Source organism: Rhipicephalus microplus, unplaced genomic scaffold, assembly GCF_043290135.1.
Source record: "Rhipicephalus microplus isolate Deutch F79 unplaced genomic scaffold, USDA_Rmic scaffold_15, whole genome shotgun sequence".
NCBI lineage: Eukaryota > Metazoa > Arthropoda > Arachnida > Ixodida > Ixodidae > Rhipicephalus > Rhipicephalus microplus.
This window is the reverse complement of record NW_027464588.1, coordinates 8,536,637-8,608,725: the sequence shown is the minus strand read 5'-3', so window position 1 is coordinate 8,608,725 and position 72,089 is coordinate 8,536,637. Positions and strand designations below refer to the sequence as shown.

General features: G+C 42.9%; 1 protein-coding gene across 1 annotated transcript; it reads right to left on the bottom strand.

Moving 5' to 3' along the window:
- Positions 1-25,622: 25,622 nt before the first annotated feature.
- LOC142784720 (uncharacterized) lies at positions 25,623-36,448 on the bottom strand. Its single transcript, XM_075883222.1, has 4 exons — positions 36,388-36,448; positions 31,375-31,437; positions 28,997-29,223; positions 25,623-25,715 (listed from the first exon to the last, which is right to left on the bottom strand). The coding sequence occupies exons 2-4, from the start codon at positions 31,376-31,378 to the stop codon at positions 25,623-25,625; spliced, it is 324 nt and encodes a 107-aa protein (XP_075739337.1). The 5' UTR covers positions 31,379-31,437; positions 36,388-36,448.
- Between the last annotated feature and the right edge of the window lie 35,641 nt (positions 36,449-72,089).

Genomic DNA, 72,089 nt, shown 5'->3' with positions numbered 1-72,089 from the left:
ACCCTTCACCAACCGAAACTTGAACTGCTGAGAATTCCGCTGAGCGCGGTTCATGTAACGATGCTGTTGGTTGGGTGAAGGCGCCTGCATGGTTGCTGGTAGTTTTCTTTGCAAATTTCTATGTTGCGGAACGTTATTGCACAAGCAGTAGCGTGTAATTCTTGAATGAAAGATGATGTAAGTTCAAGATATTTCTTCCCTGAGAGCGATCAGTGAGAAAGAAAAAAATCACAGCATATCCACAGACTGAATGATCAATGGGGTGCAGCGTTCATCCGTCTGTCCACGCCTTAGTGTTCCGTCCACCCGTCCGTGCTGCGTCCGTGCGTCCGTGCATGTGGTCTTCTGCCTGTTTGTCTGTTCGTGGTTGTGTCTGTCTGTCTGTCTATCTGTCTGTCCATCTGTACGAGCGTCCATCTGCCTGTCTGTCGTCTGTCTGCCCGTCTGTCTGTTCATCCATCCGTCTATCTGTCTGTTCATCAGTCCGCCCGTCCGTCAGTCTGACCTTCTGTCTGTCAGTCTATCTGTCTGTCTATCCATCTGTCCATTCATCCACCCGTCTGTCTGTCTGTCACTCACACTCACGCTACCTGCTGAGTGAGGCGTACAAATAGGTGGTTATGAACGGGTCACATACACTGACAAATCAGACATACACTGACAAATCTACGGATTTAGGAGCTTTGCCCCTAAAAGTGAATGAGGTAGTCGAAAAGCAGAGATGTTAACTAGGTTATGCTTGATTTAATACACCATAAAAACAATGAATATAAAAGTGACCGCAGGTAAAATGAAGCAAATATAATAAAATATATAAAGGCAAATTCGCACGCACACAATTTTCCAAGACGTAAGCTGTCCCGTATGGGACTCTGTACCCAATGTTAGCGGTTATAAATCATCATATGTATTCGCGCACTTAACCTTGCTTAGTGCAGGCCACCTAGACATAAGAAACTCCGTTTCTTCATTAACATGGTACGGTAAAGAGAAAAGATAACGATACTTCTGACCGGCAATCGCATTTACAACTTAGGTAAAATCTTTCATACAGGAAAGTAATGAATGACTATGTCATCACTATAGTGCAACCTAATAGACGCACATTCACAGTTTCCGAAAATGAATAAATAACTAAAATAGTTCTTGTTATGACATGGTTACTTGATGCTGAAAGAGTGAAATGTAAAAAAATCTGGTTATTTCTAGAATTGTGTGGCAGGCCTCCTTTGTTTCTTCAGACAATGTGTTGCTTCTGTCTTTTTCTAAGAAGTGTTTGTGTGCGTGCCACATTCAGTCAAAAAAATGGGTCCTCTGTAATCATGTAATCTGCAAATGTCGTCGAAAAATAATAATCTTGCGTGTATAGAGAATGAACAATTTATTTTATGTTCTGTGCAAGAAAATCGGTGAATTGTATTCTGGAGGCGCTCCGTTAGAGTGCCTCTAGCGCGCAGCGGAGGTGAGTGAGTGCACAAAGTCATGTTACACGTGAGACATGAGCGCCATCTGGTAGTTTTCTTGGAAAATGAAGCGTGTGGCTCTGAGATGGGATTGCGCGCCCGTCTCAGAGGTTATAAGGTGTAGAACGCAAAGCTACGGGTAGGTGCCACCACCGTCTCTTCTTAGCAAAGCGCTGGAAACACACGCCTTTTCGTGCAAGCATTGCATGGTCAGCGCCGCGTGATAAGCGCTACGGTCCTTAAAATTACTTGTGCATTTCTTTTCTTGTAGAAGATGCGCATGCAGAATATATATGGGTTGTTATAGTGCAATAATAGCTTGAGCTATTATAGGAGCAATAATATGAGCAATAATAGCTTAATAATTGACAAATGCGCAAGTCGGAATGCTAGCAACATTGGCGGGCGCTGCGGTTGGGGTCGATCATTTCAAGTACCTGGTGCTAGTAGGTTTGGACAAACAGACAAATGTACAGACAGACAGACAGACACACAGACAGACGAAAATTTTTGCGTCGAAGGTCATCAAGAAAGACTTTCGTCTTTAAAATAAAGGCGCAAAGTTCCGGAAAAGAGGTAAACTTGAAAATATGGGGAATACTCAAAAATGGGGTGGTTCTGAAGCTTATGTTTTGACATGTGCACTCGTGTTCATCGGAGCAAGCTGCCTTGATATCTTAGCGATGACGAGTTCACTCGTCGAAACACTGACTCTAGCAACTTTGGATGTTCAATGACTCTCAATACCATCGAAGAGAACAGGATGATTTGACGCCTAATCATACTCCAAGATTTTAAAAATAATGCGTTACTTGTCACTATGTACTTTAGAAGTTTAAAGTTGATCAGGGTGTCTTGTCGTCTCTTGTGGGCCTTTTTCGCTTGCTACACACTTATCGTTTGCACACAAAGAAGAGCAGGTCAGAGAGGGCACGCCCTCTTCGAGGGATCTAATTTTGTTCTAGCGTCGCGGTGTCACTTGAATAACGGCGCGTGTAGCCCGCTTAGGAGAACTACACTTTCTTATGTCAAGAAAGTGGAAAAAAGACACAATGCTTGTAAGCATCCTCGTAGAGCCACGAAAATATGATTCGCACAAAAGGAAAGGTGACACAGTCAGACGAAAGAACATGTTCGAGTCTCACAGTGCCACGTACGTCTGCTTCGACAGTAAAAGCCGCGAAACTGGCGTTCCAAGTTGCCGCGATAAACAATGCTGAAAGGCACACTGGCCTTCATTCGTGCGAGAACCTTTTTTGTCTATGGTTTACGGTGAGCAATAACTTGTGTGAAGGCTCATATATCAGAGCCACTGTTACAATGTGTCAGATATATGCCCGTCCACTGTAATTTATGGCAATCTCTCTTGTACATCCCCCTTTTTATAAAAAAACATGAAAAAAATTACTGATACTAGCGCGGAGTACAGCTGGTTTCTTTATTAACGCTTTAGTTGAAAACACATTTCGCACGTGAGTCGGAAATGATTTTGTAAAATTTATATGGTGTTTGCCCAAGCCTAAATATAATCCTAAATATAATTAAAACAACGCACTTATGCATCACTTAGCTGCTACAAAACTCACAGCGTATTTCAATTCTTAAAAAATAATGTTCTAAATCATTTACTTACAAAAATAAATAAAACAGACCTAGACGCCATGGATATTAGATCCAGCCAATATAGAGGGATAGGATTTTATTATTATAAACCGGCTCTAAAATTTATTCGAAATTTAGCAATAAAGAAGACAGCCTCACATCAGTCAGTTATCTCAATTTGCCTCTTATACTACAGTCATTCTCGAAAGAGAATTATGTAGGCACGTCGAACACCGTAAGTGCGCATGATATTTATTCTAACACACAAAAATTATTGAAAAAAATTAGTACTTATAGTTGGCGTAACAATAAAGTCGTAAAACAAAATGTGTTTGCTCGTTTTTTACTGGCGAGAAAAGTCAGAAATTAGAGGTTTTAGGCTCAGTCACTCGTCCCATATGTTTTCCGCAGTTCACATGCAATAATGAATATAAAAAGACAGGACTGATTGTTTGAAACATTGGCGATACGCGCCCAGTGGGTCTGTAATCGGCCATGTGAAGTATTGGCTTTTAGGATTAATCTGAAGGGGACTAAGCCCTCAAAACGTTTTATGAACACACACGGATGGTACTACACCAAACACGTATTGGACCACTTTGTTTGTGAACGTGCATGTGTGTAACACACACACCAAAAATGCGGAAAACGTTACTAGACTGCTTGGGAAGCATGTGTGCGTGTGCTTCTTTGACCAGCTATATATGAAAATAACTAGAAAACATGTTGGTGGCCCGCACTATCTTGAAGTATAACGGGCTCAAGCTAATCTAACATAAATGAGCGAAATGTCCCAAGGGAATTTTTGAAAAAAGCCAATCTGTAAAAAAAAACACAAGTCAGTGAGGGTGGCATGGGGGTACAAGCAATAAACCATTAGGTTCTCAGAAAGAAGCAGGTCGAGATGCATCAGCGGTGTATTTTCCTAGATCAGTGATTGAAGTTTGTGCGCATGTGTGCGTGCGTGTGTCTACGTGTCGGTGTGTGTATTTAAAATGCATTGCTTTTGAACTCGGAAAAATTGATTACTTGATTGCTTCAATAAATGACGGATTGGTTGATTGATCGATTGGTATGTGAGGTTTGAAGTGCCAAAACCACTATATGAATATTGGCTTCAACCTCTCAGAGGCACAAGCCCATTTCTTCACTAGGAGCACGGTGGTCGGAAAAACTTCCCTGTGTGCCTGTGTTTGTCTTTGTGTGTGTTACAACACACGTACCTGACCGCATTGTATGTGTGTGTTTTACACACACACACACACACACAGACACGCACGCACACACACACACACACACACACACAAACCCGCACACACGAATGCCTGCGAATTGTACTATATTGAAGATAGTACCACACGATCAGGTATAATTGACTGATTTGTAGGGTTTAACGTTCCAAAATTACCATTTCATTATGAGAGGTATCGTAGTAGAGGTCTGTGGAAAGTTTCAATACCTAGGGTTCTTTAAGAGGACAATAAAGGCAACCATGAAATTGACGTTGATGATTGAAATAGCGGTCCAGGAACCTCGTAGTGTTTTTTTTGTGCCAACGAAGGGCCTATTTTCAGATATAATCACCTTTTAGTGGTCTGTATCGCGTTAGCACACTTCTAATTACCCGCGACAAAAAGCGGACTGACAGGGCCGACTCACGTCACTGTTGCTGTGCACAACGTTGCCCAGATTTGCTGCGCTAGTAAGAGCAGACGAAAACAGTGGGAGCCACATCAGCAACAACGCCCATTGAACAATTTCCCTCCATTGGCTCCGAGATCGAAGATGTTTTTTTAAATCAACTGTGCCCCGTTAGATGACACCACCTGTCCAATGTAACTACCTATTTTTTAACCACTCGTGCCGTTCCCCTAAGTAACATCCGGTGGTTATTTTTTCCATGAATCAAACCGAAACGAACAGGCAGCATTTTACTGGGTCTCTGAATGCACAGAAGGTTCTTTATTTAGTTCAGCTAGATCAATTACTAGTAATTAAATGCAGGCGGTAAATCTGATGTCATCGGGATTATTTTGAGAATGTCCTACTGCGGCTCGTGTGTGCTTATGCATTTACCTCAATTTCTTGGTAATTAGGACACTGTTGATAATATTGTCACTTAGATGTTGTCATTCTTTGAGCTTTCATCTAACGTAAATTGTTATTTGAGTTTAGTGTCCCTTTCACGTGCACCTAACACTGAGCACACTGGCCCACAGCTTTTTCGCCTCCAACAAAAGTGCAGTTGCCACATCCGAGATTCCATCCTGCGACGTGCAGGTCAGCAGCGGAGTACCTTAGCCCCTCTTTACCTTAGCTTAGCATTCCTTAGCTACCAGACCACCACACTTGGGCCATGACCAACTATAAGAGTTAAGCATTCGTGATTCTTACCCAAACACCTGCGTCTAGTATAGTACTGAAGGTAGGACACCTTTTCACTTCAGAATACAGTTTAAAAATGAAACATACGCTGCACTTATTTTTTTTTGCTTATGGCAGCTGTCTTTCAGGTGGAATGGCGTTAGAATTGTCGGTTTATAGTAATTCTCTAGAGCGGCTAATCTAGCTTGATTTTTCGATTCCATAAGGTTCAGTGGAAAAATTATACGATTGCCGGTAGTACCGGAATTGTTTAAAAGCAAAGTACGCCCTTTTAAAAGTAATAAAAAACGCATGTGTTATAACAAGACCCTGGTGGCTTAAATGAAACGCAACGAAACTGTCCCATTGGCGCGAACACGTAACAAGATTTACATCTTGAAAGCTAAGGTGGTTACATCCTTTTATTCTGTTTACAATTAAAATAGCAGTGAACCACTTTCCCAGCCCTCCTTTCAAAGCCATTCAGACATATTACTGCGTATCAGATATAGAAGATCATAGATAGCTAGTATGCAGAGGCAAGCGTGATTGTTGCGTGGCGTAGTTTTCGAGCACTGCTTTCTTCTCGTTACGAACAAAACAAACGAAATCTGTTAACTCAAAAACATTTCCGCCTCGACATGTTTTCAAGTTTTTTTTGCTCTTGAATAAGTTTCAGGGCAAGCCCCCTGCCAGAACTCTGCAAAGTACTGGCAAAATTAACACAACTTAAAAGAAACTTTAGGCAAAACACTCGATGTAGTGTTTACGTTTTGGGCCCTTTTGAAGGAGCGTCCAACAAACTTCGAAATGACAATGAATGAGAGAAGAGTGCGCGTAAAATCTGCCCTTGCTTTGTGCCAAAAAGTAGGAGGTGGTATTTAATTAAACGTCGAACTTTTCACGCTTCAACCCGATTTTGTTCTGTACCGAGTGTGGCTTGGGCTAGAATAATGCCTAAGGCTTTCGAACGCCCAGCGCACCGGTACGACCGGAATGCCGCGCCCGGTGTGGCGCTTCATGCTTTTCTGCGTTACCCTATTCTTGGCTTGACGTCTCCCATGCTGGAGTGACTGGGGGATTCCAAAGATGATTTACAAAACTTCGGAGGTAAACATGAATGAAAGTAAGTGTCTAGAAAGCCGAAAGTATTGTGAAGCTATACTACTATACAAGCAGAGATTGGGAACATTTCTGCTGCTGTGTAAACACGACTTGGATCAGGCGAGACAAAACGCAGGCGTTGAATGTAGAAGAGATAGAGAGCTGCAAATATTTATTGCAGAAAAAAAAGAAGAGAGTTTGGGGGCCTAAGCTTGATTCCGCAACATGGTTGGCGTCACTTGTTCTGGACACCTCATGATGAGGCCTCGAGACACTCACTTGTACATAAAACTAAACCTACGACCCTACCTCACAGCTCAACTTTCAGGCTGTTCACTTTTTATACCTTCAAAATAAAAGAGTAGATGGCGGAAAGATATATGGTTGAAGAGGCACCCATTTGCTAAACAAAGAGAGTTGCCTAAAAAAAAATCGCGCAACTATTCGCGCATCTCGGTTTCCTGACTTGGAACAGCGCTGCTGTGGCGTGAAAGGATGTATGGTTAAACGTAATGTAAGTTGAAGAAAATCACAAGGTTCAGAGTGCAATCATTGCACACCCCTAGTTGCGTAAAGTTTACCACGTAAATAATACAAACCGACACTTATCAACTCCCGTAAAGCCACCGCAAATGTTCCGGTTACCGGGTATACGTTCCGTTCAGAATACCATAATGACGGTGTAAGTGGCCTCAACGAAATGCCAACTATGGGTAAAAAATTCCAGTTTTTCATAAATTCACCGTCATATGTATTTTGTCTTGAGTGAAGGGGATGGCTTTATAAGTGTAACAGTAACGATAATGTAAATCCCCTTTACCGAATACTTTTGGCAGTCCGTGACCTGCAGATAACGTCACCAATGGCTTTGAGTCCACTAAAACTGCTCTAAACTAATGGCGATTCTTTCAGAATTATGCTCCAGAAACGCCAAGGGCACTGAAGTCAGTCGTACATCCGATAATCATTTAATGTTTGCAGCTAAATAAACAGCTCTGTGCAGTAGGCCTGGCGTTCTTTTGCATGCACTGTTATCGTATCAGAACAATGACGTCGACAAGTGGTGTGTGAAGTAGGCATCCTGGCGACCACGATAGAGGTCAGAGGACCATAAGACAACTTGAGCCAATCAGTATGAGCCATTTCCCACATGAAGTGATGTAAGTGAAAAAATATTGATTTAGGTTGGGCCATGTAATTACAAGATGTGTAAGCGGAGTCCAATGATGGCATTCGAAGTACTTCTGAAGAATCTGAGATGAATGGCCAGGAACACGAGGAGGTGGCACCCGGAACGACAAATAATAGTCAGCGAACTGGGTATAGAGGTGTTTTGTACATATTATATTTTTGTTGATGTTGTTGAGCAGGCGTCAAAAACTCGCCATTTGTTGGCATGGATCACCGTGTTGAGTAATCGCCGACACAGGTTATAAGAGGGACCCGCTGGCGGTGCGAAAAACGCTTCAAATTACGCTTGAAGACTCAGAGGTGTGATAAAAAAAGTTGGAAGTCCTGAAGTGACTTGGGAGGTTGTGTTGTCTACTTATACGACAAACATAACTAGAAGTTGCTGACTGGATTGGTCTGACGCAACCTGCATCGACATGTCACCAAGAGTTAGGTTAAACTATCCAGTTAGGCCACTGGTTTGTGGGTGACAAGAGGTAAAGGTCCAGTGGAAAAAACCCGCACTCACATAGTAGTCACTGGAGCAATCATAGGGTTCACTTTCTCAATAGCGGTTAATGTTCAGTAGTGCCGAGTAGGTTCCGAGCAGCTGCCGAGCTCAGAAGCTCAATAGTTCCTGAGGTGCACTATGCCAGAAAACTGTGTTTTAAAAATTTATTGAGATAACAGAATAACTGATATCTAATAGAGTGCTCACTGCTCTGGAGGAACAGAATAGGTTAGAGAAGAGCCCTTTCCAACCTTGACATTCTTAGTTGTTTATTGTAAAATATCAATCCAAGGTGAACGCTTGTCCAAATGAATAATTATCATATATTTTGTTTCATGTGTCAAAAACTTGAGGTGATCTAGGTACGCCTTAGTGGTGGCTCAAGATATTGAGACAATCTGCTGTTTCCTAACGTGTTCGTAAATTAGACAGGGAACGGCAGGCTTGTAGCACTTTGCATGGCAGGCCCGGATGAAACCAACACTTTCCGGGTCAGCAGCCAACCACCTCAGTGACTATACCATTGATGATGTCTACGAAAAATTATGAATCAGAGAATAATAAACAAAGAATGAAAACATACGTGACATTTTAACAGTATTCCATTATTTATAACTCCTATGGACCCAGAAGAAAGGAGGCTGAGTTTTCTAGTGTCCGTGCCGCGTAAGCCTTGCTTTTAGAATGAAAAGAAAGATAGATGTACTTAGTTATATACCATGTCCATTGATCCAACTTTGTTGTGTCATGCACATTTGTATTTTTTTGTTTGGAATTAAGTTTTGACACCAGCAGTTAATTTTTTTATTTAATTGTCCACTCAGTATGATGTTTTTATATCAGCAAAGACTACCATCTTCAATACCGAAGACACTCTGTCAGAGTAAATGGGTCCCATGGGGTTATCTAGACGGAAGACTTTTTGAGCATTTAATCGAAGACGCCTTCCGCCCGTATGACTGTGACTGCATCACGATAGTCGAGAGTGATTGATTTGCAGTCATCCAAATGCTGTCTCTTCTTTGTCGTTTATGCATTTTCTTGAGGCTGTCTTTCAAAACAGCCTCCACGCTGGCGGGTCAAAACAAGAGTAAAGCTGGATCAACATGGTGGTTTTACGTAGTATTTTTTCGAACTGTGTGGCCATGGTAATTTCTCCCCAACAATTAGTGCAGGCTTTTTAGCCGCACTCAGAAATGCAAGGAGATAATCAAGCTTTTCTTTCATGATTTTTTGTTATGTTTTCTAATACAGGCATTTATATTAGGAGGGGTTGCTGTTTTCTGAAGGTTAGGGAGTTAAGCTTCTTTACATGGATAAGGAATGTTTAGAATGGTCTACAATTTGCATCGCTTTGACAGTGCACTTTTACTACGTTTGATAATAAGATATCGAAGACTAATACTAAAAAGAGAATATCGTAAAAGTTTTTCGCTGTTTGTTAAGGTTTTCAGTACAGAAATATTCATATGATTGCGACGTACACCACGCCTAGGGCGGCAGAAGTTTTTGCAGTCCACGGTTTCTCAACGTGCAGTCTAGTGGGGCCTACACATCTAAACTGCTTAAAATGTGAGCACCGTTGCTGTGATCGAACCCACGACTTTCGCGTCAGCAGTTAAGCACCGCAAATGATGCCCCGCCAAGGTGGCAGTTTTTCACTAATTCGGAGCTTTACTTTAGACAGCATTCGAATAGAATGCGCGTCAGTTTTTCACGTTACCAAATAGTTGGCCAGGACTCTTAGCAGGTATGACGAACAGCAACGCTACATTCACGGAAAAGAAGGCCACATGCACAGCGCGAAATTTCTACTAAATGTGTTATTTAAAAGGACACATATTTTCGTACAATACTCATACACCAATAATATAACCACGAGAACAAGCACAATCGCAAAGTTGTGTTCTAGGCATTGCGAGTTTTTACCACAAATAACTCTATGAGAAGCAACACTTCACTTACCTGCTCTATGGGCAGATGTCCCGTTTTTTTTATATATACTGGAAGAATACATCTGAAAATTAGGCTCAGCTTTGCGCAAAAAACTTGCGTTATAATCATCTCCTGATACACAAACCAGTCACTTCCTTCGCTGAAAGTCAGACATAAGCAATAGAAATATAAAAAAACCGAATGAACAAAAAACTCTCGCTAATTTTGTCACTCTGATGTTCAAACTATGACATATATTTTTGTTAGTCAGCTAAAAAAGGCGAAGCGTGGTGATTTTTTTTTCTTTAAGGATTCACAACAAAGTGAACCGTTGAACCTCCTTCAACGTTAGACCTCCTGATGAAGAAGCGTTACGTAATGGGCTACCCATGTCAAATTGCCACAGTGCTGTGCAGAAATCTGTGGATCGGGCTTTTAATTTGCTGCGCTATGCAAGATGAAGAAAAGGCGTAGAATAACAAATATTTGAAGTCGTAAGTTCACAAAAGAAATTTCGCAATAAAAATTGTAGCAATTCTTCATAATGTTGTAGGCAGATCATTGTGAATGGTGCGCCGATTCGTCGCCCGTAGAACGTGTGTGACCGAGAAACATTTTTATCCCGTAATAATTGAAATTCCACCTGAATTTCAATGCAGGTGACAATTAATTTAACTGTGAATCATATAACTTGGCTTAAGTGTGTCAAGCGAATGTCCGATATTAGTAATTCGTGAATGCACATTCATATTTGTGGGAAATCAATTTTGATGAAAAAACGGGAAAAAAATGTATGCACATGTATACAGAAGGTCAACGGAAGACCGAAAATTACAAATAGGTGGGACCTAGTTTAGCTCGTAATTGTAATGCAAGAATAGCTGAAAGTGTGAGCGGAAATTACGCCCTTTGTTGACAAGAACATGCGACTTGATGAGGTCGTTTTCACGTGCTGTTGCAAACTGTTAAAGCTTCCGCAAGAGTTCCCGTATGGCTTCCTATGGCTTGCCTACAAACATTTTTTTGCATTATCCTACATGTGCTCAAAGAACAATACCTGTTGTGACAGTCAACCGCAGCCGGGGCACATTTTCTTGTCCGGCCATGATCGCCAGCTGGCTCCACGTTGCTGCTCCAAATACGCGCTGTTGGCATCCCAGAGTAACGCTAAACGTGGCCATTAGGAGGATGAGTCGTAATATTCCTGTGATTTCGCAACACCTGCATGTTAGTGTGTTTCACCGCGTAATGGTAAGAATTGCAGTTATCAACACATTTGCTTCATCTGCACGTTAGTGAAAAACATGCAAAAAATTATTTGTATTCATAACAAGCCTCCCATCAACTTGTAAACGGTGTCTAAGCATGCTTTGTTTAGGCGTGTTTTGACTGAGACTGGCAGTAGTATAATAATGAACGTCTAACATAATCAGTGTGATGGTCGCATTGACAGAATGAGGTACCATAATCTTGGTATTCCCGTATTTGATTAACACAAGAAAGCACCACACGGAATGAGGAAATAAATCATTTGTTGTCTTTTACTGGTGAATTGCTATCATAGAAAACAGAAGCAATATTTTGTAGCCGCGTTAGGTAGCTAAGCACTCACTTTCCTGCCAATGCGGCTGCTTTTAGATGGAGGTCAGATTTCTGAAACACTGGTGGACTCTAAATTTGTGATCATGCAATAACCGCATGCGCTGAAAATTATTCAGCATTCACATACTGCACAATTCTTTGTACTTTTGATACGGTTTATCACGTCCGTGAATCTCCACACGTACTTAACATAATTTTGTTCTTGTACAAAGTCTACTGAGTTACACTATGCCTGAACTTTCAACTTTGAAAGTCTAGAGTGCACGAGATTCAAACTGATCATTGTGCGACTACTCGAATATATTCCGCAAGTGCATTCTTCCCGTAGGTAAAACAGTAGTTTCTTAAAAAAATAAGTGCAGTGATGTTAAATGCGAGTATTTAGGGTTTTTAGGCATAGTTTACAACGTTAGCATCATTCCTGTACTAGCCAGCATCTGTGAATTTGGCGGTTTCACACCAGCTTTCTGAGTGCGCGTAACTTTTATCAGTTACAACCTCAGAATAAATAACTGCACCGCCCCAAGCACGGCAGCGCAACTGTCATTCCTCTCTGCAACTAAGAAATGATTGACAATTGCCGTTGCAAGCCTAAGCACTTGTTCAACGATAATGCCAATACTAGGCATATTAATAATTAACAGTTTTTCGTTTGTTAAAATTTTACCTTTGTATGAGCAGTGAAGTCAGAATTTTCGATGAAATTCGCGAAGTAAAATTTTTTACCGAAAACTATCGAAATGAACATGTGCCTGACTGGCCAAGTCTTATGCCTCAAATACGCCAAAGTTCCTGAGGTCACATAAATAAACCATAACACTTAGTGGGGTATATATAAAAATCTTGTCTGGGTTGGTCGATGACTACTGTGGGCGGAGTTTTCATTCATTCTTAGGCTGTAACCTAATATAGGTCACTACTAAGCCACCTCTCTAACCAGATGCTTTGTAAGTAGAACAATGTATTATGCAGTAATTGTTAGAACCTTACGCGAAGTTTAGAGAAACTTCAATGTTTGTATTACGCAGGAACAGCACATTCAGGTTACGTGATAGCGCACATGCAGCCGTCAGCACCTCTACCTTGAACGCTCCGACGCATAACTCCATCTTGCTTAGACTGAGGTCAGCACCACAAAGCGTTGAAAACGATATACTTGACGCAGTCAACGCTATATAGAGCGTGCGTCAGTTTCATTGATGAATTTCTGTTTCCAGTCTACTTGGCTGGCGGGTCAAATGCGTTCACTTGGCATCCCGTTTTCACTACGTTTCTCTCTTAGCAACGTTATGGCGTGCGCCGACGGCGTTCTTTATATATTAACCTTGAAAATGAACCATTGCGTGTGACAACTTCTGCACCTCTCGAGTTTAAATTCACAGCTGTGGTCAAAAGAAATAATATGTATAAAAAAGCAAACGCACTTTCATGGCGGTTGTAAAAATGCACCCCAAATAAATCCGAAACGTGGTGGCGTTGTTCGTGCTCTCATTCATTATTTTCAGACAGCGTGAGTTGGACTGTTCTCGCAATTCGGAGTATGCCTTCCTGTTCGCTTCATGCTGTACGGAAGATGTGGTCTTGGTTTTTTCGCATTGTATCCACGCACCTTCCTTGCTTGAAAAACGCATAAATGAAATATTAGGTCTCTTACATTTAGGTGTACATTGATTAACCACAGTTGGTCAGAATTTCTGGAGCCCTAAACTACGGCACGCCTCAAAACAATTGTGGTTCTGGGACGTTAAACCACAGATACTATTATACGAACAAATTTTGCGCTCCGAGACCCCATCTTCCGTGCAGCGTAAACCGAGCGAGAAGCGTGAACCGAATAGAAAATTGCGAGAACAGTTACATTCCCGCTGTCTGAAAATTAATGAATCAGAACACGAACAACGCCAGCGCATTTCAATTTCATTTATTGTGAAAATTTTACAAACAACACAAACGCGTCTTCGCAGTGATTTTATGCATGTGATTCGCTTTTAGCAGCAGCTGAAAATTCAATCAGGAAAGGTGCATAAGCTATCGCACGCAATCGTTCATTGTCAAGTTGAGTATACGACAAGAACTGCCGTTGGTGCGCGCGATAACGTATACAGCAACGAGCGAAAAGGGGGGGAAACGGGATGCTAAGTTGGTGTATTCGACTACCGTTAGGTAGACTCGATGAGGGAATTTCCCAGGGAAACCGACGTATGCTCCCTTTATCGTCAACTGCAGCTAACATGTTCATTTCAACGCTTGGTGGCACTGACCTCAGTCCAAGCGAGCCGAGGCCAGGCGTCAGAGAATTCGAGCTAAAGGTGCTGGCGGCCGTAGGTGCAGTATGAAAGTAGCAAGTAAATGTACGCAAATCATGAATTATACTTCCAAAATAAATAACCGGTACACGGCGTACTATTGAAAGTAGGATCATGACCTTCAAGGTTTTGCTAGTGCAGACAGAGGGTACATATAAGCCAATATCTGTGTGCGTCTTTGTGTGTGTTGTTGTTTGTCGTGCGTCTATGCAGTTATCTACATTGTTGCGGTGTATATTTACCGTGCTAATTCTCTCAAGTTATTAGCACACCTTGATTAGTGAATGAGGACGATGCCATTTTATTTTTTGAAGCTCTTTCTCGCATATGCTTTTACAAGAGATTGAAATTAATGCGACATTGAACACACATGTGCACAAAAGGGGAGTAAACGTGTAGTTAGTTAATTGTAGTTAGTACAGTTACTATGGCGCAAACTGGTGTCTAACTACAGAGACTAAACATTTGAGCTAGTGCTATTTCTCAATGGACCTGGTGACAAATTTTACTGACTTGCATTTTACTACCTCCCTTTACTAATCAGTTGTCCCATTTGAATGAAGCAAACGGTTAGTATTTATTTATAAAGTATACCGAATTTATTTTCGAAAAAGTGCGGGCTTTCATTCATGTACCACTTTGTCATGGCTAGGCTATTTCGCTTTTTTCGTTCACCACCCTAACAGATGAACAGATCTTGTGGCTACGCTAACTTTACAACCACATTGCTGTCGCCAAATCATCATACTTTCTATATACTTATGCGTCTTGAAAAGTCTTGGGCGGTTATAACACACAGCATTCTTGATTATAGTTCTGGTGAAGCCACGCGTTGTAAGTCCCAAAGCGCCCTCTTCTGCTCATTGTAGCAGGCAAAATAAAGAGCAACTGGCGAAGACAGGACACAGATCAGCTGCCGTGTTAGGTGTGCTTGTTCCATAATCCAGCCAAACACCATAAATACAAGAGAAGTAGTGACACATAAATACAAGGAAAGTAATTGTAAAAAGATAACAAAATAATAATACATTAACATAAGCAGACACGTGATGGATGCTAAAGCCATGACGAAAATCCGCCTCCCTCAGCAAACAAGCCTGCCTTTATGAATGTTTGAATATTGATCACCAAGTACTCCTTTGGTCTGAGTATCCCCTTGAAATAACGCCCACGGTCTTTGACAGCGTCATTCGGCTCTGCCATACTCTAAGATTTGGTGGTCGTAAGAAGCATGGTCTTTGGTATTCCTCCTTGATGGTAGCCAAGTCAGAAGCCCTACATCCGGATCGCGTATCAAAAGAGATACGAGTAGCTTGCTCCACGCCCTCCGATATAGGGTATTAGGCTGTGATGCTTCCTAGCATTTTCTTGCCCTTTCACATCCTTGAAAGCTCGTCAAGGCACACAGTAAAGACTATATGCACTATCACTGGGGTAGTCATCTATTCTGCAGCTTTTCTCATACCTATTTATGTGTCGTTCATTTTCACCCTTAGAACATTGCCTGCTTGCAAGCCTAAAGTATGTTGACCCGGTCTGATCGGACAATTTGTGTCCGGACTACGAATGAAATATTCCAAGTTTTACAGAATAGCTAGCGTGCTCTAATAAATATGAAGTAGCAGTATATATTCCTAACCTTGTTTAATAATCTTTGAGTTGGGACATCGGCTCTTCACTTTATGTTGCTGTAGACCTTTGCATGCTCCTCAGTCTAGCTTTGTCAATATCCGAAAAGCAGGATTAACAAAAATATTTTGAACTAATATGAAAATGACTAATATCATTTAGCAACTAAAATATGGTTCATTAGTTAATCAATCGGAGAAAGAAAGCAATAATTATATTCTAGGCTTCTTTAAAAGGTGCCAAAGTGACTCAGAAGGATGCAAGTATAGTATACTAAACATAATATTGCGGCAGCGTGCTAGCTCGAAAATGATGCCTTTCAATGTATTTTTTATACTTCTAATTTTCAAAGCATTTCTTAGCCACCTTACTTTGAAGCCGGGTATTATCGGTTTAACAAGTGGGTGCGCTTCACGTCCAAAACGAAATAATTCTTTTGAACACAGATTCAGTCAAATAATTCGTCACTTGGCATACAATTATAGTGCGAACTATTTCTGCTGCTGTTAAAAGTGCTAGTCCCTACAGGTGAATATTCTGTCTGGCAGATTGTCCTACTATCTGATTAAGTCGTCCAGCAGTATTGCCGTCGGATATCGATATCAAAAGGAGTCAGGCATTAGGCCAAAAGTAATCAAAGTAGCCAAGCCCTAGAACCTTATCGCCAGTGTTTTACTTGAAATGTTGAAGATATTTATTATAGCAGTATCTTTTATAATTCAACAATTATTATTATTATTTTTAATCAGCAACAGAATAGAAATGAAAGCATAGTTCTTTTCCACGCTTGCATATTCTTCAAGCAATAGGCAAGCTATAAATAAATGAAAAAACTTTCAAATTCTGTGTGATATTCGTATTGACTATGTGGACGAATTGCAGGATTCGGGAGAGACAGACTAAGATTAGAACATTTCAGCGAATGAGTCAATAGGTAAAACTTTATCGTCTATAGAAACAAGTCGTGATATTTGATGTTTAGTAGTCACTGTGTCGCCAGGCCACTTTTGTTTTGCTGCGGATATTTTCTGGCAAGTTTACACGTGAATACTCGTGATGCAATAGCATTCGGAACTTCTCGTAGCCTGTGAGCAAACCTGCTAGCCAAAAGGCGAAGTTTAACTTTATCACTTTTTCTTATTTTGCTCGTATTATTTTTGGGTTTTTGTATTCATACAAATTTATGAAATCATCCGATTCCTCAACAATCTCCCACTCCATCTTTGAAGTTTACGTGAATAAGAACAAGACCTCAGTGGCTCTGTCTTTGGAGGCGCACCTGGCTTGTGTTGAGGTCTCGCGATGGGTGTATACTAGGCTGGTGATGAGCGGCAAGACAGGTGAATGCATCGCCAAACACTTCTGAAAAAGTTCAGAACGAAGGATAGTTGTTAGGCTTGCTTAGTATTTCTCTGCAAAATACAAAAGAACACAACTAAATGCACCAAAATAGAAGTTTAAGGCCGCCAGAGTAGCCATGTCACGAATAAAACATGTTTGTCTCTAACGGGATTGTAAGCTCAAGAATTTCGCGCGACGTCGGCACCCGGCAACCCTGTCCTCCTGCAAAAATGCAAGACTTAAAATTTCTGAAATATTGACCAAAAAGTATAAAAATAAAAAAACACAGTGTCTTCACTTTGGCAGTGAGTTATAAACATCTCTTGTTTGTGTGATTCTTGTCTCGAGTGAGAACTTATGCACAAAAAAGAGCATTCTAAACATAACAAGCATTGCAATATTCAATGTTACCATGTGTATGCTTCGTAAAATAAACAAATGATTTTGTAAAGTTTCCCCAGGCCCCAAGCAAGCTTAACTGAGCAAATCAGTTCATTTGTGTTACACATTGTGCATTAATTGTTATGTGAACACATTGCTTTTGAAACACGCGAAATATGCTGTGACACCACAACACGTACGATGAGCTTTACTTCTACAGCTTGAAAAAACCCAAATTAAGTGTGACAAGCGTGCAGCACATACATCGCAATGCCTACATTTATAGGCAACAAGTCAATGCCATACTCTGGAGTTTCAGGCCGTTCCGGCGTGTAGTCTTGTAAATTTGTGTTTACAACATAGTGGGTGAGATTCGTGCAGGAGAAAATCCTGAAAACAGCAGAGTCAGGAAGCGTCACGCTGCCCTTGTTAAAAGGCTGATTACGTAAAAATAATATCCCAACCTATGTCACCACGCGTAAACAGGAATTACGCTGACCTTTCTGAAGCGTGGCAGGCGACATTTTCAGTTGTGGCACTCGCTCTTGCCGGCTGCTTATATGAGCAACGTAAAGGAATATACCGGAGACCAAATATTGATCCGATGGGAGCTGGTGTCTGGGCCTTTGACTCCGGTGAGGGAAAAAAAAGATCAATCCTGCTAAGCTTCCTCTCTATAACGCCCGAGAGTTACGTATCAAGAGGTTGACGCATTACACAGTGCCGCTCTGGAGTTTGTTCCATTGAAAATAGCCTCGTAGTAACGGTCCTTTCGAAGTATGCGACGAAATCATAACGATCGCGTTTAAAGTAAAGAAATAATAAAACGTGACACCGTCATTTCTGAGTAAGTGCTGAGTTTGATTGTTGTGATGATGACGACAACGATGAATATGGCGCATTTGGAGTTTTTACCAGTGCCGTTGTTCAATAATCACACTTATACAAGAGAGGCTCCTGTCAATATGAATTGAAATGTCATGAATACTATAAAAGCGCAGAAAATAAGACGTTTTTTTCTTCACAGTTTGTTACCGGCAATATTTTTCAGAAAGAATACAATTTATTTCATGTTTTTACTTACTTTATTTATAAAAAATGCCAGATGAAAATCAGCCTTTGGCAAGAAATCTGGCCGCGGCGAAGGTGGCAATTAAATTTCCTGCGTCCCTGCTTCTCAGCAGTTGGGGAAAACTTCTGCTCTGCGAAGGTTGCTTCGTGGTCGGAGAGAACGAGCTGAACTGCAGGAATTCATGATTTAACACGGAAACTATACGCCGATAAGGACGCGCTTTATGAATAACGCAAAAGACTGTAAGTTGACTGTCTTAAGCCCTACGCAAAAAAAGGTGTGCGATCAAACTTATAGTTAGACATGAATGTAAATCAGTCAGCTCAAAAAACTTTAGTCGAGCTTTGAATGCACCCTCTGAGCAACTCTATCAGTGCGCTTCACAGTCAAGCAGAAAAAAAAATCAGTGCGTTTTTATCAAATCCTTCATTAAATCGTGAAATATTTATTTCATATGACAATTTTCTCTGTCTATTCCTGTGAAGTTCATCTTGCTCTCTCCCCCCTCCCTCCTAAATTGCTCTTCAGCAAACTGTATACCCAGGGTAGATTATCTCTATATAAATATTAAGTTGTCTCTCTTTTCCTGTACCAATGAATTGAGTGTCCTATAAAAATGAATGCTCAGTGAAGCTGAATTATGGGCCATAAGTTGTCCTTCACAACAGCCTGGACAGATGGCTTCATTCGTGAAGAACAGCCTAGCACATTCACACACGTGTACATTAGAATAAAACCATGCCAAGAATAAGGCAATTAACACTTCACAGAAGCCAAACAAAAAGGACGAGTGGTTCTGCAACTGCATATTACATAACTACTTGTATGAATCCATCTACCTCGTGCCTCATTTGGCCGCAAAGAGAGCCGCTGTCGTAAATAATTGGTAATCAGGGTATTTTTTCACACTATCGGGTCACATTGCTACTTTTGTCCTTCTCAATGTATTCGAGACCGTTTTCACCACGTGTTTTAAAGGCGACTGTACCGTTTATTTTGCTTCACTTCAAAAGTCCATGTAGTTGCCCCTTCTCAGTCCCATAAAACAAATGACCCTCTTACAATTCCCAACGTGAGCCGAGTGACCATCGGTGCGGTCGACACACCCTAATGTTCCCCGTTGAGGCCACTTATATATTGCACGACGCACCACTGAGTCTAGATGGTGGTGCATAAATCGGCTCTCTCAGTACACTATATTATCGGCTCGAGAGCTGTGGTCAAGAGATCTGTATATTAGGAATGTGTCTTTTTTTACTGAAATCAAAATTGAAAAAATGCTGATATGAACATTGCGGATGCACTCGTATTGGTATTTTGTGTTTCTACAGCGTATTCGACAAGACCTTAAGCATACTGTACACTACAAATATTCCTTTTATATTTGAAAGTTGCTTAAACGTGGAATCCACAAAAGGGAAAGAAGACTGGCAGGGTTTCAAACAGGGAACATGTTATAGGTAATTAACAACGGGAGTACATCTGGGGTTCAATTCTTGCGAAAACATGTCCAACGCTAGCAGACAGGGACGTATTTTTGGATATTATAGGTTCTGCCCTCTAAACCTAGTGCTGTTGAAGTTAACGCATTGCGGTGACTTTCTTACGTACTTTTTTGCGAAGGCTCAGTATGTTTTCAGTTGCGAAACGCGTCCATGGGAGTGCTAGCTTTATTGTTAGACAACCCATAAAAACCAACGTACACTCAAGCCAAAAGAGGTATCATCATCATCATCATCATCATCATCATCATCAGCTTGACTACGCTCACTGCAGGAAAAAGCCTCTCCCTTGATCGGTCAATCAAACCGGTCTTGTGCTTTCCGTTTCCACAATATACCCGCGAACTTTTTAATCTCATCGGCCCACCTAACTCTGTGTCTCCCTTTCATGCCTTTGCCTTCTCTGGGAATCCTGTCAATTGCCCTTAATGACCACCGGTTGTCCTGCCTACGTGCTACGTGTCCGGCCCATGCCCATTTCTTTTTCTTTATTTTAACTATGATATCCTTAACCCCGGTTCCTTCCCTGACCCAGTGAACACTCAGCCAGCAAGCTTCATATACTTGTTTTACCAGTCGAGCCATGGCATATCGCTTTCGCTTTCATTTTAATATGTGTTTCTGTATATGCAATCCTAAGTGTGTTAACTGTTAGGGCGAGTAATACAGCATGATATGTTGTTATTACGCCTGCCCCTTAAAACTACAGGGGTGAACTTGGACCAACTGAGAAAGCAGAGCACTTTATATGGGCATGGAAATTGTGTGTTCGCTTGGCAGGCTGGAGAGTTACGGTGAGTGAATTATGACAAGATTTAAGCCATTTCGTGGTCTCCAAATTTTACTATTCATTTCAGTATTCGAATCGGCGGAATGCCAAGTCTTTCGTTTATTCTAATGTATTTTATTTGTAGTAATTTCAATTCTTCACGAACAATCGCTTCGCGGAGCTATGAACTTATTTTCAGGGGGAAAGAGATGGAAGAGGATAGGCGTAACGCTGCTCTTTTGTGGTTGTGGTACATAAACCTGGTGGACTTGTTGGAGCGAAAGTGATCGGAGCGGTACGAATACTTAGACTGGGAGAGCACGTTATGCATCCTCCTCATCATCGTCATCATCCTTACTACATCCGCAGCAAGACAAAAGCCTCTCCCATGTTCCGCCAGTTACCCCGGTCCTGTACTTGCTTCGGCCAATTTATACCCGCAAACTTCTTAATCTCATCTGCCCACCTAACCTGCTTGCCTTTTCTAGGAATCCAATTAGTTAGCCTTAATGACCAGTGGTTATCCTGTATACGTGCTACATGAGCGACTCATGTCCATTTCCTCTCCTTGATTTCAACTATGATATCCTTAATCCCCGTTTGTCGCCTAATCCACTCTGCTCTCTTCTTGTCTCTTAAGGTTACACCTACCTTTTTTTTCATTGCTCGCTGCGTCGTCCTCAATTTAGGCTGAACCCTCTTTGTAAGTTTCCAGGTTTCTGCTCCGTAGCTAAGTACCAGCAAGATACAGCTGTTATATACCTTCCTCTCGAGGGATAGGTGCAATGTACCTGTCCTAATTTGAGAGTGCTTGCCCAATGTGCTCCACCCGATTCTTATTACTCAAGTTACCTCAATCTCGTGGTTCGGATCCGTGGTTATTAGCTGCACCAAGTACACATAGTCTTTTACAACTTGAAGTGCACTATTACCTACTTCGAAGGGCTGCTCTCTTTCCAGGTTGTTGTACGTTACTTTCGTTTTCTGCAGATTAATTTTAAGACCCACCTTTCTGGTCTCCTTGCTTAACACCGTAATCATGAGTTGCGATTTGTCCCCTGAGTTACTCAGCAATGCAATGTCATCGGTGAAGTTCAGGTTACCAAGGTACTCTCCATTAACTCTTATTCCTAATTGTTCCTATTCTAGGCTACTGAAAACCTCCTGTAAGCACGCGGTAAATAGCAGTGGGGACATTGTGTCCCCCTGCCTCACACTCTTCGTAATTGGTATTCTGTAGTTTTTTCATGAAGCACAATGGTAGCAGTCGATCCCTTGTAGATTTATTTCAGGATGTTTATATATGCTTCATCGATGCCCTGACTCCACAGTGTTTTCATGGCTGCTGATATTTATACTGATTCAAACGCCTTCTCGTAATCAATAAGTAATCAATAAAGGCTATGTATTGTGGTTAACTATATTCTGAGCAATTCTCTATTACTTGATTGATAGTACGAATGTGGTCGATTGTTGAGTTCCCTGTTCGAAATCCTGCTTGCTCCTTTGGTTGGTTGAATTCTAATGTTTTCTTTACTCTGTTAGCAATTACCTTTGTAAATAGCTTGTATACTAGAGAGCAAGCTAATCAGCCTGTAATTCTTCAAGTCCTTGTCATCTCCTTTCTTATGATATAACATGATGTTAGCATTCTTCCAAGACTCGCGTACTCTTCCCGTCAGGAGACACCTTGTAAACAGGGTCAATTGTTTTTCTAACACAATCTGTCCTCTATCTTTCAACAGAACTGAAGTTACCCGATCATCACCAGCAGCTTTGCTTCTTTGCATGCTCTCCAAAGCTTTTCTGACTTCTATCATTACTGGTGGCATGTCATTTGGGTTACTGCTAGTTATTATAGTATTAAGGTCGTGGTTGTCCCGGCTACCGTACATCATTCTGTAAAGCTCCTTTGCTATTTTAATTATTTTATCCATATTGGTAGTTGTTTTGCCATCTTTGTCCGCATACATCCAATTTTTGTCTACACAAGTTTCCTCTTCACTGCTTTGACGCTTCCTCCATTTTCAGAGTGTGTTCTATTCTCTCCCTGTTATATCTTTTTACATCGGATACCTTACGCCTATTATGCAACTTCGAAAGCTCTGTCAGTTCTGTTTTGTCTGTTGTACTTGAGACATTCATGGTTTGACGCTTCTTAATGAGATTCTTTGTTTCCTCGGAAAACTTGCCTGTGTCCTGTCTAACTACCCTGCCTCTAACTTGCACTGCACACTCTGTAATCATACTCGTCAGATGAGCATTCATTGTATCTACGCTAAGGTTGGTTTCCTCACTTAGAGCCAAGTACCTGTTCTGAAGCGAGACTCTGAATTCCCGTACTTTCCCTCTCAGTGCTAGCTGATTGATTGGCTTCTTGCGTATGAGTTTCTGTCGTTACTTTTTCAAGTCTAGGCGAATTCGAGGCCGTACCATTCTATGGTCACTGCATCGTACATTACCAACCACTTCCACATCCTGCACGATGCCTGGGTGTGCGCTCATTATAAAGTCTATTTCGTTCTTATTTTCGCCATTAGGGCTCCTCCATTCCCACACACAGTTTCCTAGTTTTTGGTAGAAGGTATTCAATATCCATAAATTATTGCGTTCTGCGAATTCTAGAAGTAGCTCTCCTCTGGCGTTTCTAGTACTAATGCCATATTTTCCTACTGCCTAGTCTCCAGCCTGCTTCTTCCCTACCTTCGCATTAAAGTCTCCCATCAGTATAGTATACTGGGTTTTAACCTTACTAATTGCCGATTCCACGTCTTCATAGAAGTTTTAAACTGAAGTGTCATCAAGGCTGGATATAGGCACGTAAGCCCGTACCACCTTCATGTTGTATTTCTTATTCAGTTTAATTACGATACCTAGCACCTTTTCATTGTTGCTATAGTATTCCTCTATGTTGCCAGCTATGTTTCTGTGAATTAGAAACCCCACTTCCAGTTTTTTTTTGTCAGGCAAGCCCCGATAGCAAAGGACGTTCCCATTCTGTAGCACCGTATAGGCCTCATCTGACCTCCTAATCTCACTGAGCCCTATTATATCCCATTTACACCCTCTAGCTCCTGGAGTAGTACAGCTAGACTTCCTTCACTAGATAAGGCTCTATCGTTAAACGTTGCCAAGTTCAGGTTCCAATGGCGGCCTGTCCGGATCTAGAGATTCTCAGCACCCTCTGCTGCGTTGCAGATCGGACCGCCGCCGTGGTCAGTTGATTCTTAGCTGACCACGGCAGTGGTCATGTGGGCCTCCACCTACATGGTCCACTCTAACTTGTAAACCCGCAAAGACATTGCCGCTATAAATTAGAACCAACGTAGATATTAAAAAAATTGCGGATAAAATTCTCAATTGAATGCGAAAATCGAAGGCAGACAAATAAACGAAAAATGACATGAAATATCCATATGACCCCATAAAACTCGACATTCGTATTATTAGCACTTTATCAATGGAGCTCTGCAGTAGCCGGCAACTACCAATAAGTGTCATCAGTACAGGTCAGATCCCAGGCAGCACGCCGCCGTTGGACCAATCTTGGACCAACATCGGCTAACATCGGCACCGACGTCGGGCCGACGTCGGAAGTGCAACTTCTTCCAATGTCGGGCCGACGTTCAAGCCAATGATGGGCCGACGTTTTGCCGATGTTTTAGCCAGTATGCAACCAACATTGGGCCGACGAAGGCCCATCGTATTGCCGACAAAGCTGCCAATGTTCGGCCAACATTGGGCCATATTTCAGCCAATCACATGCCATTTTTACGCCGATGTTCGCTGCACGACGAATATTGGCTACGGATGTACGGCCGACATTGGACCAATCCAGGGCCACATTGCAGCCAATGAAAGGCCGTTATTACACCGATGTTTCCTGCACGACGAATATTGGCAACTGATTGGCTTGCCATTATGTAACCATTATTAGTAGAGAATTTTTCTTACCGGAAGATTTAAACAATATGCCTCGATGACCCGCTCTTGTAGTTTTGTTGCCCTGTATACTTGGGGCAACAAAAAAAAAAATTGAATGCTGAGAACTGAAAACAGTTACTCGATCTATTTCATCTTTTATACGTCATTCCCTTTGCTAACACTAGAAGTGTAGTTTATTTTTTTTTACCAATTTATTTTTTGCAATAGGGAGTGCTTTATTTGGTACTGGTATTTGGTACAGCAGATCGAAAAAAGTCGTTAGGAAGTAAATGCTGAAAGCGTATGTCCCCCACATGATAATCGAGAATATTCATACAGTTTAGAGCATTTTTTTGTAACTAAAACATGGTGATGGTGCTTCCGAATCAGCATAAGCTAGCCGAACAGTGCACCACCGACAGTCTGCAGACCATTTATTCTTTGTTTTTTTTTATTTATTTGGTACAACAAAAATGTATACATTGAAAAAAATATATATACACAACTAAAAAAGGCCCGCTCTACTGCAGGTCAGGTTGCGTTGGGGGCACAGTGGCAGTGGTGCTGTCAAGGCCCTGGCTGCTGTGGCTGGGCAGGAAGCCAGCTGCCGCGAGCAGCCGATAATCTGCACTCTGAGAGTAGGGATCATCGGGCTGCTCCACAACAAATGCTTCTCTGAAGCGCCGCTTCCTGCCCCCACAGCGATCACCAGGCCCCGCCGCGGTGGTCTAGTGGCTAAGGCACTCGGCTGCTGACCCGCAGGTCGCGGGTTCGAATCCCGGCTGCGGCGGCTGCATTTCCGATGGAGGCGGAAATGTTGTAGGCCCGTGTGCTCAGATTTGGGCGCACGTTAAAGAACCCCAGGTGGTCGAAATTTCCGGAGCCCTCCACTACGGCGTCTCTCATAATCATATAGTGGTTTTGGGACGTTAAACCCCACATATCAATCAATCAACAGCGATCACCAGACCCTGGCAGCCACCTATTAATAAAGTTGAGGGCCTCCGCCTGGTCGCACCCTGCTTTTTGGCAGATGACATCTGCATACAAGAACAGAAATACCATAGTACACATGAAGCACTGCAGTACAGAGAATACACATGGGTACACACACATAAAACAATGAACAAGTTAAACCTGTCACTAATCTACAGAGCCTCAGGTTCACAAAGGCCCTTTTCCCTTTTCTGCCATGAAGGCTGTACAGCACTTGCACGTCATGTGCCAATACAGCCTTCATGGCATTCACACCAATTTCTCGGAGGCCACGTCCCCCAATCTGCAGGAGGTGCTTGCGCTGTAAAAAAATGCAAGAAGCATAGATGGCGTAAACGCAACAGCACATCGAAATGTTTTCATGATAAAAATCTGCAAGAAGAGGACACTGAAAACAACAACTTGAATTTTCGGGCATCACAACATTTCATTGTTTTTTTACGCTAACTTCAACTCACTTGACCTAAAATGGTTTCCACATCAGCCCTCTCACACTCAGTGTGAGAACCTTTCAGAGTCCTTCTCTGAATGCAGTTTTGCTGTTATGAAATCAAATACAACACTGTTATAACCCTTAATAAATATTGATTCTAGCTATGAAATAGTATAATTACTTTGTACAGTGCTCAAATTCCAATACACGTTTCTTTGAGGTTACAATGTCTTTGCCTGAATGTTGACCAGGAGTAGCTTCTACAGGTGAAAAACGATAAAGTATGTGGAATTCAAAAAGAAGCTAGGACATGTTTTTAATCAATGCATTGTAAGCAGAGCACAACAAGATAAATGAACATGATCAAGGCGTACTAAGAGGCAACCTTAGAGCGACCAAATCTTGGTCATAGATGAAACTGATAGAAAAATAAAGGTCGCAATAGATGGTCGCACCATTTGCTGTTTATATTTTTCTGTGATAGCCAACAAAGAGGCATGTCGCTTTAGAAATCTCATCACAATAAACAAAGGTGCATTTTTCTTCACCCTGCGAAATGGGGTGCATGTTAGATTTTTAAAAAAGTAAGAAATCGGCTAACACAAGGCAGGGTGAACTGTAGCTCAAAGTAGAGAGAGCCGCAGCGGACACGAAATAGGGTGATAAATGAACAAAATTACTGAATGTCTGTTTTAAGCAGGCTATTGCTAGTCACTGCCCATCAAACACACGATGCCGCCTACATCGTCTGCTAGCTTAGGACAGTTCACTCGGACTTCACAGACTATAGTAAATACAATCGAATCTCATTAATTCCAACACACTTAATTCGAACTGACGCTGTGGTCCTATCAAAGCTATACCGCGCTCCGAAAATGCTCTCAGCACCCCGCCCAATCCTGCGGTGACACTTCAGACACCTCATCGCTGTGCTTAAAGAAGAAAATGAAGAAAAGGAAAGAAAAGACTGCGGTGGAATGTTTGCCAAATGCCAATCTGCGACATTCCTGTGCCACGCTTCGGCTTTTTCCGTCCCTGCCACGTAGAGACCCTTCTCCTCTTAACACTGCGCACGAAGAGAAAGAGGGGAAAAAAAGCTGTCGCAGAGAGTGGGCTCTCTCATGCCGATCTGCAACGCGCCGGTGTCACGCTTCCCTGTTTTTCGTTCCTGCTATGTAGAGACTCTTCTCCTTTCAACACCGCGCATGAAGAGAAAAAAAAAAAAGCTGCCGCGGAGTGTTTCTCTCTCGAATGCCTATCTGCTTTTCTCCAGGTGAAGACGCTCCTCCTTTCTCATCATGTGCTGGCCACGCTCCGGCTGCAGCGCAGATGGTAACAGTGGAAACACAGTTGTCTTCAAAGAGTGTCAGCACTGGACATTGCCGCGCGCAACTTCTATTGCCAGGAGAATACTGAAGCCGAAGTACAAATGCTTTGCAAACTGCACGCAAAACTTGTTGACTCGTTGCAAGGCCAACGTGTACAGACATGTATTGACTACTTTAATTAATGACGGATGTCCTGTAATTTGTGAATAAAACTTCTCCATGCACATGCATCACTGCATGGTGAGCCCTCCGCTCAATTACCGTATTTACTCTATTCTACCACGCCCTAGATTGTAATGCGCGCCCAGTTTCCACGACAAAAAAAAAAAAAACAAGACATCGGTTGCAACGCGCACCCTTTTTTCACGTTGGCCCGCTTGATCACACCACTCGGGAAAACGACAATTTTTGAGAGCGTCTTCCGTTTAAATATGAAGTACGGGGGAAGCTTATGCCTATCTGACGTGCAACGGAGCATTGCTGTCACTCTAGTTTTACCGTCGCCCGATGTCAGTACACAAACTTGCTTCGCCCCTTTCTCCTAGACGGTTGTGGTGCCAGGCATGTTGAAGTAAAGAGGCGTGTGATCGGCATTCCCGATTTGCCCAAGCAGGTAGCTGTTGTTGTGCCGCAAGTTTAGGAGGAACCGCTGAAGACTCTGAAGCTTTTCTTCGTACTCCTCCGGCAACTTCCGGCATATGCCCGTTCGCCTTCGGAGGGCAAAGCCTTTTCTCTTCATAAAGTTCGTTAGCCAGCACCTGCTCGCTTTAAAATGGCTCTGCATTAGCCCTTTTTCTAAGGCTAACTGCATAGCCTGCACTTGGAGCAGTTCTGTCGTCACGGGCCGCTGTGCCGCTCACTGCTTAATCACATACTCACCGAGCAGCTCTTCAATTTGTGGAAACCGACCCTGCTGTGGTCCACTGAAGCCTTTGCGTGAATCTTTGCTGTCGACAATATCCTGCTTTTGTTTCCGCCAGTCCCGCACGCACGTTTCGGGAACTTCGAATGACCGCGATGCAGCCCGATTTCTGTCCGTTCCGGCACACGCGATGACTTTTCTTTTAGAAGCGGCATTGTGGTGCACTCGTCGAATTTTTGGAGTCGGCCCTACCATGTCGTCGATGCTAATGTAGTACAAGATGACGAACTCCTCAGCACACGTATGAAGTACCGCACATGGGAAACACATAGGCAGAAATGACCGACGCGCCATGCCGACGCACGTAGGGGGCGGCCAATTTGTAAGTGGCGATGGCAATAGAATGACCATATTCATTTTTTTTTCGTACTCGATTCTAACGCGCATGCGATTCATAAACTCTCTTAACCGGAAAAGAGGTGCGTGTTAGATTCAAGTAATTACGGTAACTTTCATTATATTGAACTTCTTTTAATTTGAACAAATTTTCTGGCCTCTTTGAGTACGAATTATTCATATTCGACTGTAATACAGTGGCTCATGAGATTACCTGGCTAGCTTGTTTCATGAAACACAGTATCTTAAAGCAGTACTAAATTTCTGCATGTTACATAGGCATATTAAAAATCAAGAAATACACACCAAAGCCGCAGCCACAGCTTCACTCTGCACAGCTGCCTCTGCTGCCTCCACGTCTCCAATTGTACCAGCAGGCAGCCGGGGAAGGTCAGAAGGGGGCTGTGCTGGCTGGGCGTGCTGAGGCACGGACAAGAGCCGTACCTCGAGCTTCAGCTGTCGCATCTCCTGCAGAACCTCTCTTTGTTGCTGCCGGATGCCAAGTTCGATCCGCAGGATCCGTAGCAACAGAGCTGAAACATACAAGTGTACATACTATATTTACTCGCACAATTTGCATCCTCACATAATTTGCTCACCAGTATAATTAGCCAGCCTGCTTTACTACAAGAAACTTTTTTGCTCGCATACTTTGCCCTCCCCAACCAGCCCGAGCCACCTTGCCAGCACACACACAGACACATTTGACTTCATGATGCTCTGGTCAGGCACATCTCTTGTCGAGCAGGCAAGTGCAGTCTTACACAAAATGCGCTGAGTGCAAGGTTCCTTCTTCCATGAACTTTTATGCTTTCCCTAGAATATCGAACTTGAAAACCGTAACCTGTTTATGTGTAGTCCGAAATGCCTAAAGGTTTGCCTCCTATCTTCCCACCTCTTCCACGGCAAGAATGTATTCCCGAGACACAGCACAGATGTTGAACGCGTGCAAGGACCTGTCACATCAACTAGATGAGGCAGGTTTTCGCACTCATTTTCTTTTTTTTTTGGTTTCGCCATCTGGCCATTGCGTTTTTACCGTTCCTTGTAATAGGCTACAATAATTATATACGAGGCAGATTGCTGTTATAAAGCTTACCGAAGAAAACTGAAACCGTGCTACCGCTAAGCACATCAGCGTCGAGTTCTCCGACATGCAATATTCAGTATGGGAGCCAGCAGAAGAGTGCGTTGAATAAGACTTAGCATAGAAGCTTGGGTGTGTTGGTTAGATATCGGAGGGAACACAACGCAATAGAAGACTGGAACAAGGAATGGGGACACACACACATGAAGGGCGACACACAGAGCACTGTGTTGGCATCGCGCTTCCTTGTCTGCATCTTACTTTGCATTGGGTTCCCGACAATTATTGCAGAGTACTTATGTTCTCTGGTATAACCTTGTCGTGGGAACTGGTTTTTGTGAGCAATGTTCGGAAGAACTTCAAGCATTTGAACAGGCTTCGCAAACAAATGACAATCCGCTTTGAGACAGCTGTGACAGCGCCTGCAACATATATTCCCATTCTCAGTTGGGCTTTTAGGCCAGCGATTCCTACTAGCTTCGCACATAACCGGATCGACAAAAAAAGTACACATAATACGCGAGTACATACCGCATTTGACTCTGTAGCTTTGATGAACCAGGCAGATACACAAATTTATCCAAAGCTCCATTGATTCTATTGCAAAATTATTCAACAAACAAATTGCGATTTTATCCATGTTACTATACGATTGTGGCACTTTACCATTGCAGCTTTCGAGGAGGCACACATAGTGCAGCGTTAGTTCACCACTCGCAGTTAATTGTATGCAGTGGGTTGCTCACAGCAACTGACTGCATGCAATGGTGAACATCTTGCATGCTTGCACCGCTGTTTCAGCATGCTGGCTGCTTCCCATACGGCTATCAATTGATGTTCACAAAATTGGGAAGATGAAGAAAGACTACACAGTGCCCTCTGGCCACCCTATACTCCAAACCTCCAGACAACAAACAAACAAAAGAAACAGAAATATGCAAATGAATATTATTCCTAATGCAGCTGGAATGGAGTGTAGTTTTCACCAACTCTGTGTGTTAAGTCAATATGGAGTGAGTTAACTCCATAAAGTAGCTTTTCTCATAACAGTGTTCACTCTATTGTAACACAAGGAGTGACTTCATAGCATCTAGAAGGAAAAATAGAATCTTCAGTATTTGATAGAAATGTGAGGCTCTACCTTAAAACAACAATAATCTGGAAAAAGAACTCATTACATTCGAAAAAAAAAGGTAGCACAGTTGATCCCCTTTACAAGAGACACTGATGTAACAGACAAACGGGGATAAGAGGCACCAGTGTGCAGGCTGACATTTGGCCCATCATGCATCAGGCACTCCGTAGATGCGCCTGTGCAGACGGGAGCTCTGCAGTCAAGCATGCTGAGCAAGACTGTTGACCACTGTACAATGACACATTGCCACAAATTTTCAAAACTTCATTTCACAGACTTCTGCAAAAGCTTCTTACAGTCTTGCATAATTTTTGCACAAGCTTCTCTCATTCTTGCGTGATTTTCGTCAGAACATATAAGTGTTGGAAGTTGTATGTCCCCAAAAACTTGCACAATACAAATAGCATACATTAAAGTCTATCACTTAATACGTGCATAGTGTAACAATGAAAGGAAACTCACGCATGGTTTGCTCCGAGCCTTCCCCGTGCGGTGCCTCCTTGAGCCTTGGAGAGCACTGTACAGCTAGAGCAAAGTAGCATCAATCCAGTGTTAATGGCAGGTTAACAAGACAACAAAACTAACCCCCATATTCATAAACGCTCCCCGACTCGACTTTCACCCTTCACTTGACAGAGTTGAGCACTGTGCCGCTGCTCGTTTGAAAGCGACGCTGCGCTACTTGAGAATCACAGCAGATTATTGCTGACATGCAGCGACTTTCTCTGCTTAGAGACGGCGCTCCCACCAGCCATCTCAAGTGAAGGTGAAGCATTGAGTGGAGGGACGTTCTAGAATACGGGGGTAAGATTGGTTGCAAGAACACTACAATAGACACAATTTTTACACTTCATCTATATTGTACAGCCACACACATTCTGCATCCTTATAATGCAACATATACATACAGGCTTATAAAGTAAACACTGTAGGCTGCTCAAATAACACCTACACAAAAAATTACCCAAACGTGGCCATGCGCAAAGTACTTTTATTTGAAACTCACAAAACTTTTGCGGTGATGGAGAATAAATAAGACAGGTTACGCTTGGAGGCACATGAGACCTTCGCAGCTTTCATAAAGTACAAAAAACAATATGGTGTGTGTGTATGTATGTACGCATGAAGCTTTGGCCTTTACATAAGGTTTCTTGAAAGAATCGACTATGAATTTTATGGCACCTGTGTCCTTCAGCGCAATTGAAAGCCTGCTGATCAGTGTGTGCAATTGTGGAATAGTTACATGAAAAATGGCGTGAAACACCTAAAACCAAATTTTTCTAGCTAGGAAATATGCAGCTGTGTATACACAACACATGCTGCAAACAGTGTTAGGTGACCACAAGAGTTATTTGAGTGTAAGCGGCAGTATTCCACATTCATGCACCCCGCAATTTTCAACTGTTACCCAAAAGCAGCACCACTTCAGGGTGCTACTTTTTTTTTACATCATAAACAGCACGGAATACAGCGAGGATGAAAACAACATATGCAATTAAATTTTGAGCACTATTTATGGTGCGCATGATTGATTGATTGATATGTGGGGTTTAACGTCCCAAAACCACTATATGATTATGATAGACGCCGTAGTGGAGGGCTCCGGAAATCTAGACCACCTGGGGTTCTTTAACGTGCACCTAAATCTGAGCACACAAGCCTACAACATTCCCGCCTCCATCGGAAATGCAGCCGCCGCAGCCGGGATTCGAACCTGCGCCCTGCGGGTCAGCAGCCGAGTACCTTAGCCACTAGACCACCGCGGCGGGGATGGTACGCATGAAAAAAAAAAAATGGGCCTTTGTACAACGACGAATTCATAATTTGCCTTCACGAACCTTCTGTTAGGCTGCACCACATACAGATTTTTTGTGGCTTTCAAAAGAGATTTGAAAAAAAAAATAATAACCGTGTTTACTCTCGTCATGAGCGCACTCACTAAGTCACCTTCATTTCAGTCGCCAAAATTTTGTTTTTTTTTCTTCCACATATTAAACACACACCTTACGTTCATCTGCCGAATTCCCACGGGCTCCCCCCCCCCCCCCCCCCTTGCCGCCTTCGCTCGCTGCCACGTGCCATTTTATTTTTGTTTGTATTTGTTCACGGAACGTCCCCTGTCTTTTTTATTATCTCTTGTAACATATGTGGCATTATCTTGTTCCCGAGGTGCCACAGGTGCTCTGCTATGTAGATGCACCATTAAACTAGTATTTTTGATCAACTGTGCATTTCTGATGTTTACCTTGCAAGTACGTAAAACTGGCATGCTTCTTGATCTACGATACACATGTGGCTTGTCTCACTTCGAAGGAAAAGTTAGCATACAATGGTGTAAATGCTTAGAATTTGAAGTATTGAGGCAGCAGCACACCGGAGATGATCATATGGTAAAGAAACAAGTGCTGCCTTATTACTGGCAAGTTGTCACTTATATGTACAAATAAATTTTGCGAGCTAAAAAAAGTACAAAAGCACAGCGAGGCTATGATGTGGTTCAACCTGTGGATTCGCTTCATTTATCACGCCATATGATGAAGCTTCCTTTGGTAAAACTGCTCAGATAAGAAAAAAAGTTTGCTGTCCAATACAGCAACTATACAAAGTGTGCACGTGCATCTCGCAGCGCCTTTTCGTCACTTCCGAAATGCGCCACCAACATGCCCGGGCACCAACCGAATCTATCGCCTACAACTGCCATGTTGTCTCCTCGTGCTTGCACCCGTTTAGTTTTGCCTCACGATGCAAGTTTGAGAAATTATGAGCTGCTAGTGAGGCAAGTTGATTTAGTAGTCCATGCAGAGGGAGCAGAGCTTAGGGTGTTTCTTCGCTGAAAGTTATAACCTGAAATTGAGAACGCACATTCCGATTTTCCTAAAAGTACCAGCGTATTTGGCTGGTGCAGATTAACAAAAGCTACTTGAAGAAACTTTGCAATATTTGCATCTTCAGGTGCAACTTCATTACGGGTAAGTGCCATAGCCAAGTATTTACCTGCAAACAGATATAGCTTACCAAGATACTGTACATACAAACTTGTCCGCAGTTAAAATCATGATGGCGAGGAAGGCGGTTAAAATCGTGATGGCGATCGCGGAGATTTGGTATTGCATTGAAACAAACTATAAAGAATGGGAAACAATATTAGTTCACTTTGAAGTATAGCCGATCGGTTTAGGTTGGGCGTCAGGATTTTTTTAAATTAGTCAATTAATTCTATACACGGTCTCTATCATTGTCAGTGACTCCACTGTACATTAGCGTACAACAAAAGCAAAATACAAAGTGAAAAGTGTGTTAAAGCATACGCGAAAAATAAAGTGATGACTGGCATTACCGCGGCACACACCATGCAAAGTCGCTATCTGCCTTGTATAATATTTTCCTCGACTATTTCCACAAATTGCAATCAAAGAGGCTCAACCTCAACATCAGCACTGTTTAAAACACTTGGGGGGGGGGCATTGCTACTTTGGTGGCGTAGGCCGTGACAATATATTCATAATATTATATCTCTTGTAAACTTGCCTAGCTCTGCACGACTAGTTTTCGATGGGAGCAGCTGCGCTTCGCACATCCACTCTTAAAATTGCGGCTCGAGAGATTTTGAGCTTTCACTTGTTTTTGGGCCAGGCAATTTGTAGTGAAAGCAAGATAATAGGCTCTCATAGGTTGTGGCGGGCTGCCGGTGTACGCCGTGGCTGGTATATGTGTCACACATCTTGATTATCTGGTCTTGTATCGAGTGAACGAGCGAGGCCTTCCTAATCCAATGAGCTCGTTAAAATAAGACAACAAAAAACCACAATGCTTCCACATCGTTCACAGCAACAGATGACGAGCCCCCAACAAACCGCACTGCAGCTCGTGAACTGCCGTAGGTACCCAGGGAGTTACCCGGGCATGGCGGGAGAGGGCGACAACGGCAGAAGTGACATCACAAGAACACTATGTATAAAGGGGACATTTAAAGACTTTTTTCCCATTTTTAAACTTCGTGCACTGTTCAGTCACAATTTATAGCTCAGAATAGTTGTATTTTTAAAAGGGCACGAATTCATAAGCCCAATGGTTCGAGGATGGGTGCATTTAGGGGGCCCATTCTACGTTTTACTTATGCCCTTCAAGAACTTGCTTACAGGGCCAAAGTCCTGTTTCAGAAAGAACACGCTAGTGCGTGGCCAGCAGTCCGTCAAGCATTAGTGCTGGTGAGATTTGGAAATGCAGCGCATGAGCATCCTCATCTGCTACTTCTCTGCTCATGCTCTCGGGGCTTACTTGCGAGGCACGGTCCTTCGCACTTTTCATTTTCACACTGTAAATCAACTGATACCAACTCTGCCTTCCATTATTTAATAAAGCAATATTTAATGGTCACGAGGACGAGCTTAAAATGTTTGCTACATCAGACCTGAACAGCATTTTGAGTCATCGAAACTTGCTAGTTGCAGCGAGCATTATGCGAAAAATATGATGTGCTTTAACGGTGACAACTTGCAAAACACTTCAGCAACGATTAAAATCATGCATTTTTTGTGCTCACAGGAAATCCCTGAAGCAGGAGGCACTGGGCTAGACAAATTGCGCAGCTAAAATACGGATGCGCTTTCCAATGCTGTCATGCGTACAGGCGGAGAAATGGCAGACAAAACTGGGTGCACCCCGATTCTATGCGCATGCGTCCCATTCACAAGCCTCGCTGCCAGTTAGCACCACATGGCTCACTGCCCATGAGCTCGCTTGTTTCCTGTAACAGTGGACTATACTGTACACCTATTTAAAAACGAGGATAGAATGTATATAATGCAGCATCTGATGAAGCCATGACGATGTGTTGCTGATGAAATCTGGAACTCTAGTTAGTACCCTTATTGTTAACCAGCAAAAAGATTTTCGACTGAAATGATGCCATCTACACCTGCCCTTAAAGGGACACTGAACAAAGTTTTTGCCGCCGAGATTTTCAGCCAAAGCAAAAGATTGGGCCATGAAATTCATAGACAATAATAATTTCAAGCAGAAACTACGAAAACATACTGAATTTAATGAGCCTTCTACAAAATGCCGCGTCTAGCTCTTAGACACGGCGTTTTCTAAAAGGTCGCGACATTTATTTTTGAAGTTTTTTTTTGTTATTCAAGACAAATCTACGGTGCATTGTTCACAGAAAACAAAATTGCCTCGGTAAGATTTCTTTGCGAGCAGCTTACTAATTTTAAGGCAGGCGCGTTGATTCGTGAACTGAAGGATGCGAGTGATCGATCTTGCCTGCTAGTGGCTAGGCGACAAAGGCTTTACCTCATGTCCTGGTGTAGCTAAGTCACGCAAATGGAGCAGAAAATGTGCATTATCATTTATTTCACCTAAATATCACACGTATGTGACTCATCACCGGTGACAGGTGATGAGGATGAAGTCGACAATTTGCAAATCTGAACAAGAATTCACTCGAATGAAAAACCAACCTATACTCACGTGCACGGTGAAGTCGAACACGTCGTCCGTCAATGTTGTCGCTGATGCCCGAAGGAAAAGAGAAGATGCCCCAAGAAAAGAGAAGAAAAGGTCGTCTCTTTCTATAAAGTCGGCGGAACTGCCAGAACGGCCAACACAAAAGGCATCGGGTTGACATTCCTCCATCTGGGCATCAGTCGCTCCACCCGGGCATGCACCTGCTACTGGTTCTACTACTATGGTGGCTAGCCACCATACTACTACTATCCTCTTCTCCGTTCCTCTTCCCGACATTGCAGTGTTGCTGCCATACTCGCGAACCTTTTTAAATTAAAGCACGCAATCATGTATTATCGTGCGCCATACTAAACTTAAAAACAGGGCGCCGGTACCTGAGATCACGAAGCGCGGTCCACGCCATCGCAAGAGCTATTAGAGAAATGAAACAAAGGAAACAAAAATGTATAAAATATTTTGTCTCAATACGATCCGCAATCCAGTTTCCTGCAGCGGCTTTTGGCTCTGTATGAACGGCCAAGCCAGTGCCAAGCCAAGCTTGCGTCCCTGATCAGCTGTTTGTTTCCATCGAGAATTCAACAGTGAACTGGCAATTTGTTTAGATGATATTGCTAAAGGGCTTGAAATTGAATATTTCTCTACGTACTACTGCTGTGCTTTTCCTCTCTGTTTCCTGATCACAGTGATGAGATTGAGGAGGTTACAATTTAGAAAACAGCAAGTGCAGCTCAAGCATTGCTAGTATCGCTGTTTCGGTAATAAAATGCTACAAAGATTTTGCCCCGCGACCTGCTTGCCGTGTTCGAGCACCCAGTAGAAATTTACGGTGCCGCGTTTGAAAGAGTTGAATAAAATTGCAATATTACGAAAGAAAGGCTCTGAAGCAACATCGCATTTTATCAGGCCTACACCTCCCACACCTACACTAGTAAAACTCTTCGATATTATCTTGCAAAGCTGCGTATAATATTTAAAACACATTTTTTAGCCCACGATGAATTGTTCTCTCATGTGGCTTCTCCATTTGGTACTGTCATGTTAACTTACAAAGGCAACTTTCCATATTTAGTCTCTTTAGATGTTGCAAAAGCTTGACACGTGGTGTGTATGCCATACTGATAATTCTCCTCGTAACCTGGGTCCGCCTCTTTAAAAAGCGTCGCATTTTGTTGTTCGCAATTGTGTTTGTTTTATACTGTAAGCGAGCTGCGTGATTTCATCAATATTCACGAGTGTTCCCTGACTATACAAACACGTGCGTCTTATTTGGTGCGGTGCACGTTTGTATGTAGCAAAAAATGTCATTTCGTCAGCGTGTGTCTGCATACACTTGCATGCCCTGCAGTACGTGTACATAATTAATGCAGTAAGGACTGCAATGCATAGCCTTGCATGGGACATATATTCCATGCACCCTCAGAGAAATGTTGTTTGTTATGAGCCTACTGTTTATCATTACGTTTTTTTTTTCGTTAAAGTTTCATCTCCATATAAAGCAGGTGTATACAGGCACGAGCTTCAGCAGCTTCCTCGTTGTTCCATTTTAAATAAAAACACCAAGCCTACCCGAATCAATGATCTGTTTGCTATCATTACTGTTATGTGTTCTACGATGTACAGAAGGACAGTAGTATACGAAAAATAGGGAGGGAATTGAATGCCCTGCCTGCATGGCTGCGCCGTTTCACAAGATCAGGCGCTGCGCTGTGAAGTTTCCTACCGGCCTGCAGAAATTCAAGGGAGCGTACGATAGCGTGGTTCAAGAGGACTTGTGGGGAATACTAGAAACACTGGGTGTAAAAGATGGAGTCACTAATCGTTTAAAGGAAGTCTATAAAACTAACAAGGTATTTAAAAAGTGGGAAAAACAGGTATCCAAGCCCACAGTGGTGAAACGTGGACTTAGGCAGGCCTGCCCACTGTCACCCTTCTTGTTCATGATGTACCTACAAGGATTAGAGGCCAAATTAGAGGCAAGTAAACTTGGCTTCAGCCTCTCTTTAGTCAAACAAGAAAAACTCATTGATCAGGCACTACCAGCATTAATCTACGCAGATGATATAGTGCTAATGGCCGACAACAAGGAAGATTTGCAGAGGTTGATGGACATCTGCGGTAATGAGGGAGATAGGTTAGATTTTAGATTCAGTTAGGAAAAATCAGTAGTCATGATTTTCAATGATAACAAAGGTAGTGAGCTTAGAATACAGGAAGTCACACTAGAGATAACAGATAAATACAAATAACTGGGCGTATGGATATGCAATGGGACCGAGTACCTGAGGGAACACGAAATATGCGTGACGACTAAAGATAACAGGAATGCAGCAGTGATGAAAAATAGGGTACTGTGGAATTACAGTAGGTGTGATGTTGTGAGAGGAATATGGAAAGGGGTCATGGTTCCTGGGCTGACGTTCGGCAATGCAGTCTTGTGCATGAGATCAGAAGTTCAAGCAAGATTAGAAATTAAGCAACGTGGAATGGGTAGGCTGGCTTTAGGAGCTCACGAGAATACACCAAATCAGGGAGTACAAGGTGATATGGGATGGACATCATTTGAAGGCAGGGAAGCTAGCAGCAAGATAAAATTTGAGAAGCGATTGAGAGAAATGGGGGAGGAGCGTTGGGCTATGAAGGTTTTCAGCTGCTTGTACATGAAGAATGTCGAAACAAAATGGAGGAAGCGAACCAGGAAATTGACTGGTAAATACTTAGAAAACAGCAGGTGGCCAAACCAGAAAGAACTATCGGTTAAAAAGGAACTGCAGGAAACGGAGACTGACATGGGGAGAATTGGCATGATTAAGAAGTCTGCACTAGAGATCTATCGAACTTTTAAGCAGGAAATTGCCAAAGAAAGGATCTATGATAATACTCAGGGTAGTTCTCTACTGTTTGAGGCCAGGACGGGAGTATTGCGAACCAAGACATATCGGGCCAAATACGAAGGGGTAGACACTGTATGCAGTGCTTGTGGAGAGGAAAAAGAAACTTCCGAACACTTGATAATGTTCTGTAAAGGGCTTCACCTTGTTGTTCAGGTTAATGGCGCAGAGTTTTTCAAAGCACTGGGGTTTAGGGAAAGTGAGGGCAAAATAGACTTTAAGAGGGTAGAACTAACTAGAAGGAGGTTATCTGATTGGTGGCTTAAGTCAAGACACGAGTGAAAATTAAACCCTTCGCTGCAAAGTACCCATCCAACTTTACTATTTAAAGGGGGAAAATAAATTTAGTGGTTAGTTCACTAAGCATTACGGCTAGGGGGCGTTAGCCGCCGCCCGATCTAAAGGGTACAGCCACATCTATCCATCTATCCAGCCAAGAATATGCTCTCTGGCCTCTGGCTTGTTGCTCCAAGCCTAGTCAGGTAGATTTTCTGGCCTCACCGTTGAATTGTTTGCTCGGGTTGTGGCTTGCAAACATTGCGGTTTTGGGCTTCGTATCATCTTGTTCCGTCATCATGTCCTCCAAGTGGAGGACATGTCGCAGTGTGAGGAGGGACTACGACAAGGCGCTGATAGAATGAGCTATCAGTCTTACCAGGCAGGCGGTTGAGAGCGCACCGAGGCAGCTGACGCACACCAGCACTATCCGCTTCCTGTATAATACAGGCTAGGGAATTATAGAAACACTGAGCAGAAATCAACTCTTGTGCCTCTCTCAGGCACTCACAAGGCGGAACCTGCTTCGAACACTGAGGACCGAGCTAAGCAACACCATGCGTGACGATAAATCATGGTCTCCTATTGCAGTAATGGTTAAGGCACGCGTCCAACTTAAACCATTGTCACGCAAGATGAATTCAAAACACCATCGAAGTGAACCCAAGGCACATGCTGATTATTATGTACGGTACTAGCGCTAAATTCATGCAGACGTTTAGTTGGTGCTGCAGTAGGCCTAGTTGAAGGAATGGCCACAGCTACTGCTGTGATGGAGAACCGGCTCATTAACATCGTCATGTAGATTAAAACGTCTTACCCCGAAATGGCTGGGAGTGTCACGCTATCCCTAGCAGTGGCACATGCAGTTGCATATTTAACGATTACAGAAATGGCGTACCGATTTCCAAAGCACCTATCAATACTTCCGTCAGGGCGTAGCACCAAACACTTTATCGCACATTTTGGGAAACATTCCTTTTTCTCCCCATCTCGTGGCTAGGCATGACACGCCCAAGAATACGCATGTTAGTATGTATGCCGGAGGTATTTCCATCTGATCCCTGAAAAATTATTTCCCTAAACCCATGGAAAAAAAAGAAAATGGAATTCGCACCTGTCATCACATTGCACCCCATCACAGGAATGGGATCAGATTGGCCTGGCGCTCAATACTCTCTTACGCCTAATCAGAGCTCGGTCTGGCACCAGCTCCAGACAAAACCATTTATAATCTCCTGTCTGGCACATCTGTTCTACTCTGCTCTTTCTCAGCCGGAGTGCACCATGTACATGTGGTTCACCCCTGGTGGATCTTTTTCACTGTTTGTGAATTGCACACAAAGCCCTTACTGGTAGATCCTATTCCCAATTCTTCACTATTCTCATGGGAGGCCACTCTTTGGGCAGCTTACATCACGACATGTGCGTGTCAGGATGTCAGTGCCATCTTTTTCGGAGTCGGCGCCATCTTTTCTTTCTCTTTTGCTCCTTCCCTGTCCTGTGTTTCTGGTGTTGCGCTGCAAACAAGTGAAGATGGTAAAGAACACCAGATGTTCAAAATTTGCTTCTCATTATTATATCGTGGTTTTGGGAACTAAAACCCCAGATATATTGAAAGAAGATGCATGAAAAGAGAAGGATGATATTGGAAACTGGCAAAAAAGGGATGACAGACTTCTTAAGCTATGCTGCCATTAAGATTTTCAGCTGTTCACGCAATTCTCACACGTGACTTTGATGCAGCTATGCACATATCACACAAGTATGCTGACTGTACAGTTAGTATAACTGCAACCTTCATGTACCCAGCCTTCATGTACCCTCTATGACATTTCAGAACATCTGAGTCAGTGTTAGCATCAAGTTATGTTCTTCATGCTGGGGAACCAGTGTGATGAGTTACCATTTCTACAGAATGAAGCCCTGTCTACCTGGAACAAGCTGCAAGATATATAACTAAACGGCCCTTTTCAGGGCCAGTCAATCTCTGTACGGCTTGGATGCACCAACTGATTCCCTTTATCATCAACCCTCAATAAAACTAGCAAATGTTTGTACATGTGCAAGCAGTGTCATTCAATATCTTAGAAAATGCTTGTGAAGCAATTTCAAGGAGAATCGTTTTTCTGATCTCATAGTGAGGCATTGGGAACACCTTAGCCGCACCAAGTGCCATTATTCAATGAGAGGAACAAGAGAAATATTTCACTGAGAACTATGAAGTAAACAAAAAAACAAATGTTTTCAGATACTGCGAGATCATTTCATAAAAAAAGCTCAGAAGTTGCTATGTGTGGCCACATTTAATCTGTAGAAGCATCGTGTGGTTACAAAATTCTGTACCAAACATAGGTTCAGCTTTCTGGAATAGACCGCGCTGCACAAGCTAGCTCAGTGCATGCACTTCTGTACTCTGCCAGAGAATTTTTACCACCAGTATGTTGTAACGTGAAGTGGAATGGTGATTGCATACTAGGGCGCGTCCTGCAGGACTCCAATAAAGTTGTTTCACTTGATCGGTTGGTGTGCTGTAAGCAGAACATTTCCAAGAAAAATCGTATAGTTTGGAGGAGGACTTAAGCAAGGAAAGGTGTAGATAAAACACTGCATTCACTGGCATTATCCTCACCAAGTATAACATTGTTTTTCTGGTGAAGCTTTGTGTCTGCACAGCGAGCATGATAAGCTGGTAAAAACATGCAAAATGAGAAGTCTAGCACAGCAATCTGTGCAGTACTGCTCATTTCATGGAGCATTAATTTCACAGGCTTTGCTCATTGTTAGCGTTAAGCCTATATTATGTCCACTGCAGGGAGGAAGCCCAATCAATGTTCCCTGTCCTGTATGAGCCAATTTCATACTATGGCTGATAATTTCTCGATCTCATTTGAACTAATCACCTGCCACCCTCTGCTACATTTCATGTGTCCTAATATAAATTAATTGACATTACTGACCTGTCATCCATCTTTTTTTCTCATTCCCAACTAATGCATTGATTTTTTGATAAACTCTGCTTTCTTCCCATGTCTTAATATTATGCTAGCCTTTTTTCATTTTTCTGAAACATTATCTTTGCTCAGAAGCTAGAAGTTATCAGAAAGAACATAACGACATTCTACCTCCTGAGCATATGGCATCATCAATACAAAAATGTAATAAAAGTGAGAAAACATCCTATCTATATAAGAGGCCCTAAAATACTGCAGGAGGCAACAAATAAACTGGTATTTGTATAAAGGCAGTGACAAAAACTTTGACTACTGTCACTTATTCTGATTCTTGGGACATCTTTTTTAGTACATCATAACACATAATTACACATTTACACAATTTACACAGAGGAATTGCTACCACGTGCATTGAGGCCACCCTTCAGAAGTCATGTGAGCACAAGGATGAGGTAAGCCTTAAAAACCAGATTAAAAGACTAAAGGATGCTGGATATCCCAACAGCACCACCACACCCGTGTGCTAAACCCTCCTGCAGAAAGTCAAGTTAAACAAAACAGGACCAAAATAAAAACAGAATGACCAAAGATCTTTGCATGCTATACCGTACGTACATAAGGTGTTTCACAATATAAAGAAAATAGCGAGCTGATATGATTTTATCTTGTTATTTGCCATCCCTTGCAAGTTTTCAAAAGTGTGTGTACTAAAAAGCAACAGGAATAGCCATTATTTCACCATTCGTCACGAGAATAGGTATACTGAATGCCAATATAATGTTGTGTATGAGATACTATTGACATGTGGAAACGTAAACATAAGACAAACTGGGCAGTGCCCCAATGTTTAAGCAAGACAGCATGCTTAAAATGTTAAGAATGGCTATGCTAGTCGCATGGCCATACACTGTAAAGAATGTAAGTGCAGTTCTATGTTTCATAAAACACTGTTTTTGAAAAAAGCAAGAACAAGAAATGAAAGAGAGACTGTGAAAGCTTTTTCTTGTCAGGAAGGCCATGAATTAGTGCATCAGTATACCTTCACTCATCCATTCGGAGAGAGAGTATTCTTTTCTCAGTTAAGATTATATTATCATGGTCTCACATGTGTCGTTGTGCATGAGCACTGTTCTTGTACTCTGTATAAAAGTGGGCGTAGTACCTTCAATAAAATTTAGTTGGCAGTCAGCGCTCTTTCCTGTCCTTTTTGTCTTTTCCTGAACTTCTCTCACTGTTACTAGAACACAACCACGATGAACCAACTTGCCCAGATTATGCTATTGTTGATGAAAAGTCAGAGCACGAAAATACTTCAGGGGCTCAGAACCTCCTCACTACCCGTCTAGTTACGGCCCTGGTCTATGTGTTCCGAGAGTGAAGCACTAGTGGAGCTATCTAACTACATAACGGTGAGGAGGGTTTGTGTATACTCGAGCTTGTTTCATGACATGGTGAGAGGTGGCAGGTTGTTGAAATAATATGCTGTGTGGGAGGTCAAGATTTTGATTGAGAACGCTGAGTATGAGCCAGTGACATTAGGCGTTCAAGATTTTTTGCGATATTCACTCTAGCATAGGACATTGGTTGGTGGTTGACGTGTGCATTTGATCACATTGTAGTCTTCCATTATAATTTTTTGCCACTTGGCGTCGGCGCTCTTGAGTTGTACCAAAGTAATTAAGCATTCAGGTACAAGTATCTTCTGTCAGTGTTTCAATGAAGAGCTGAATACGAGTAATAGCTTCTATCGATACTTCTGGCATTGGTGTATGCACATTTCTTTTGAAGTTCTCTTGCAAAAAAGGCATTAAAGGTATGTTTTTGTGACTTTTTAGTGTTGGCCAGAACTGCTGGTGTGTCCGAACGGCTCTTCGATTGGTTGTGGTGTTGTCTTGTTCAGGGCCACAGAGCTTTAAGTCTTTTTTTTATATTTGCCTTCACAGGAATGCTCTTTGCATGCTTCTTCAGTACTTTGTATTATTCCTAAAGCATTGACTTCTAGATATTGATTGTGGTGCTTTAATCTAGTGTTCATCTTCACGCTAGCTTCATTTGCACGCAAAGCAAGAACTCAGGAGTATGGTAACTTTTGCTATGGGCTTTCTCTTCTTCAGTCTACTGTATTTTTGCCTGTGTTGTCTAAGCACTGAGAGCCTCGTGCGACAGCTTTTTTTTTGTGCACTTATTGTGTGCCAATGACTTATTTGCCTCCTCAGCTAAAGACTTTTTGTATTATAAGAGAAAACTCTGTCTGTATTGGTTTTGTCATTTGCTGATGGTGTATCTTCAGTATCTTTTCTCAGTGTACACTATACTTGAATGGAAGAGCAGCATGACTACCTTCAGCTGTTAGCAGGCTTTTAGCTGCTGTAATACTGATTGATGCTCCTTTCTCGGGCATTCTATTTTGGATGGTTGGTATGTCATTGCTTCTTTTAAACTTTAAAACTGCAGGTGCGCCTTTTTCTGGTTACACCTGGTATATTTTTCCAGTGGTGATGTGCTCCATATATATATATATATATATATATATATTGCTAACTTGAGAAACAAGGCCTCTTTACGTTAGGTGCACATCAGGTGGGAAGAGTCCTTCTATTACTTGTCAAGATTGTGGCCCCTTATGGTGGGAATCATAATGCACTGTTGATGTGTCAAATTCACATAGCATAATTCCAAGGCACTCGATCAATATCCAAGGAAGAAAATTATGGTCTTTTGCGTGAGTTTCAGCAACTCATAGTAATTTGTATGTAAATGAATACTTCATCATTCTTGGCTGTCATGTTTCATGGAAGCACATGTGCTTCGTTAATAACAAAAAAACACGCACGCTCACGCCACTGCAGTGGCGTGAGCGTGCGTGTTTTTTTTTTTGTTATTAACGATTTGCCCTATGCATTCACGTTTCTTCTTTTTTGTGTGTCGTACAGCTCGTGTCGCGCAGCCTACCGTTTTGGGCACACGTAAAAAAAGTACATAAAAAAGAAGCGTTCCACGCCGAAATTCACGTTCGCAACGAGCTGGCTACGACGCCCACACACTCCGCAACACCTTACCAACCGTTCGCTGCGATGTTGTTGGGAATTCGTGTGGTCGTTGCATGAATATAGCGCGTGCGTGCGTGCACACGCGCGTCTGTGTGTTAGATCACGGCAACTGCATATGTTGTATGATTCAGTCACCATAACGCAACTGACGACCCCCGCTCTTCCCACACGTCAAGCAGCAGCAAGTGCCGTTAACACGTACTGTGCTGTGAACGCAAAACAGATTCGAATAGGTCGCGTAGATAGCTAGCCCGACACATGATACGATAAGATTTGCGTCAGATATTCGATGTCTACATGCACGCGTAAGACAGCGGTATCCGCAGCAGCTTCGTCATACGTACGGATAGCACCGCATCATACGTCGCGTCTGACAGAGAAACTTGATCGGTAATTTTTTCTCACTTAAAAAGTCTACCTTGCACAACTTCAACCAACGATTATGCATTTGAACCAACTGTGCATGGTTTATTGATTGATTGATTGATATGTGGGGTTTAACGTCCCAATACCACCATATGATTATGAGAGACGCCGTAGTGGAGGGCTCCGGAAATTTCGACCACCTGGGGTTCTTTAACGTGCACCCAAATCTGAGCACACGGGCCTACAACATTTCCGCCTCCATCGGAAATGCAGCCGCCGCAGCCGTGATTCGAATCCGCGACCTGCGGGTCAGCAGCCGAGTACTTTAGCCACTAGACCGCCGTGGCGGGGCATGGTTTAATGACGAAAAGATAGTTCTAATATTGTGCCCGGCACATATATTACTCTCTCTCTAACTTGAAAAATCGGTGCGTGAATTGGGGCCAGAACAGCGCCAAAAAGCAGCAGCCGCAGAAATTGGCTCATATTCTAATATTATGACATCGTGATGTTGACTTTTCAGCTGACGCCGGCAATAACGGTCAAACGGCGGGCCAATAATGCCGGTCTTATTGGATGGCCCCGCCCATATTGGCTGCTACTTGTACAACCTGGCCCGATGTGTCCGTTCTAATCAGCCGGCACAGCCTTTATGGGCGGAAAGCTCTGAAAGCTGGCCCAATATAACCAATCTAATAGACTGACACAGCTATCATTGGCGGAATGTTGTTAATGCTGGTCCAACATAGCCGTTCTATTCGGCTGGCAGAACCAATATTGGGGGTACGTTGTGAACGCTGGTCCAACGTCGCCGTTCTATTTGGCTGGCACAGCCAATCTTGGCGGTACGTTGTGAAAACTGGGCCGTTCATGGGCCAGGCAATGCCGATCTATCCCCAATATTGGGCCAACCTTCTGTGCTGCCTGGGATATTGTACATAGGCTCTACTACGGTAATTTATTGGTTAGTTTCTTGCTCAGATATGTTTCACTTCGCATCTACAAAAAGTCTGCTTCATTTTTTGGATCCCCACCTATCGTTCTTCTATTAGTGTGATCTTTTCTTCTTCTGTTACTGATAGATGTGCTGCTTAATGTTGAGGCCGTCACATTTCTGTATTGACAGTAGAAACGCCACATAAATATCTCAATTTTTTCTTTCCTCTGTGACAACGCACAAAACGCTTCTTGCGGAACTCGATAGTGGTTCACACTTGCATCAACACACATTGGCAGCTGTTCTTTTATTGATATTTCTCGCCTATGGAGAGCATTTCTGCATTTTATTATGTTGTGTTCTCTCTTACATTTTGTTGCAGTCGACATAAGCCACCCTCGTCACCAGTTTTATATCTTCAGGCCGCCAGCCCAGGTTGCTGAATACATTATGCTATGCTCAATACATAAGATTTCTCTTTAGATAAAACCAGCAAATGTGAAAAAGGGTTGTTGATAGTTGCGTAAGGATGCCACCGCTAACGTTCAATATACCAGCGCAGCAGCGGTATGCTCAAATGTTTTTGTTAAGTCTGTAGTGCTGATTACACGAAACTTAATGTTGAATCGTACACCTAATTTTATTATGATATTTTTTTTGCTCTAGGAAAGTGTCCAGGGGGGAATCGACGTTAAGTGAAGTAGTTGTGTGTACATCTTAGTTCTACCAGGAACATTGTGTACTCTGGCGTCTACTGGTGACTACACTGCGTAACTCATGATCTTAGATGACGTCAGCACTCATGTAAGAACGAAACTTTCAGTGTTATTGAAACAAAGTGCGCTTTATAGGACCGTGGTATGATTATCACACGTTATTTTCGTTGGCGTATTCCCATGGGGTAAATCAACGCTTGAATATAGTTTGTGGAATCATAGGAACACAAATGAAAAGAATAATAAACTGCCATGAAGTAAAGTCAACATTTCAACCACAATTTACGTTTGCCTTGTATAGTGCAAGTGTTACACGTTGACAAGAGTAATATTGATTGATTTGTTATAAAGTTGGATAGCCAGCACTGTAGCCAAAGTTCAAGTTGCAACGACCCTATAGAGTGTCTCCTTAAAAAAACAGCTTGAAGACGTGGCACGGATTTGTGGTAGAATATCTGATTGACTTGCAGAAATCTAGTGTTCACTTTCTGCTAGCATGCTAATTTTTTTATGTTTTAGTTCGTCGGTTCGCGCTGCTGATGTCAGTTACATTCAACGCTCTTAAAGTAAAGTTACTAATGTCTGTCTTCCCCATTCCGGGGTAGCATAAGATGGCAATCACATGTGACGTACATCCGCGTACCGCAGTGAGTTGTCCACAATTATGTGCCACACATGACGGGAGGACAGGTCTAGCCTATGTATACAAGAGCATGTTAATGTTATTCAACGACGGAAGCATGAGTAGACGGACGGGTGGGCCGACAGATGGAAGTATCCACGAACAGACAGGTGGATGGACGCATGGATGGATGGATTGACGGAAGCATAGAATGGTGTACGAACGTACAGATGGACGGATGGGTGGTTGGACACACTGACAAACGGACGGACGCTTCGCCACACTCATCTTCCTTCAGTCTGCAGATATGCTGTGAAAACCAATAACGCCATTCTTATTACTGCCAAAGACATATACACGCAGCGCCATCTATTGAGGAAGTCACAAAGCAAAAGTAGCTACATATATACGGAGGATGTGTTGTCCAACGAACGAAGGAGCTGCGCCCCTAAAATGATGTTAAGCAAACAAACATGAAGCTCGCGAAAGTGCACACTCTCAAAAAATGATTTTGTTATTCATAAAAACACCACCACTTAAAATGACAACCATGGTTTCCTGGTTAATCAGCTCTAAATAAACTCAATAGCAAGACAACGCCTTATGCGTTTCCCTTCTCTACTTGTCCTTGTGTGTTGGGCTGTTTTGTGTTTATAATATAAACTTACAAACGCCTTCAATTTGTCTCGCTTAGTTGATTTTTGGCCACGGCAAAATGCGTGAGTGGAGGTGGCAATCAAAACCACGGCTTAACAGCTTAACAATAATAACGTTGAAACGTAAGAAATACCTACAGGTGACACTACTGCTGTTTCTGTGAAGTTGTGTGAAGAAGACTATATTATATGAGGTGACTATGTTCAGCCATATCCATATGAAGTGAATTACCACATTTAGGTTCAAGTAAAACAGTGCATCTGGAAGTTGAATAAACAAAATGTCTCGAAAACAGCTTGATCAAACAATGAAATAGGTCGCCACTGCTTGAGGAATCTGAACCTTTGCGAAGCTAAGTACTGTAAAATGCTACCTTAAATTGTCATTTTTCGAGTTTCTTGCACCATGAGATTTTGATTGATTTGTGGGGTTTAACGCCCCAATACCACGTTATGATTATGAGAGACGCCGTAGTAAAGGTCTCCGGAAATTTCAACACCTGGAGTTCTTAACGTGCACCCAAATTTGAGCACACGGGCCTACAACATTTTCGCCTCCATCAAAAATGCAGCCGCGGAAGCCGGGATTCGATCTCGCGACCTGCGAATCAGCAGAGTACCTTATCCACTAAAGCACCGTGGCGCGACTGCACTATGAGATTTCAATGAATAACAATCCTCTATTCCATTACTTGATTCTGAAGGCTTCGATCGACTGTTTGTATGAAGTTCACCTAAGAGTCAGGCTACCCAATTATTGCTTTCTATTATCTTTGTTTCGATCTCAAGTGTAAAGGAGCAAGCAAAGCGTGGAATCACTCTCGTTCTATCGTGTTACAAAAGATAACGCGGAGCTTGCACACAATGATGATCAAGCTCTAAAAACGGGAGTGCTCTACTTGCTTTGCGGGATGACAAAGGACCTGTTCATCGGCACAAATGCTACAGAGGAAACAAAAATGTAAGAGCCGGTGTTACCGGCGCATGAGAGATACGCGAAAGAAAAAATCGTACTCCCGGATGAGAGTTAATTGCGTTTCTTATGTATGCTCCAGGTTTAGCTCACGTAGCGCTAAACCTGCACCGGAATTATTCTAAATGCCTGCTAATATCGAGTGCATCAACGAAGACTTCACACGCACTGTTAACGTTGTATTACCGCGTCGTCTCGGTGCGTGAATTGTTTCGTGGCTGCGGAGGACTTCGTTGTCTGCTTCTGTTTGTTAGATGATAAAACACCAAAAAATACATCTATTAGCAGAATACGTCCCTTTGGAGTAATTGCGCCAAAAATAACCGAAATATAGTTCTTCTGAAAGTTGGAATACTTCTCAATAAGTGGTTAAACAGTAAAGCTGAAACGTGGCCCACATATTACTAGATTTATTCGGTACATTCACTAATGGCTGCGGTAAACATAGCACCGTGAAAACACAAGACACCCCAGAAAGAAGTGACATGACGAACAGTACTTAAACAAGCATCATTGTATTTGACAGTTAATAGTTACGTCCATAGCAAAATTTTAGGTAGTTCATGCTGCCTGTTTTCTACTTCAGTCGTGGTAATTTGATGTCATTTTAATAATGGCAGCATGTTATTATTTCTTTCACTTTTCCTTCTTCAGAGTTACATGGCAATTACAACTAATGGCATTGCCTATGCATTTCTTCGCGTCATTGCCTGGTATGTCTTAGTATATTTCGTCTATCCAACACTTCTTCCTCGTTCAATTTAGTGGCGCAAGGGTGAGTGGTGGAGCCTTCTTAGCTTTTGTGGAGTACACGGACAAGAAGATTTTGAGCACAATGGACGAGTAAATTTTGTTTTCACCTGCACTCTAAGAAATACCACGCTTATCGTCAAGCTTAATGGTAAAATAAACGTTAGGCCCATGTAAATGAGTATTGGATGACGTTACAAACACCACGTGACCAAAAGTAACAGTGCTTTTCCTTCAGGTTCATGTGAGGGCAAGGCTACGTGCCGTGGTTCTGTCATGTTCAAGCATGAACGAGCAGTGTACGCGTGTGTGGCAGTAATCACACGCTCACAATCCCGTGGCGAACACCTGGAAACATCTGCGATCACGCATAAAGAAATCCTGATAGGGCAGCCACAATATGCGGCGTGGCCTGCCCGAACAGCGAGCATGTGGGCTCGGTGGCTACGCCACAGAACAGTCATCTAACCTGCTCCTGTTTGCAGTGCAGGTGTGCGTGATGCTTGCCATTCACGCACTTGCCTCCGCCTCACTGGGCAGAGTGCCCCACAGAGCAGTAGCTTGCGAGCCTTGGTGGCTCGATATCAGCACGGATACGCCTACCCAAAGCGGTTTCAACATTGATGCGCTGGCCTGTTAAGCGGCGCCACCACGCGAGGAACTGTGGATACGGCAGCCACTAGTAGCCCAATCGTCATCAGCACCACCAACAGCTATAAAACCGGAACATCCCCGCGCGGCATGCTGTGAGCTCGGTGGCTACGCCACGGACCAGTCATCAAATCCACTCCAGTTTGCTATGCAGGTTGGTAGAAAAAGCTTTGTTTTCGAAAAAAAACAAGTAATATTACTGTCTCGTCCAGCTGCCGAGCCCGCAGCACTATGTATGCCTTGCTTTTAAATCTATCGATGTCATTCACTGTTTATTACTGCTACTGTCAGGGGACATATAAACCAATTCAGGGCCTCCTGAGCCTCTAATTCTATCTGAGCTGGTAAAATATGTACCGGGCAGTCTGCACGTCTTCTCGAAGTGCAAGACTTAAAAGTACAACTGCATACTACGGAAAAAACTATTCGTGGTCTAAGTGATAGAATAGCACAGTTGGATGAGCACTACAAAACCATTTCAACTGTGCAATCAGAACTAGCGACATTGCATACCAGTGCGGCTGCCACCAGCCGTCCCATTGAAACTTTAGAGCCTCGGTTTGAGGACGCTGAAAATCGCTCACGACGCAACAACCTGCTATTCCAGGACTTCCAGATACTAACCACTGTGAAACCTTCTTGGAATCGGAAGGATTATTTATGAACCTCTGCAGTGAGCACTTAAACATAAAAAAAACATTATTATTTAACGCTGGGTTCTCACGTGTGAAACGCCTTATGGACGCTACGCAATGCATTGCACTTCCTTAAGATTCCCTTCAGCGAGGTGGGGGCATTTTTGAATTGTGTTACAGTCAGTTGTACTGATCCCCTACGAAAACTTTCTGCAGTCAACGTGGTTTCACATTGCTACCGAGATCGCAGGCATTGCAAGGTAAATGCACCTCACAAGGTTTTGCAGCGCCTTCAGCATAGGCATGCGCACAATTTTTTTTGGGGGGGGGAGGGGTGGGATGGTATCTTTTAAAGTGCCGCCATATCCACGAAGTGAATGATGATGAGTGGGCGAAGCTCCGGAGGTAAACCTGGTAAACCATGAATCCTCCGTACATTTTGCCCACTCGATTCTATTACAACGCTCCCCCTAGCGTACGTCGCCAAACTAAATCGAACGATTGCCTTCCACCAATGACACGCGTCATATGTGACGTAATTCCTATTTTATAACAACTCGCATCTTTCATCATCAACTACAAGTACCGCCGTCTAGTTTATACCATCTTGCATCTTTTCATCATCAGCTACAAGTACCCCATCCAGTGAACACTGCAAGAACTAAACGAGAAATGGCTACATACAGGGGACGCACATCCAACGCCTTAAGGAGCTTCGCCCCTGAAAAATTGACCCGAACGAAGTTGAAAGGCCGCATCGGATCGGCCGCTACAACGCTGGCCTGCAGCGTCCTATCATAGCAAGGTTTACATCTTTTAAAACTAAAGAAGCGATCCTGTCTAACAGCAAAAAATTGAAAGGTACAACTTACCCAATCAGGCAGGACTTCTCACGTTCGGTTCAAAATGCACGAAAACACCTAATACCCTTCGCTAGAAACAAGTCGACCACTTTTTCATGCCCTTACAAAATGTTATTTCTTGGTTCAAAGAAGTATGCCTTCGATGAAGTATCGCAAAAAGTCAAAGAAATCCCACAGCATACCAGGCAGCATCGCCAACTGCCACACCACCTCCGTAAGGACGCCCGAGCAAATATCACTACTTCCGTGGTGTACACTAACGTGTGCAGCTTCCTTTCAAAACGCGATGAAATATATAGTCTTGTCTCGTCATCTAGCAACAATTTAGTCGTGCTCTCCGAAACGTGGCTTCCTGGTGACGTCACATACGACGAAATCCTGACCGACTTCCGAACTTCAACTTTTTTCGCAACGATCGTAAGGAAGTTGTTCTGATTCCCACTAGTATAAGCTACTTTCGTGCTCAGTCGTCGGCATTGCGACTGACTTAGAAATCCCCTGGCTTCTCATTTGTTCTACACCACTAACATTGCTACTTGGTGTGTGCTATAGGCCGTTGCAAAGCAGCGCTGACTTTTCACAGAAATTTAACAAAATATTGAAGCATCTCATTTTGAATCACCCCAACGCGTGCGTCCTAATTTTCGGTGACTTTACCTTTCCCGACATCGATTGGCGAAATCAGGCAGCTTTGTCAGGAACAAGCGCAGAAGAAAAAGAACTTGTCAATATCTGCCTCCACTTAAACCTCACACAGCTGGTGTTGGAGCCAACTCGCGTGACAAATACTTCAGCGAAAATATTGGACTTGATATTAACAACACATCGCGAAACGCTATCTTCGCTTACATACCTGCGTGAAATCGGCGACCATACGGTTATACACTCAGTCTTCAATTTCGTCACTTGCCCAGCCATATTTATTCGACGACTATCCGTCTGTATGATAAAGGGAGTTACGAGGCAATCAATAACGAATTTCAAGGCTTTTTATCATAATTTGAAGCTCGTCTTTCAAGCAGAACAGACGAAGACAACTGGAAAATCTTCAAAAATAAAATAGGGGAGTTAGCAAGAAAGTTCATACCTAAAACTAGATTTCGCACGGTTTCCCAAAAACCAAGGTTCTCAAAAACCTTGAAAAGACTAGAAAATAAGAAAAAACGGTTATTTCGTGCTGCCAAGCTGAAAAACAGTGCTCACAATTGGGAAAAATACTATGCGGCTGAAAAGCGCTCTCGCTCACCTTACGCAGCGCCAAGCACTCATTTTTTTAAACAGATTCATCAAATATACTTATAATAACCCCAGAAAATTTTAGAAAATAATTACTCCGCAGGAAACGCGCAGCATTACACTGAAAAGTGAAGTGGGCGACGATATAGGTATTTTTGAGAGCGCTGAGCCATTCAGTACTGCTTTTTCATCTGTGTTTATCCATGAAACCCCTATACCATTCCCTGTGTTACCGATTTGTGTACCGTCTTATATGTCGCGTATAATATTTGTACCAGAGGGTATAATGTCTGTCATTGAAAAATTGAAACTGTCTTCTTCAGCAGGTGTGGGCAGAATTAATTCCAAAATTATTAAAACACTAAAAGTATTTCTTCTGTCATTCTGTGGCTGATATTCTCAGTCACTTCACACCGGCCACTTACCAGCCAACTGGAAGATGGGGAAGGTCACTCCGGTCTTCAAATCAGGTAACAAATACAGCCCTCTAAACTATTGCCCCATTTCTTTAACGAGCGTACCCCTTAAGATCATGGAACACGTCATCTTTTCCCAAATAATTCATTTACTTGACGGCAATAACTTCTTCCACCCCGCACAACATAGTTTTCGCAAAGGTTACTCTTGCGAAACCCAATTAGCCCTCTTTGTTCAGGATTTACATGTCAATCTTGACAATAATCTGCAGACGCTCGCAATATTTTTAGATTTCTCAAAAGCATTCAACATGGTGCCCCATAAACGGCTCTTAATGAAACTTAGATATTTAAATATAGATCAAGATAAAAAATTGGTTTATAGAATTTCTAACCAACCACTCGCAGTTTGTCTCCATCGATGAAGTACGCTCTATAGTCCCGTTCCATCAGTGTCAGGTGTTCTCAAGGCTCTGTTATCGGGCCCCTTCTCTTCCCGATTTACATAAACGGCCTAGCTTCATGTGTCTACCCTTGTATTCATTTGTACGCCGACGACTGCGTAATATATAACCCAATTGCCAACCCCACTGATCAAGCCGCTGTTCAAGATGACCTAAACCACGTGCAGGAATGGTGTGACCTGTGGCTCACGAAACGTAACCTTAACAAATCCAAGACCGTTTCTTTTCACCGCCGCCACAACCCCTTTCTGTTCCCTTATGTAATTGCAAGCGTTACCCTCGAACACGTGCAGTCGTACTAGTATCTCGGTGTCACCATATGTCACCATATGCAATGATCTAAACTGGTGCGCGCATTACTAACATTATATCATCAGCGAACGAATCTCTGGGTTTCCTGAAACGTCACCTCCAGCATGCACCTAAAAATGTCAAGATACATGCCTACAAGTCTCTTATTCAATCCAAATTGGGATGCGCATCCGCAGTCTGGAGCCCAAACCAAGCCTATCTGATCGACTCACTCGAGGAAGTTCAAAACAATGCTATCAGGTTTATTCATTCTTCGTATTCATACAATACAAGTGTAACATTGCTCAAAAAAGAATCGGCTATTTTAAGCCTTGACATTCGCCGCCGCGTCTCTAGTTTCAGCCTTATTCGTAGGTTTTTTCACAGCACCCTTCGTCATCCCTACATCGCCCCACCAGCCCGCATATCTCACCGCACGTGTCATTCGGTTCAAGTTGCCCGGCTGAGGATTAAGATGACCACCTTTTATATGCCCTTTTCTGTTCGGACAGCAAAAGGCTGGAATGACCTTCCACTTGATGTCGTAACCACTGAATGCTCATCATCATTTTTTGATCGATTATGTGTCCACTTTTCGTGATAAAAACTTGTGGAAATAAAAAAAAATTATATGTTGACCCACCCGTTATGTAATACCCTCTCAAGGGGTCTTTAAGAAAAATAAAGTTATGTTATGTTTAGTTATGCTATGTTATGTTATGTGCAATGGTTACAACGAACGTGGCGAGGTGCATACCCATGCGCATACACCACCTCCCTGCGCCAACTGAGAAGAATACAAAACTTCTTCACGGGAGGCTCTCGAAGATCGTGCGTTTGAAAGGCTGCTTTCCACCATATTTGTTGTAGATTCTGCAGAGAATCGTCCAGACGTTGAATCCTTGCAGTTCATATATTTCTGAAGTGTTCACCTCTTCACAAACACTCTCGGCGTTCGACGCAAGTGCATGGTGCATGCAAGCACACCAATTATGATTGGGCCGTGTTGTGTGAGTAAATCTATCGCGCTCTGATAGCTCAGGAGCAACATTGTTACATGAATGCTGCATATACTGAGGCCTCTGAACTACCATTCATGGACAATTGAAAGACAAGAACGTCAGTCATGCTTCACCTATACTCTATGCCAGAAGACATTAATGATCTGCAAGAGTTTATTGCTTCATTGCTGCAAGTGTGGCGCGAAAGAAGCTTCATCGATGCATTTTGTTTGGTGGATGGATATAACCTGCTGTCGGAGCAATAAAACACGCTCTCTGTCTATGACCTTTCAAGCAGATTTAATACTGGACCAGTAAATTTCTGAGAGTGGTTAGTGTGTGTGTGTTTTTTTTCTCATTATTTTCAGAAAGTGATGTGTTTCGCAGTTGCCACTTGCACCCTTGCTGACATTATATTTATCAGCGCTTCCAGTAACCATCATTTGAAAGGCAGTGTTTGTCCGTATACCATTCCTGTGTGGCTTATGCCTTGTCGAGTCATTAGACTGCACTTTGGAATACCGCGCAACAAGCCCAACGTTCTGCTCTATTGAAGCACAAGGTAGTCACGATGAAACGCAGGGTTATTTGAGGAATTTTATAAAGAACACGCCTCGTGTTATATGCTGGTTCTAACCATGCATATCGAGTACTCTTTTTTATTACTTTCACTTAGCTGCGCGAGCACTATAGTGAACCGCGTATATCTATCAGGGGGTGCGGCGCTGATGTTTTGGAAAACTGGGACCCTCCCAATTTTCGCTCTGGACATCTGGAGCAAAATTATTGCTCCAGCTCACCGGAGGAACCGCGTGGCACACGCGGAGTACTTTTAAGAGATATTTCACTCCGGCAAACCTTTTTACTGTCATTTTCTTTCAGCTAGCCGCACTGAATGTGGCACCTCCGGAGCATTTCTCGCGATTTTTTTCACTCCGGCTATCAGGAACTTTAGTGTAGTACCTCCAGAGTATTTTGCGACTGTACTTACTTCGTACAGACAGAATTTCAGTAAGGTGGACGAGTACTTTTTAAAATGTTTTCTTCACTGTTTCGTTATTGTACGCTGATCGTTTCACGCAATAATTAGAAGAAGGAGGTTTCTATTCTCATGCAAGCACTGTAGATGTACTGCGTATTCTTTTCTATAGAAGACTAGCCGATTAAATTCAAGGAAACACTTCAGCTCTTATTATTAGAGAAATTCAAAGTAAGCTGTCGATTCTGGATGATCACCCAGAAATCAGGGAAAGGAAAAAAAAGAGTAAACAAACTTGTAAAATACCACCAAGAACAAAACACAATAACATAGATAAGATGAAATCAACACTCAAATTTGAAGCCCATCGCTTCAAAATGAACACCACAATGCTGCAAAACGATGCAAGACAAACCAAGAAAGCGTGGCCACCGAGAACAACTCTTCACCACCCCCTAAGGACCATCCATCAGATTCATTGATGATGGAAGAATCAAGCTGATTGCTCCCTGCATAATTTAGCAAAAAAATAGTTATACACGAGAACTGCAAATCATGTGACAGGCACGGGAACTGAGAACACGCAAGCCACGGACACCAGTCTGTGAGTCTACGAAAAGAACCGACCGACCGACCGACCGACCGACCGACCGACCACACACACACACACACACACACACACACACACACACACACACACACACACACACACACACACACACACACACACACACACACACACACACACACACACACACACACACACACACACACACACACACACACACACACACACACACGCACGCACGCACACACACACACACACACACACACACACACACAGGATGAACGCTCAATGCAGTCCGGTGTGAGACAACCGCAACATGATAAAAGCGAACCTTCCTGACGCGAACAAAGTTGATAACTGGCCAAAGTTTTGTATATATTTCTAGATCGATAGCTCTACCTTTACTTAAACAATCAAAAGCAAGGTTTCACTAAAATAAGCTTATTTCGGTACTCTTATAGACGGCATCAGCAACTCCTCTCCCAACATTTTTCTTTAGAAAGAATTTATTTACAGCATGTACAGAACACAAAGGCTTCATACCATTCCAGTAACAGGGAAAATACACTTCAGCACATCTATGTTTCACGACTAACATAACTACGTTACAGTGAAGACATTTGCTTTATTATACATGACAATGTTCGCATATATGTACACAAGACCTCAATGAGATATCATGATACAATGGTATAACTATACAATAGATGCAATGAAACACGATATGTAACAAATGAAATCATATTGATACGTGTATGGAACTGTCGCCCCGACACAGCTGTCTTCCCCACAACAATATAAAACAACTCAACGGGCACTGCTTAGCACCAAGTCAGTCGAAAAATGAGTTGTATCCTTCCGTGTTCCACCTTGACGAAAGGGCATGACCAATGCCGCAGAAACTCGTGCTCCCCGAGAAAGAAAAGCTCCTCGGAGAGTAACGCGAGGATCTCTCGCCTCATTCTCCCCAGTATCGGCCACAAAGCACGCCGGCAGCAATTGACAGCTACGGCCTCACATCGGTTTCTTCAAAGGCTGAACAGCCCCGCAAGTATTGACAGAGCGGAGAAGTGGCCACGCGGGAATCGGCCGTTGGGCACGAAAGTTCGCACACCCTGTTCCCGAAAACCAGCATTAACCGCACGCCAAAAAAGACGGGAAACCACACATTCAAACGTCGCATGTTGATTGGTCTCTACCATGACGCAGTTGGGGCAAGTGGAAGTGCGAACCACCTGCCATCGCTGCAACCTATCTCGCGTGGGGAGCAAGCCCCAGCCCAACCTCCAGACAAAGTCTCTGAGATGCCCTGGCAACACTGCGGCAGTTATTGGTTTCTAAGTGCGGTTCATTACAGATTGACGATGCGGGAGCGCCAAGGGCCGTAGAAGGGCGGCCATTGTGTCCACCACTTTAGAATCGGCCAGCTCTATTTCTGGACACGTAGCTTCCAAACGTCAGTGAATTGCCAGAAGGGCTCGATACAAAGATGGTAATCCAGTTAATTGGGGACCTTGGTTTATTTGGCTATCCGGCAAGAAGACACGTAGTGATGGCCCCAGATGGAGCGAGCCAGGATTTGAGCGGGCTTGCCATCATTGCTTAGTGTTCGCAATAGAGTGCGGATGCACAATGTAGAAGTCGTGACGGAAAGATCGGAGAATGCAAAACTGCCTTAATCTCGCGGTTGAGCTAACGCTCGACGCGATAACGATTCTGTGCCACCAGACCAAAAAAATGAACTGATGCAGCTTTGAACTTCCCTGCAGACGTGGAGCGGTGGTTTAACAGAATGACAAAGGTACCGAAATTTGCCTAGTTACACCGTTTGAGTTAAGTATCGGCGTTCCAAGAGGGGGAATTCGAAGTACCTGGCTGCTTGGATATTAATTAGAAGAGTTTGTACAACAGATGACCAGATGCTATCCTGTATACCAAATGCAGTGAATGTAACTCCGAGTATTGAAATCTCAGGAGACCACTGTAAAGGCGACGTGATGTTGATACGACCGCTGGGGTTGCCAATGAAAAAATACTGGCTTTTAGAAAAGTTTAACCTTGCACAGGAGATAATACCAAACTCATGGAATGTATCAAGAGAATGTTGCAGCGACTGTTCATTATGTACATATAGAGTAATATCATCTGCATATGCAGTGACCTTTACTTGAGTGTTACCGGGTAGAGGTAAGCCACGAATCTGCGGGTGATGTTGAACGGCCCTTAAGAAGGGTTCTAATGCAAGGATAAATAACACTGGGGAGAGGGGACACCCTTGACGGACCCCACGCGTGACTCTAAATGCGTGACTTTCACGGGAATCTAAGTAAAGGGTACTTTCTGAATTAGTGTACATCGCGTGGATGAGGTCAATGAACTTATCCGGGAATCCGTATGCATGTAAAACATTAAGTATGTAGCAATGTTCTATAAAATCAAAAGCTTTCTCTTGATCTAATGAAATCAACAGCCCTTGCGCACATCGGCTAGTGGTGTATTGAACGATGTCACGCGTTAACCACGTATGGGTGTGTATTTCTCGGCCCGGAACAGAACAGAGCTGGTGGAGAGCAATTAATGTTGCAAGAGATGAACTGATTCGGCGCACCAAAATGTTGGCCAAGAGCTTGTAATCTACATTGTGCAGGGGAATAGGGCGCCAATCTTCTAATCGCGTGAACATCGGGTCTTTCTTGGTAACTAGTGTTATACTGCCTTTGTGGAAAGAGGTTGGAAGTGTAATATCTTGGAAACACTTGCGAATGACGCATGACATAGTTGGACCAATGATAGGCCAGAACTGTACATAAAACTGCAGGGAGCCCGTCAGGCCCTGGGGCCGCTCCTTTCTTCATTGCGTCTAACGCACCCTTGATTTCGTCATCGGATGGCGGTGATAGCAGGACGTCATGTGACATGTTGGAATCATGAGGCAAATCTTTTAGCAGATGATGTGAAGGAATGGATTTTGGGTAAGAGACATTAGCACCAGATTGAGCCATTGACTGAAAGTGTTGAGTGAATTCCTGAAAGTCGCACGTACCCACAGCAGTTGGGGCAGGAGAGTTCAGCGAGTGCGCAGGCGAGCCTGGTGGATGAAGCAGAGCTCTGCGTGCATACCTTAACACCTCAGGGTGCGCACACGGTGCACGTCTACAGCGCCAAGCTGCAACCGAGAGTGAAGAAGCGCGCATAATACGTTTGTACCATTCAACGAGCTCCTCTTGCCATGCTCGCATTACAGTGGAAGGACTGGGATCTCGATTCGCAATGCGTATCTTCTGGATTAACAATGACGCATTTTTGGACCTACGGGTGCAAAGTCCTCGGCCTGACGCACTGCAATAATGGCACCACTGTTCTTTGAGGCGATCCCAATCAGCTACATCCGCCCCAAAGCGCGATGCGCGTAACGCTTGGGACGATTTCTTCGTAGCCTGAGAGTCCTGGAGGACGCGGCAATCGAGACGCCATAGTTTGTGAATCGTTGGCGTCCCCGCTGGCAGGCGGAGAGATAACATAACCGGCCGATGGTCACTAATGTACACTGGTGTCGGTGGCAATGACATTATCCCGGTGTCGTTAACGTAAGTAATGAGACTGGGGGATGCATACACGCGATCAATTCGGCGGCTCGACGCTGCTCGACGCCAAGTATAGGCATAATTGCTGCCATGCACACTTTCATTAATGTCACTCAATGCCAATTGCTGCACTAGACGTCCAAGTTCTCTGGCAATTCAGTTTTTCCGGCCATGCCCCGGACCTCGAACGTGTGCGTGTGAGCCTAAGACACAATTGAAATCCCCTAAAAGTACCACGTGTTGAGAATTTAAAAGGAACGCATCATGATATTGGAAGAATGCGTTAGAGTTCATGCGTGCCACTGGGGCATACACGGCAACAAATCTTATTCTTAACGAAAAAAAGGTGCAGTCGAATGCCAGAACGCGTCCGAAGGCATCGAAGGAAACATGATGGTCACGTAAAAGACCTCGGTTAAGAATCATGACTCCGACGCCAGTCAAATGCGTGCTGGCGTACGAAAAAAAACAATCATTATTGAACGAGCGCTTGAAAGCGAGTACATCAGAAAGCTTGAAAAAATTTGTTTCTTGCACGAACAGCAAATCACAGTGCGCTGAACGCGCAAAAGCCAATACCTCAGCCTGTTTTTGTGGATTGCGGAAACCTTGAACGTTAAAGTAATAACTTTCAGAGTAAGAGCCATAGGGAAAATTAAAACATAGTATAGGATCGCGCAAATGTAGGGGTACCTTTATCAGGCGCGGGAGCCGGTGCCCCGCAAGTGGCTGAGTCATTTTTTTCCGGCTAGGTGATCCACCGGAGGCTTGGGGCTTCCGGGATCACGTCGATGTCCGCAGGGAACTTCTGTCTCTGGTGGGGGCTTCTACGTCACGAGTAGTTATCCAGTGTCGTTTGCAGTCCAGGTTCTTGAGCGAGGGTGGTACAAAGGCGTCTTCACTGTCCTGGCTAATGTCACTGGGGCTGGTGTCTTCGTCAATTTGTAGGGGCACTTCACTCGCGGTCCAGTTTAATGCTTGCTCATTGTCATACTTCTAGCAAAGTGGGCCCTTACAGTTTCCATGGTTGCGACCTGTCTTTAAGGAAAGCCTAGCTTCATCTTTTTTCTAAAATTATTTTCGAGATGAGTTGGCATTGTTTTTACTCTTCAATTAGCACTACCTGCTTTGTTTTGATACTTGTCGTGGTGAACATTTTTCAAAGTAGTAATTGTATGAGCATGTATTTTTTCAGACGAGCAGCTTCAAGCATAAAATAAGGTAAAGTTCGCTACAACGTAACAAAATAAATAAGCAATAAAAGACACAACAATTATGCCCTCTTAGCCAACTGCGTTTTCACAGAAATAAGGAAAGGCCGACCCGTTTACTTAACTGAAAGGTCCGTGCTCAAGTTCGAGGGCCACAGAAAGGGATGCACGTGCAAGCGTCACGACCAGCGTCCCAGGCTTGAAGAAAGTTCATTTTCCCCTCTTCTGTTCACAAGCCAATGTCGTTGCATTTCCCAGTTCAAAACTATGTCTCAGCACAGTTCGCAATCCAGTCTTTGCCAAAAAAAAACAAGAAAAAACTGCATCCACGGCCACGGCAGCAGGACTGAAAATAGAGGAAAAAAATGCAGTAGCTAAAATAGTGATCTCTCCCATCACCAACACAGAAAATACGGCTAGTTTTTCAAAAGGGTGCCTCCTTGTTTCTCTCTTTCACTACAATGTCTCCTCCGTCTTAGAATGCTGAGCCGGGTTGTCAAATCAGTTAACTTTAGTACCCCTCCCCCCATTTCACAGAAAGGTCTACCACTGCGCGACTCGTTTTGCCAACCAAGCCGTCTTCTTTTTTTTTTGCATTCCTCGTCTATAGTATCGTCAGTTTGTTTCGACCCTCTCTTTCTTTCCTTGACAGCAATATGACCCACGAAGAGTCTAGTTTATATACCTCTAGATTATTATCTTAGTCCTCAGATGCCATTTATCTAACCAAAATACTTTTTTCACAAGCATGAGTGCGTATATGCGTTCAAGTCAGCACAATTTACATTGCCCTACCTCAATTCACTAAATTTATAAAGAGTTAACACTGATTTTAGTTATTCAAGTTTGATAGGTTCAGCTTACACATTCTATCAAAACAATTTTTATGTAATGGCTGACCTAGACATGGTGTTTATTGATATGGAAAGCGGACAAATGTTACCGTTTCCGTGTACTGACAAGACCGAAATATAAATTAACCAGTTAGGTGTACCTATAACAATTATTAACGTTTCATAGATTCAAGCTAAAACTATGACATTTTCTATTGGCCTATATCTAACCAGCGCTCAAAATATTACAGCGTCTTTATTGAACTTACCGAAGCTATTATGGCGTTAACAGTGCACAAAAAAGGACGAGTAGAAGAAAGTGAACAACCATATGCGCTTGTGGTGCTCAGTTTTTTTGCGCAACGTTTACGCTATAATGAATCAGTACCAACTCGCTCACCTTTCCGTTTTAATTGCGCAGCATTTCTTGGCATACTTCGGCGACTTTGAGTGTATCTATCCATATATCTAACTAGCCGCTTACATTTTGGTGCTCTCATATCACCCCCTTAACGTGGCGCGCACCAAAATTAGCAGGGGAGGGTAAGGAGGCTTGACGAATATGACGCCCTGGTAAAGACATGAATAATGTCACGATCCCGTCGCGGACGTCGCCAAACACTTCCCGCCAGACAGTGGCACCTACATAGGGGCGGGTATGTGCCGCTGGTATGCGGGTATGTGCCACAGGCGATTGTCACTTATTATCTACCCAGGAACGACAAGAATACGCATGGGCAATTTTAACGCGTGAGCGTCAAGAAATACTCGACAACGGTAGCGTCTACCCGTCAAATGCAAAGAATAAAGAATTTCTGGGTTGCAGCTGGAATCGAACCCAAGCATTCTGCGTAACAATAAAGCATTTTACCAACGAGCTACGCCAGGTCTCGGGACTACTTTTCAAATAGACGCTAATCTTCGAGAAACGTAAACAGTGGTTGCAGTGCTCTCTACCTAATGTTATTAACATTACATATGTACTCCTTTGATACAGCAGTCACGTCGCGTTATCGTCGATAGTGGTTAGGTGCCATACGCTGAAGTTGATTTATGTCGCAGTGTCCAGGGCGAGCATCCTGGCGAGCACCAGTGCTTCATATCAGCTTCTGGTGTTACTAATACGCTTGTTCCAGTTGGCATCATTGCGCAAGTGCAAACTACTGATTATATAAACATTGCAACTCTTCAACTTATGTCTGGGCGTGCAACATTACTACATATATTTAGCTTCATTTCATGAGATGTCACTCAATAAAAAAATTGTGACACGGTCATCTTCCCTCCGCATGCTTCGCATGGCGTTAATTCCCAGGTACGTGGGATTTGCCGAGTTTTCGCTTTACCGAAGTTTTGTTAAAGAAAAAATGAACACGTAGTCCACACAACGCATTATCGGAATTTCGCAGATCTTTTACTGACGTCTCGTAAAATTAGCCAAATATGGATCATATGTTTGGTTTATCAACACAGCATAATCCAATAATAGCAGTGCCTGACAATAAAGACATGTAATTCAAGAAGAGCTAACTAACCGTGTCTTCGCCGCACCAGCAACCACCGGGTCCCTCAACAGTCGCGAGATCACAATGTGTCGTTCGCTGCCAGGAACCATCACAGTATTACCGTTCCCACAGCTCCCTTCAATCGATGATAACCTTCACGTCTGTTTGTCGCTTGTGATATTCAGAAGGTGCTCACAACGATTTCCTTTTCTCTGACGTGGCTGAACGCTTCGTACAATCCTCACTGCACCGGCTTGGTCTGCGCCATGTTGGTTTGTGGAAAACGGCCTCCCGGCAGCGAGGCTGCCTATATCACTCCTCGAACAGCCAATGAATGCCAGTGAGCGATGACCCGGAGCAATTGGGGAGCATCCACTGAGGCAAAAGCGATGCGCGGGAGCATTACCGGAGGAACCAAGCGAGCATAATCACGGGATGGGCCCCGTTTGCCTCCGGCTTCTTTCGTTCGGTGATCACCGGAAGAGAAGGGTGGAAAACGAATGTATTTGCTCCGGTATAACCTGGTTTGAGTGAGGTCACCGGAGCAGAGTGGGCGCATCCTTCGCCGATTCTTCCAAGCTGGGCATATTTTTGTTTACAGTGTATTGAGGAGTGGTTACGCTGCCTTCACACAACACGCCCTACCCATGCCCACTTTGTCTTCGTGGTTTCTTTTTTTTGATATACTGAAGCTTGGCCTCTCACAAAAACCTCCCTGCATTTCTTACATTTTTCTTTTTCTCTAGTGTACGTTAAAAACCAAATGTCGCGCTCCACCGCTGTGGTTTAGTGGCTAAGGTACTCGGCTGCTGACCCGCAGGTAACGGGATTGAATCCCGGCTGTGGCGGCAGCATTTTCGATGAAGGTGGAAATGCTGTAGGCCCGTGTGCTCAGATTTAGGTGCACGGTAAAGAACCCTATGTGGTCGAAATTTCCGAAGCCCTCCACTACGGCGTCTCTCATATTCATATCGTGGTTTTGTTACGTTAAAACTCACATATCAATCAATCAGCAAAACGTCGCGCTCAAACTCTTCCTCTTTTGGGCATTGTCGAGTGCCGGAGTGACGAGTGGACCCGCCGTCTGTGAGCATGCGCGGACGGATTCTGTTTATAGCTCCTTAATTTCTACTTAGGCACAGCCTTTCAGTTCGTTGGCGGCCTTGAAGCTCACTGGTTCTGTTCTCACGCATTTGTGATTGCATGCCCTGTTTATCTTCCAGGCCTCAAGTAACTTAATCACGTAGGAACGCAATGATTTTAGCATTTTTCTTGATATACGTCGTGGTACTGAAACTATTCTAGCTGAAACTTTTGGTTGACCCAAACCAGACTGTGATGTATATTTTAATTTCGCGAAGCCTGTGGTCTGAATCGCAAAGAAGGCGTCAGGTATTTATTTTATTGTGCAGGACAACACTTAGATTTTATATATAACTGCCTGGCAAGACAGTTGAGTTATCATTCGCACATGGCGTGTGGCATCGAATAAATAGAGGATGTAGCCCACAGTGGCTTTTAGAACGACTTCGTTGTTGTTTTGTTGAGCTTAGTATTTCACGGTACGTGTAAGGACACTTACAATGCGGTGCACACAAGCACTATCTTGTTACATTTTGAACAAGCATACTTCAATAGCAGGTATGGGTTAAAAAAAAGAGAACCTGATGAAAGTGTTTTTTCCCCTAAAGTTCTATTTCACTAAGCACTCCAAAGTGTGTGGTAGTACGCTGCTTTATGATCGGTAGTCAAGTTTGTTCAGACGTATTCCGAAATGAAACGCTGGATAGCTTTTCCTCAGAGTGCGTGAGGATTTGTTGAAGGTTTGTCATTAACACACAAAAAACACGCCACTCAGGCGAGAACACCAATGTTTTTTTTTGTTATGAGTCAGTGGGAGATGCAGGGAATGGAAAAATATGAGGGTTTCATGACAGCGTGCTGGCGGCCCATGACCTCAAGGGGCGCAGATGCTATCAATAATGAGGCAAGACAGGCACCTCTCATCTCGCTTCTTTCAGCCAGAGAAAGCGGATGACGTTCACAGCCGCCAGCGCGAATGAAGACGAAAGAATTGAAGCGGCACGGAAGGCAGACGGGTTGTCGTGCTGTTCAGACTGCGATGTTTGCAGCACTCAACGCGGCCTTGGAGAAATGACATGCATTAGCACTTGATCACGCTACCGCGTGTTCGCACAATTTCGCACTCTGTCAGAACTGCTAGGAACGGCAGTCGACTTTAACGCTAAGTTGTGCGAAAGGTGGGTGGCAGGTGCTTAAATTATGTCAGAGCACCTATATTTACTTGTTTCTTTTTCCTAACCTTGAAACATTTCACTGTAGTTGTTTGTTTGGTGCTATGTCTGAAGAGGAATCGATTTCAGCTAGCGAGACTTTTTGTTTGCTTGTTTGTTTTCTCTCTATGATGAGACACAACCACTCAGGAGAGTTGGCCAAGAAAGCATAGCGTAAGCTTTCAACCAGAACTGAACTACTGCTTATTATTCTACTTAAAAATAATCAAGTACGAGTAGTGTACAAAAATTTTAAAGAGACAGAGAGGGAGAGAAAAAATGAAAGAACAGAAAAAAATCAAATAATAAAATTTTGAGTTGACGAGGCCGCCGTGTTTATTTCACCCAACATTTTAAAGCAAATGAAAGTAAATATTTGTTATTGTGCCTGAAAAAGTTCAGTTCAGCTAAAGATTTCAAGCAGAAATCATTCAGAGACCTAAATAAAATCACAAAACGCCCTAAATACGTCAGGGTGCCAATCGTAGGTATGTTTCTCTATGTGCCACTGTCATAACATGGAACCACCAAAGTTTAGCAATGTTCCCGCCTTTGAACGTGTATCTGCATTCAAGGGAGGAATAAATACATGTTTTTATCCAGGTAAAAAGTACCGCGGCGACATAATAGCTTACTGTGTTGCTTTGTTCTTTTTATTTTTTCTCTTCGCGAGAGGGACTGGCTGACAGGAAGAACCCTTTTTCACGCGTTTTGTTTATTCTTATTTCCAGATCTTATCAATCTTGTCAATGTGAAGAGAAATTTTTTCAGTGTATTTTTTTGCAAGCTCTAGCCATTACCAACTGATCAGTTGGCATTGTCGTTTGCCGGCCTCTCGAATCATAAGCAATAGAAGTGACACACCAGGGTTTAAGAGTCATAATCAATGTGTGATTATGGGGTGAGCCACTGCGATAGACTTCAGAGCAACTTCGGTTACTTGGTGCTCTTTAAAGTGCAGCTTCATATAAGGTAAAATATTTCGATAGAGTTGCCTGTTTGGCAATTTGGTCATTTATCACGTGAAGTTCTTGAGCCTCCAACGAAGAAATCAAATATTAGTCATCGGAATAATCTTAAAGAAAGAAGGCGAAGCCTTCGTGCACAAGCCAGCCACAAAATAAATTTCCGTCTTCCAATAGCCAAGAAACATGCCAGAAAAAAAACACAAGGTGTCGTAGAAAAAGTGCAATGTTTCGAGTGCCAGGCTACACAAATTGACTAAATAAACAAACAAAAACCTAACCAAAAAAATTATGAAGCACAATACATGTGAGCAGGTTTCCAAGACGGGGAAAAACCCTTACAGAATACTCAGAAGACGCAGATAATATTATGCACTGCATCGAAAAATGAAATACTGACAACAGAATCTAACCAACAAAAACGACTACTGCGGTGACCATGGCCCAGCCAAAACAGTAAAAACAACGGTAAAGATTCTAAAAGAATCCTGCCGTATAATTAACGGCCTGACCACTGCAAGAAAAGCAAGTCATACCAAGACCTCAATGATCTGCTGTCAGCCCTAGCCCATCAATCTCAAGCAACCACAGCAAACACAAGCCACTTAAGACTCGCACCACGAAAGAAGATGCACCTTTTCTCTTTTCTCTCAGATGGTCTGTCAATAAAACTAAAAGTTGCACCTCTGCACCTCCGCTGTCATTCTTCCTGAAGAAAAAATCAGTTGATTCCAAAACGTCGAAAAAGATTCATTTTATGGTTGGGGCCTTTTGAAAGTCAAAAGCTTCATATGAGTTCATTGTTGGCATATTGCCTTAATCTAAATGCGATCATCGTGACTGGGAGCCAAACTGGCTTCAATCAGTCTGTTTTAGCGCAGCGCCTTCTTTATAAAGCAACTGCGGCAGATTTTTCAGGCAGAAAACAAGAGATGATATGAAATCGAGAATACGTGCAGCTAAGAAATACCCAACGATGATATATTCGATGTGGTCGCAATACTGATAACATGACAACCTGCAATTATAAATGCCAGTAATCGCGAAAAACACACGTGCGTGTGCAAGCATTACGAACCGCAACGCGTGAGTGTGTTACTAGGGGATCCAGCGTTTTATGACGCATATAGAGCTCTACACCCATTGCACAAGGAAATACCTCGCATAGTCCTCCATACCTTTGGCTGAGACCACGCCAAGGTGAAAGCGATCTTCTTTTTCTTCTCAGTAGGTTGTACCGACAACCTTCTCCCCATATTTTAGCCACTGAGATGATGAATTCGTTCCATTTAAGCCGGCGGCAGTTTTCCCCGCTATCCTAGACTTTTATGAAATTAACCGGAGAAGACTCTGGCACTCTGATTGTTCAGAGACCAAGGGAATGATGGATAAAGTACTCAAATTTGCCTAGTCTTCGTGCTTGCGGGATTCAAACGCACTTGTGGCAATTTATTGTTGTGTTTTGGTCTTCTTTCGAATGAAAGAACAGACTGTTGCAAACTTTGTGACTCGATTGGAATTGGTGAGCCTAAAACGCAGGGTTACTGAGGTATAACTGCTGAGAATTTGCTGCTTTTTTTGACAAAGCAACTTCAAGTGACGTGACGCCAAAGAGAGCCAGAATAACGAAGATAAGATAAATTCGCGTACTAGCCATATTTTCATACTCGCTGAAACGCCGTGGGTTGCAGCTTCCATAAATGCAATACCGCCAGAGTTTTCTCTAGTGTATTTATAAGACTCATGTTCTCCATAGCCTTTTGAGTCCAACGTGTTTTTACATGGCCTTCTGAATATATAGAAGGCTCCAGAAGCACACAAAGGGATCGACCTGCTTTGAAGGAAGCTGTGGGTCAGCAGCAGACCTTCGGGTCAGCAGCCGAGTATCTTAGCTACTAGACGAGAATGTGGTGAACATAAACGTATGCTTCCTTCATCTCAGCTTTTAAATAATCTATGCGAATTGTGTTTTCAACATTCCTTATGGATTCCTCTGAGACTATCTATCTATCTATCTATCTATCTATCTATCTATCTATCTATCTATCTATCTATCTATCTATCTATCTATCTATCTATCTATCTATCTATCTATCTATCTATCTATCTATCTATCTATCTATCTATCTATCTATCTATCTATCTATCTATCTATCTATCTACCTATCTATCTATCTATCTATCTATCTATCTATCTATCTATCTATCTATCTATCTATCTATCTATCTATCTATCTATCTATCTATCTATCTATCTATCTATCTATCTATCTATCTATCTATCTCTATCTATCCATTCATCTATCTATCTATCTATCTATCTATCTATCTATCTATCTATCTATCTATCTATCTATCTATCTATCTATCTATCTATCTATCTATCTATATATCTATCTATCCATTCATCTATCTATCTATCTATCTATCTATCTATATATCTATCTATCCATTCATCTATCTATCTATCTATCTATCTATCTATCTATCTATCTATCTATCTATCTATCTATCTATCTATCTATCTATCTATCTATCTATCTATCTATCTATCTATCTATCTATTCATCTATCTATCTATCTATCTACGTCTGCGTCTGTATGTTCTCGTAATCACCCCCTTAACTTGGGGCGAGCCACCAATAATATATGGGAGGCTGAGATTTCTCGATCAATATAACTCGCAGGTCACGACAATCATAATGTGACAATCTCATCATGTACGTTATCAAACCCTTTCCGCCAGACACCTGTGGCACATACCCGTATATCAAGGCTGACTACAGGTATGTGGGTTTGTGCCACAACTGATTGACAGTGATTGACAATGTACCCAGTAACGGCGGGAGCAGTGGCTATTTATAGCTTTGGTGTATAAACACAAAAAAGAAGGCAGGCAAGGGAATCAATGAACTGTGCTGCGAGAACGTTTCAAATGATTCGCAACAATGCTACTGTGTACATTTCAAGTTCGCTAGAGAACAGTTTTATAAAAGCCCACACACAATGGCAAGATTGAAGCCACTGCAACGCTTGTGTTCGTATTGAGCGCGGTCTCATTGAAGCACTAGTAGTGTGATATTGTTACCATTTTGTGTTTGCATCTAAAAGACCATTGAATGTTTACTGCGCAAAGACAAGTGGCCATAGTGGGAATTCTCTTGAAAGAGATTGAAGTTCACAGGTGTCGTGTGTATTGACATAGCGTCTTTAGAAGAAACGGATGCCCAAGTGCACGCAAATATCTTTTTGAGTCAGTCTGGAATCCTTTTCAGGTAAACATTAGACGCGAGTGTACAGTGGTCTTGCTGAAAAGCAGGGCAAGGATCAGTTCTAGGAGATGCGCAAACAGTTCCCTTAGCGGATTACGCTCATCATGAAACTAGAGCAGAGTAAGCGACAAGGAGCAACAACAATGGTACTAATAAGGAACTACAAAGAAGGCAGATGCTTTATTTAGAGGTGTAACAATGCGTTAGTTTTTGTCACGGAAATGTTTTCAATGAGCATGGAAAGCTGTGAGGACGTGAAATTGGGATAGGGGTGCGGAAAACACAGCAGCCTATTAAGCCATGTAAACATAATACATACGTATGTACATAAATAAATACATGTACGTGCTGTGTGCTATTACCTTTGTGCGCTGAATCTATGAAGCAACACCTTTCTGCATGCAGTAATTATTGTAATATCTTGGCAAGTACAGAGATTCTTGAAGTCATTACCTGACCTCAAACACCAACTCTAACAGCTTCGAAACTTAATTGATTTGTGGGTTTTAACGTCCCAAAACAACCATATCCATGGTTATGAGAAGCGCTGTAGTGGAGAGATCCGGAAACTTCGACTACCTGATGTTCTTTAACGTGCACCGAAATCTGAGTACACGGTCCTACAACATTTCAGCCTCCATCGGAAATACAGCCGCCACAGCTGCGATTTGATCCCATGACCGGCGGGTGAGCACCCGAGTACCTTAGCCACTTGACTACCGTGGCGGGGCGGTTTAGAAACTTTACGC

What these genes read in the sequence shown, in the direction of transcription:
- LOC142784720 (XM_075883222.1), bottom strand. An exon ending in AAGCTGTGGCTGCGGCTTTG is followed by an intron (nt 25,716 to 28,996) that starts GTGTGTATTTCT and finishes TCTTGTATGCAG; the next exon opens with ATGTCATCTGCCAAAAAGCA.